Below are 72,089 nucleotides of genomic sequence, written 5' to 3' on the forward strand. Positions count from 1 at the left end.
AATCTGTAAAATAATAAGTGGCATGGCCCAAAAATGTTCTCCGGAGACCTCTGCACTTTGCCCCTCTACGGTCCCTGCCAAATACCAGTACCTATCAACAACACCCACTTAGCCATTACAGGCCTAAAAATCTGACACTATGGACAACATGAGGTGATTCAAAGCTGGAAGAATGGCCTGAAATTATTATTTTTGTAACAGTGTATTGCATTGTTAACACTTTACTTGTGCTTTTTTACAAGTACATTGACAGCACTGCTATGTGGTGCACTGGCACAAATATGTGCCGATGTTCTGAAATAAGTGCTGGTGCCCAGCAGCGGCAAACACCGGCACAAATTAAGCACTGACTTCATGGAGTTGTGTTCTGGCAGACTAAGGCCGCAGGGCTTGAGAAAGTAATACACATATCTTCTTGTGCAGTATGCTTCCCATTGCCTGGCAGCTGTGTATGTGTGGTGGGTAGGTAATATGCTTTTGTTTGTCCTATTAGGAGGTTTGTTGCATAGTAGGTCAGTGTTATCTAAAATGTAGGCCAAGGGCCCCTACATTTCTACATCCACCCCCTCGGTTGGCATGTCTGGGTATGTTGGCAACCTGCGCAGGAGCGGGCACGCATCCCTGCTTGCAGGGAAATAGGGCACACATCCTTGGTCTAGTGTGTCACTGCTTGCAGGGAAATATATGACTCTCAAACTCTATTTACATGACTCATTCCCATGTTCAAGAGGGACTACTGACTCAGCAGGCTGGGTGCCAGCATCAGCAGTTTATTTACATATTGCACTGTGCAGCAAAACATACGAAATCATGGAATACATAAAGCTATTAGTTTTTCGGAATAAGGAATGAGCATAAAGACACACCTCACTCAAAGCGGTAACATATAAGTCCACCTTTCTTTGTGCTCGCCTTTGAGGGTGACTCATGAACATGAGGCCTCAATATAGGATTATACTCAAAACACTGTGCGGTGAGATACAGCACACTGGGGCAGAGGTCCAGGCTACCTTCAGAATAAGGCTGTCCAATGAGCTCCATCCTGAAATGGTGATGCTTCTTGGCCCCCATGAACCAACAATGGTTCCTCAAAGGGTTTAAAGTAGGCCTGAGCACAAAATTCTGTTCCACTCGTGGAAGTTGCGAAATTTGGCCATTTCCGCGTTTCGCGGAGATGTCAAAACTTCCGCGATCCGCTGTGTAGTGGAAGTTTTTTCTTGTTCGTGCTTTAAAAATGCATTCTTGTGCGCGTGGTAGCAACTTACCGGATCCCTGCTTTTGCCGACGAGTTTTCCTATCCATTCGCGTGTGCCACGAGATGTTGGATTATTGGTAGCCGGTCGCGCTATCCCGCGAGAGTTTGCGATCGCGAACATGTCTTTTGACCCGGGACCGGAAATAAGAATCGTGAGCAAGATGGCTGCACCCATTAGCGACCGCATGGGCGAGTTAGAGATATATTTCCCCGCGAGCATGCAAAAGCACATCGCGAACGGGCGGGAAAAGCAATTTCCATGTCTTCGCAAAAGTTCTGTGTGCTAGCGGAGATTTAGAGCAATTTCGCAATAATTTGCGTAGGGCAACTCCGCAAATTCCTCCCACCCCTAGTTTAAAGTTGGGTGAAAGATCCTTGTGGTCCCAGGCCCAAACATCTGGAAAACCTTCATCCCTTGACTATGCACTGAGGCCAGTTACCTTTTGTTCAGGAAACTCTAGAAAACAAACCACTCAAACAAACATTAAACTAGGTCTGAAATCGCCAAGGGAAACTAACAATGAGCATCTCATCTAGGGTCACCCTGATTCAGCTAGTCTCTAACACTCATGATGTGAGGATGTCTCTGTATCATGTATTTTCTTTCTGTTCAAGCATTGCAAAATGGCCTAGGCAATGTGCAGTGCTTTATAAAACCCCAAAATTAATGAATAAATAAGTAGGTCTTTCACAATCATGGGCAGGGGCACTCTTCAAGGTAGTACGACCCAAAAGGGGTTGCCACCTATTCTGGTTCATCCCTCCTAAGGCCTGTAATGGTCTAAATTTAACTGAGTGCCTAGAGGCCCTGGTGGACTAACATGCTTGACTGAGGTTCAATATTGAAAACATTGTCCAGATATTGACAGTGGAGGGGGGTTTCACCTAGTGCCTCATGCATAATATACCCCCAAGGCAGGTATCCCTGCCAGCGGTGACTCACGGCACGTCATCCACTTATAGCCTGGCCAGAGGTCATCAGGTCCAGATTCCTCCAATCACTTCCCTTGTTTGCACCTGGGAGAAATAATCTGTTGATACACATTTGACTGAGAACCGGAACACTTGGGACTGGACTTAGCCTAGAGTGGGGTGCCTAGTCCAAGGGTCAATCTGTTCCCTTGGAGGGAGGCCTCCAGCTGTCAAGATCCAGCCCAAGTGATACCCTTCTCCAGCACCTTCATTGAAGTGCCATGGCCAAGGCTTAGCAGATGTTTCATCTGCGAGCTCCTCCCCTGCTCTCCTACTGAAATGGAACTGAGGTGCAGCTTCTGGAAGCTTCAAGGGTATACATGCTCTCGCATAGCAAAAATTCCCATGCCAGAACACTTACAGTGGTATCCTGCTAGGCACTGTCCTTCACCCTGAACTTGGCCCGAGCACACCTTATTACCTCTTCAGTCTTCCATCTGGAGAGGTGTGGTGCAGCGGCCAGGGCAGCTGACTTCGGAGCACAGGGTTCACGGTTCGATCCCCGGCTCTGGTGGCAGCTTAGCTCAGCACCATGTGACTCTCGGCAATAGCTCACTTAATTCCCATGACAGCCCCCAGCGCCTTGAGACCCGTAAGGGTGAGTAGTTTGCGCTTTACAAATACGGATTTACATTTTATCTACATCCGAAGATCTATTGCTTGTGCTGGTCAACATCGGTCAAACACACAAAAAGGGGGGGGACTAGTAGCAAATGGAACGAAAGGTCCAGTACCCTGGCTCCCAAAGTTAACGTTACAATCACTGGAGGGTAATTGTTCCTAAGAGAAAAGCAGGACTATTAGGTCACTAAAAGGACTGGTGAAAGGGACTCTTTCAAAGGATAGGTTGGATATGATAGTCTTAGATTGGGGAATTCCTCCTTGTTGAAGAAGTGCCCTCACACATCCAAGGGGGTGTCATGCTTCATCATTGGGTGTTGCTCCTCGTGGGGGTGGCGCTGCTGTCCCCCACGGGTCCGTCGAGAGGACTCTTTATCGGAGATCTTTTGGAGTTACGCCGCAGCGGTGAGTGCGGGTGTGTGGGGAGTGACGTGAGTGAGTTAAAAATACCACACTGGTACCCTAAGAAAGCTTTGTTCAGGGGTCCGTGTGGTATGGTTAAAAACTGGGGCCAAGAGTAATACTCTTGATCTAATAGTCAGAAGTTTGAGTATTTTCCTTCTGCTAATCTTAGTGCTAGTGGTGATGAAAGTAAATGATTCTAGGTCGACATGTTTCACGTCTCTTGAGGTCCCTAGTGGATCCTATGGCGTTTCTTCAGGACCATGCAAAGTGTAAGGAGTGAAGTACAGGGGTCTGAGACGGCGACACTCAGTACACCCTGTAATACCTATATTCAGTAGTGGTCAGTGTACTTCCCTCCTTACACTTTTCACGGTCCTGAAGAAACGTCATAGGATCTCTGGCAGCCACGGGGAAGATGAGGCCTCATGTCCCCAAGGAGGCGACGTGGCGTGTCGAGGACAGGGGAAGACGGTTGCATCAGCAGTGAGGCATCGGTTCCGGTGACTATGCGAAGTCGGAGAGTTTGTGGAGTCACCCTTAGAGGTTATCGGCACTGCGATAACAGGATGCAGGCGAGGGCAATGACATAGTCGGTGCGAGTGCTGGCGTCGAGAAATGCCAATAACTACAGGCGTCAGCAGGCGTCGAATGGCGTCAAAGCTGCGGTGCAGGCTGGGCAGTGCGTCGTTCACTGCACGAGCGGAGACCTGGGCCTCGGTGCAGGTCGCGGCGTCACAGCGGCATCGCTGACTGCTTCGGAGACATGTTTTCTTACTGATTGTAGGTTTTTTCCAGCTTTAAACAACAGAAACAACCTCCAGAGACTCCAAACTGGAATTGGCACCTCCTTGCAGGTCAGAACACTCAGCAATAGAGTTTGGGGGAGCTGGGGGTGAAGTCTTTATATCCCTGAGACTTCAGAGCATAAGGCTAGCACACACAGGCCTTGGAGATTCTTCTTCAAGCAGGTTCACAGCAAAGTTCGAGTCTTTTTCCTTTCGTTGGCAGAAGCCACAACTGCAGGCCAACCCCACACAGCACACAGCGCACAGCAACGGGGCAGTACTCATCCTTACAGCTCTCCAGCTCTTCTCCTTGGCTAAGGTTCCTCTTAGGTCCAGAAGTGATCTAAAGTTCTGGGGTTTATGGTCTACTACTTAGACCTCATTTTGTCTTTGTTCTCTTTGTGCAAGGGTCTCTGAGCCCAGTCCAAACCAGTTCTGTCCTCACTGGTGCAGTATGACCACAGAGGGTGGAGACAGCATTGTGCAAGGGAGACAGGCCCTATTCAGGTGCAAGGAAATCTCCTCCCACTAATCTAAATGCAGCCAAGCCCCATTTAGCTCAGCTCGGAGTCATCCAGGAAAGGCGAGGGAGACCTCAACTCCCCCAGTGACTGTCTACAGTGAAGGCACATCCCCAGCCCCTGTCATTCCAAAACCAGACAGTCAATCCACAAACAGGCAGAGGTACACAGAATGGTTAAAGAAGAAAATGCTTACTTTCTAAAACTGGCATTCTCAAACACATAATTTAAAAACCATCTTTACAAAAAAATGAGTTATTTAATTCAGTGTTCATAGAGCCTAAAGTTTATCCCTCTATCTTGTCCCAATGGGAAGTTATACTTTTAAGATGTTACAAAGTATCTCCTATCCTATCCTATGGGGCAGATAGCCTGTCAATAGTGAAAAACGAAATTGGCAGTATTTCACTATCAGAGCATGTCACACACACCAGTACACGTCCCACCTTTCACATACACTGCACTCTGCCCATGGAGGTACCTTGGGCTTATCAAAGGCGTGCCTTACATGTAAGAAAATGGAAGGTTGGGGACTGGCAAGTGCACTTGCTAGGTCAACATTGCAGTTTAAAACTCTGCCCAGACACTGTTGGCAGGTCTGAGATACCTTCTCAGGGCTACTCATGTGGATGGCACAATCATGCTGCAGGCCCACTAGTAGCATTTGATTACATGCCCTGGCAGACTCAGTGCACTTTACTAGGGACTTGCCAGTATATCAAATATTCCAACCAGGGAGAACCAATAGTAATAACAATTTACACCAAGAGCACTTGCATTGATCAACAGTGGCAAAGTGCCAAAGCATCTAAGCCAGCAAAAACAAAACCCAGCACAGAATCAAAAACACAGGAGGTAGAGGCAATAAAAAGTCTGGGGAAACCACGCCAAAGAAGTCAAGTCTAACAATAACCTTGCAGATAGCAGAGCCTCTCCAGCTCAAATATCATGATTGCGAAGAAGCGGGTTCGGTTAACAGGAAGCAGAGTTGGAGTAATGGGGTAAATTCAGTACCCCTGGTCTTCCCCCGAGCTCCCCTTGCTTGACAGTTTCATGCATGCGCAAGGGAGCTGAAGCTGCCAGCGGGAGCGGTGCCACTGATAAAACAAGAACATTTCCCGCCTCCAAACAACAGCTTGAGCTTGTGCGACTTTCCCAGTTCCGCTTCCACTGCAGCAGCATTAGCATTTCCGGAAGCTTTACGTTGATGCGACTGCCATCCGCGGTGCGTCACAGCCTTCATGACGCATCCTGCCTACAGCCTTCCAGAAATCAAGATGGTGGAACGCCCACTGTGGGAAGCAGGAGAGACCTCCGCTGAATCACACAGGCCTAAATAGGATTTATTATCGTATTTCTTGGCTTTCAGTGCTCCTGAGAGGTTTCAAAAGTAGACATTAGACCCTGAGATATTTCCTATATTGTATTTCGTGTTTTGGAATGTTTTCACACCCAGTGACTGTGCCAGCAAATCCATAGAGATAGCGTCAGAATTCTGGTTTGTGCCCAAACACCAAAATACTAGACCAGTCATCAAAAGAATTGGCATGTAAATAATACAGCAGTGCATGAATTTAACATGAGCTGGTGGTAAAATGTAGTTCGTTAGATTACATGACTGCACTGAGCAGCATTTTTTTAATTAAGAATTTCTTCACATACACTTACGAACATTGAAGAAATTATATCCACGGATTCACGTGCCCTGATGATATTAAGCGAGCGGAGACACTATATAATTAGCCAACATTATTGTTAATTATATGCAAGTGAATGTTTTCTATAGTTCATACTCGGTAAAGAGAACTTCTTAGTGCCTCCGAATTTGGCAGATAAAGAGGATTTGACACAGTGAAGCAAAGCGAATTGTTTAAGATCCCCCAGTTAGATCAACAGGGAAAAGAAACATTTAAGCCCAGGTTCCAGGCCGTAAAATCTGCAGTTCATATCCTGGACAATAACTCCCTCTCATTTCATTTCATTCAAAATTAATACCCAGTATTCGCTGAAGCCAACTCGCAAAATGCACTTATAATCTGCAAAATCAACCTGAGACTATGCAAGACATATTTATAGATAGATATTAGACAAACATATAGTTATTTAATATCAGAGGAAATGTGAATGAAAACTGAAACATATAGAGCTACCTAGAAGACTGTAAACACTTGATTGTATACTTGAAAAGTTAGTGTAGGGAAGGCAGGACACTCTCGACTAGACTTAAAGCTTGCCAAAGTCTAAACATCGCCCTGTATCTCAATATAAGTGTCATACCCGACATGTCAGAAAAAAAACTTTGAAAAACATTAAAAGCACCTTAATGGAGACAATTACATCAGCAAAACAAGGGGCTGGGTGGTCCCAAGGAACTTGTGCTCAGGTTGCATGCTGTTCACAGGACACATCTGCAAAGTGCCACTCCGGTCCGCAGGTAGAAGTACATTTCTACTCCCTTCTTCTGCCTCTAGACTAATAGAAACCAAGAAACAGAACATGGGACCAGCGGAGTAAAGTAGAATCCACCAGCAACATACATGTATATTCTGCACGCGTGTCTCTTGTATCTCCCCCTGCTTCACATTGCTAGGCATTGCTTCCCAAGACAGGATCACCCCTTCGGTCTTTCATGCATCGCTCCTAAATGCTTCCTACAAAGGATCACAAATGCAATACTATCCAAACCACACACTCCCCCATTTTCCAGGGTGATACCCATCCAAAAACATGCTACAGCATTCCAATACAGGGTATGAAATGCTGTATAAACCTTATAACACCTGCTGATCCTAACTTTAAACTGCATTTTCAATGAAAGCGTTTTGGACTTGCAATGTGCCCATATACAACATACATGCCATGTCTGCTTCATTTAGTTCACATGAGGAAGAGTTACTTCCTCTGAAATAATGCTTTCTTTCAGAGAGGTGGGGTGGACATTCTGTGATAGTAAGTCTGCTATCTGTTGGAAGTCCAGAGCTCTGCCCTTGGACACATGTCTGAAAGCCAAGCCTGCTATGCCAGCCTGCGTCTGTGAGAATCAGGAAGATGTTTGTGCTGCTTCTGAATTTCTGTACCTTTGTGATTGGGATTCCTAGTTTAGTGGTCAAATATCCATGGTAATTCAACTCTGGTAGATTTCACCAAAGGGAACAATTGTTTTTAACTCTTAAATTCCTAGTTTTATGACATTTATTGGTTTATCTTTCCATCAATATGTGCCCGCATCATTTCTGTTCCTTTTCATGTAATTTGTCTGCATTTTTGTCCAATGAAAAACAAGTTCAAGCTAGAATAATTCCCTCTTTATATAGTGGGTGCTCAGGTTTGTCCTGGGTAGCACTGCCCTACATGACAATACACTGCAGTTATGGTTCTTGGTAGTTTTCAACAATACATTTTTCCAGTTTGTAAAAATGTTTCAGATAGAAGGATAAGAAAAATGGAAGACCACTCTGGAACCCAGGACCGTAGTGAAGGCCTGTCTTTTCCCAAGACAATTTCACAACGAGTGGACCAAACCACCGCCCAGTTCTACAACGGGAATGGACAATAAAGAACTCAGGATACTCCGACCCAACACTGGAACAAACCACACAAACGATGGAGGCCTATCTAAGGGCGTGACAATCGCGGACTCGATTTTACTCCACACCACATATAAGTGTAACCACATTTTCACAGTAAGACTGCATCAACAGCCTGCCCTCATGCACAGTACCAAAACTCTTCCCACACTGGTCCCAATCCCTTCACACATTTTACTACATCCATACATTTGAAATGTATATACATAATCATCCTAAGTTGACTTAAATGTAGTTGCTCTGGTTGCCTTTCATCTAACTCACAGTCCTCCACCGGACCCTTGCGGCCCGTGATACCGACCGTAAACAGGGGATAACCCCGGATCATCTCCAGGACCTGTCAAATCCAATCCACTTAAAAATAAGGAAGCTGACATAGAAGATGGGTGAGGTAGTAATGCTTTACCCAATCTGAATCCCTGGCTCAGAGTAAATAAAGTCCTGAACCAAGGATTAAAACATGTTATATTTCACAGGATCAACCTTATGCAAATCCGTCTCGGATATGTCTCGTCCAGCACAGCCAGCTAGGTGCTCCCCCCTCATAGCTGGAGCAAAGCTACTCCAGGCTGGTTTCCAACCTGAGGGGTTGATACAGAGAAGAAACAAGACAGGTAGGGCACATGCAGGATGTCATGAAGGTAGAGAGAATGGGCAGTGTGAGACTACAATGGAAGGGGAGCCGGTGAAGTGGAGTAAGGGAAGGAGAATGATGGACAATCAGCGAGCGTGGAAGCAGAAAAGTAATAAAGCACTTGAACAGAAACTGAAGTGTGGTAAGTCAACAGGGACCAAGATGAAGGGAGGAAAAGAAGCAGAGATGAGAAAAGACACAAGTAAGGCAAGCATTTAGGTGAATGAAATGTAAGAGAGGAATGAGGTGTGATCTACCAAAGACATGTTGTTGGGGGACTAGTGATGGATCAAAAAAGGTCACCAAAGTTGTGGTCAAAAAGTGGAGTGGAAGAGAGGAATGTGGTAAATTATAAGGGGCTTGGGGAGAGTAGGCACACTGAGAAACCGTAGGAATTAATCAACTTTCAGAGTTATGGCGAAGAGAATAGAAAAGTATCCAGTACCGGACACCAGACAGGCCAATTAAAATAGGGAACGGAGGAGAAAAATGTGAAGATTCAGTAATCATCGACATAGATGTGGTACGAGAGGCGAAAGCAACATATCAAAGGAGAAAGGAAAGTAGTGTAAATGGAGAAAAAAAGAGCACCATATTCGAGCAGAAGGGAAAGACGCACCAGAATAGGCAGGGTCAACGAGATAAAGCACTGGCGATATGACAGAATATCACCTAGAGCTGTATCATTTAGCACAAACATTGTGTCTTAAATATCACATACAAAAATATTGTCCCATTGGGTGTAAGTTTTTTTTTTAAGCAACCCTAATGGAGTGTTATTATTAACAAGCATTGACAATGCTAATAGGTCTGGCTTTAAAGGAATGCTGTATGGTAGTTTGAAGCAATACACATAGCATGGAATGGATATTTGTATGGAAGTAACAAACTGTACAATAATATTGGTGCAGATTATAAGGTAAGGTAAAAGATGCACTGTCAAGCCAGACCTGAAAATCCATGTGGATTATGGACTGCCTTCCTCCCATCTGTGCCGCTGCCAGAGAAAAACAGCATAAATGATCTAGTTACATAAGACTGTCTTTAATAGTGTTATAATGTTGTGCGTGCGCCTGAAAGCTCAAGCTCAGGCAGCTGGATAAATATACAAAATGATCTCCGCTGTGTGGAGGGCAAGCACTTTTTTGTGGAAGCACACAACTTCTGCCCAATCAAAACATGTACTCCTGGCTCCCAACATGTGGGCGGAGCCAAAGCCCCTCTCCTGGTTCTCGAAAAGATATCTGACAACAGCTGCGCTGTCACGCCAGACCATAAAAAAAGATATGTAAGGCACAATATTTACAGCAGACAATATTCCAACTCCAATAGTCTGGCACCTAACAAGGAGGCTGCCTTGAAAGAGCAGACCCGGAGACCCATGAGTGGAAAGAATGCGACAGAGAGTAGAGTGATCGACCGTGTCGAAAATAGTAAAAATATCGAGAAGGGAAGATAGTTTAGAATATGAGCAAAAGGCAGAAAGTTTGTAAAAGAAAGGAGTAGCATTTTGATGAGGCGAGGAGAATGACAGCCAGACTACAATGGAGAAGATGTGGTTTTGAGTCATGATTTGAAGGACGATGAATAAACAGTAGTCTTGTTTTACCCCATGTGCTACTCTCTTGTTGTCCTGTTTTGCCCTGTGCTGCTTCAAACCTATCTTGCTTTGCTTCATCTCCCCCAGTTGCACCCACTCTCCCTGTTTTTTCCTGTTGAACCAATCCCCCCCCACAATCTGGTGAGGTTCTGTTCGCTCCTCCTTTTCTCAATGCTTTCTCCTACTCTACCGGCTTCTCATCTTTTATTCGCTGTGCACTGTACATGGAAATGGATAGAAAGCTCTCTGCCTCTGTAGTTTTCTGTGTCTTTGTTAAAATGTTTCTCCTCTTCACTTACTTTCTATCTTTGATTGACTTGTCTTTTTTTAAATAATGTCTTTCTTTCAATGTTTCTCCTCTTCACTTACTTTCTATCTTTGATTGACTTGTCTTTTTTTAAATAATGTCTTTCTTTCCTTCACTTCCAACAACAAAGACGTCTTGTTCTCCTTGTTTCACTCGCTCACGTTTGATGCTTCGATTGTATTCATTTTTTTCATAATCTTTTACAGTTCCTCGAGTTAATTGGGCTTGTGTTAATTAACTCGAGGGATTCAGCGGTAAAAGCATACTCTTGCCACTCAGTGTGACTCACTTAGCACAAAAGTAGTGAATAAAAATGTTTGAATGAAACTCAACCGCCGCTGTTAATTGCCCTAAGCGCATTCCATTCCATCATTTTTCGGTGTATGGTGCTCGTCAGAAGCCTTGAGGGCTGTATCCACGGGCCAAGGTTTGAATGGAACACGAACACCCCTCCATGGCGGTGCCTGTTCAAGGGACCATGTGCATGTTTGAGGGGACACTCTTTTGAAGCTTGACCAGTCATGTATTACTCGGGAAACAACCTTTACAATGCAATCATTACATCGCACTAACTTTATAACACAGTCATTACAACGCAACATCCTTTACATCGCATGCCATTACAACATAGCCATTACATTGCATGCCACTACAACGCATGTCACTACAACGCATACCGTTACAACGCATAGTTTTTACTCTTACACTATTTAACACTTACCTTGAATGCAATGTAATGGTATGCTTGGTAATGGTATAATGCAATGTAATGGAATGCGTTGCAAATGCTAGTTTAGAAAAATGCATTGTGATGGCATGCGATGTAAAATCATGCGTTGTAATGGATGTTGCGATGTAAAAACTGTGTTGTAAAGGCATGCGTTGTAAATGTTTGCGTTGTAACGTCATACATTCGTATTAATCATCTGGTCCACTACCTAAATATGAGAACACTGATGTCAGAAGCCATATTAACCCGTCACACCCAGCTCTGTGTTGCCATGGAGACTTTACCTGAGATGCTGATGTGCATGTTATCAAAAACAAGAGGGGTGTCATTGCTCGCCAACTGGGGGGCTATTGGCATTTTGTTCAACAACAGTCCAGTTAGGTCAGGTAGAACCTCCCCCTTAGGTAGCTGCATTATTAAATATTGTGTCCACTCCATAGCATTAATATACTTTACAAACAGCATGGGCTGGTGTGACAATTTTATTGAACAGCACCTGTTGATTTCCAGGAATGTCTCTTGCAGCCAGAGACATTAAAAAGGGCTCGTGAATGTTGTTTTGACTGGTCATCCCATATTTCTCTGGACCCCTTGTGAGTATGGTACGGAAGGCTGCCAGACAAGTTAACACCACCCTACAGGTTTCTGCCACGTGCAATTTATTAGGGTGCTGAAAATCTTCGCCTCCCTTACCAGCTAAGGGCTGGGAGAAGGTGGCCTGTGTTCTCAGTTAGTAGGGCCATTCCATTCCATCAATTTCCGGTATGATTCAATGTCATCTTCAGAAAGTAAGGGGGTGCTTGGAAGCCCAACATATGCCAAGGGGTGAGGTTTGGGGGACACGGCTGAAAAAGTGTCTGGGAACAGACCGCTTGCAAAAAAAATCAACCCTAGCAGCCTCTGCAAAGACGACGCCTTTGTTATTAATCCCCCGTCTCTCTTAAGCAGAAACTCTTTCTCTCAAGAAAAACGCAACATATTGAAACAGAGAACAGAATTCAATTATACGTAGCAGTCGAATGGTTCCTCTATTCTCTCGACGCCTCCCTCCCTCCGCCAAACTCCTCACCCAAAAAAACCCATAAACCCCTGAAGAGGATTATGTAAAGTGCGGTGTGGGTCGGGAGATTATGGAAAAGACATTCTCCTCGGCAGAAAAGAACATTAAAGCGAATACAGTCGGTTGAGCGTCCTTGAATGGGAGGGAAGCGCCGCAGCTGCCAGCGGAGGGGCGCGGAGGGCCCATCTGCATCTGAATGAGCGCGTATTAAAAGATGGATCATGCCTTGAGAGTCTTATCTGGGAAGCAGGGCTCGCGTGTCACAGCTAATAGACCTCAGGATCAAGGGGCAGTCATGGGGCCGTCACGCCAGGGCCATCGCCCGCTGCGTCGGCTTCCGACCAGTGGACCGCGGAACCCTACAACCGCCCTTGCACCCGGCCCGCACGCTGCCATCAACGTTGAGATTTGTTCCCCTGGTTGGAATCCCTGGTCAACCTTTGGGCTATGGTCTTGATTTTCTACCCCGGCTGCATCCCTACTCTGGCATCAAACTTTAGCCTTTCTATTGTAGCGCGGCCTACATTCCCAAGTCCAACGCTAACCCCGAATCTTGCTGCTGTAACCCAGCCTGAGCCTCATATTCTGGCATCAACTTCAGTCTTGGTTTTCTCCTCCACCATGAAACCTCTGTTATCTTTGAGGTTTGCTCCCTTTGCTCAAATTCCCATTCAAATGTTGGACAATAATCTTGAGGCCGCGACCAGCGTCCCTCATCCCAACATCAAACTGTGATCTTTCGTTTGTAACCCGGCCTGCATCCCCCATACTAACGTCGACCTTTAGTCCGGTTATTGTAACCCAACAAGCATCTCGTATTCTGGCATCACGCTTTTTAGTCCCAATGCTATAATCCAGACTGAATCTCTTGTTTCAACACCAAGCTTTAGTCCTGGTTTGGTACCCAAGCCTGCTTCTCGCATTCTGACCTCAAGGTTAGACTTGTTTTTCTGTATCCTGGCCTGCATTGCTCAAAATCAAGCTGTAGACCTGGTTTTCCACCCTGGACTGCATTTCCATTCTGAAATACCTGGTTTTGTACTCCAGCCTGAACCTCCCATCCTGACGTAAAGCTTTAGTCCTTCAAACCCCATTCCAACCTCAAGCTTTAGACCTCACTTTGTACCATGGCCTGCATTCCTATTCCAGCATCAAGCTTTGGATCTGCGTTTCTGTTCCATGGCCTCCATCACTCTTTGAGACACCAATCTTTGTGCCTTGTTTTGAACCCCTGCCTGCATCTACCATTCGGACATCGGACTTTGGTCCTGGACTGGACTCTGGCCTGCTCCCATCATTCAGACTCCAGACTTTACTACTGGTTTTGTAACCTGGACTGCATGCACTTTATTTATGCGTTTGTACCAAGGGGTCCATCCCCAGTTTGGCATCGAATCTCAGTTCTGGTTGTGGTCCCTGGCCTGCACCCCTCATTCAGACATTCCGCTTTATTTCTTTGCTGGTTCTGGACGCTGTTCTTCTCTCCCATTCACACAATGGACTTTAGGTTTTGGACCCTGGACGTTTGCTCTCAATTAGTCATGGGACTTAGATACTTCTGTCACATTCTGGTGACATGTCCCCCCACCCCCATTCAGAAACCTGACTATCTCTCATAGTTGTGTTCTCTGTCCTACGTCCTGTAGACGTTCAGATATTCGGTTTCCTTTCAGACATCAGGCGTTACTTCTGAGTTGCTCCAGCTTCTGTGTGGACTTGTTTTTTGCCAGTACACCCATCACACAGCCGCATTACTTCTCCACGTGCACCTAGGTTGTATCCATATTCAGACACCGGGCACTACTTCTGGGTTAGTCCCCAATCCATATTTCACACTCCATATTTATCCATCGCCCGCTCCCAGTTGGATATCGAATATCATTTCTGGCTTGTCCTCTGGCTTAGATTCCTCACTTAGGCATAAAAGGCTTACTCTTGTTTTTGGGACCAGGCCTACACCCAATACTCTGCATCAGATGTATTTCCTCTTTTGTCCCTGGCCAGCATATCCCACTCAGACATGGAACACGTGATTTGTGGTTTCTGATTCCAAGCAGACAAAATCATTCAAACATCATATCTTATTAATTGTTTTATGTCCTGTTCATAATTTCCTACAAAATATCGGGCATTATTTCAGATTTTTACCCTATGTCTACATCTTCCACTGAGGCATCAGATATTGTTTATGATGCCTCCTCCTGCTCTCCCCCTGTTTTTGGGAATAGGCCAGCACCCAAATACAACCTGATTTATTCCTTGTTTTGTACCTGGGCGAAGTCTATAACTTTGACATTGAACAAGATTTGTGGTTTTGTTTGCAAGAAGGAAAACTCATTCACACCTCGTATTTTATTCGTGGTTTCATGTCCTGCTCAACATCACCCATCAGACATTTTTCCTGATTTTGCTCCCTGTTCACACCTTCCACCCTGACATCATGCATTAGTTCTGGTTTCCTTTCCTGATGTATCCATAGGTTATATCTCCTCCAACTCAGACATGTGTTTTATTCCAGATTTGTGCTGTATTTAGGGCTTCATCAACCTGTTTGGTTCAAACTCTTTACCCCTTTTTCTTGTCTGCGTACAGTGAATAGATCTTGGAATGACCTGAAGCATTGACGTTACGATCTGCACCATTGCTTGGTGCAACGTGTGCTTACTGTGTCCGGTATGACATGCTTGCCATCCATGGGTACCGATACTTGTCCCGTTTGCTGACACGTGGCTATCATATTTAAGTAACTTGCTTATTTTGATATAACTTGGGCATACCTTGAGTTCTGTGTTCTCACCAAATTCAGTATGCCATGTACTTACTTTATCTAGTGTGGTATACGTGGGCTGTAACCGGTATACAAGTACTCACCATGTCTGGGGTAATATTTGTTTGCCCTAAGTGGTGTAACGTTAAGAACTCTTCGCGTCTGGAACATGGCTGACAGCATCCACCCAGTTTAATATAATATGCATACTTGTGGCTCTCAGCCATCACTCGGTTAGACATCTACAGTCCCAAGAGAAGGTTTAGATCACCAGCAGCATCGCGCTTAATCTTAGATTGGGATTGAGTCTATTCTGGTCTAAATGCCAGGGTGTAAAATGCTCTACGTCCCTTCTTAGGTCCTTGGGCAATAAATTGCTCTTCAGAAACCAATGGAAAGCCATTCTCCTTCTCCTATCACGCATGTGTTGAAATCTGTAAGGTTATGTTCATTATTCAGTTTTGGTTTGGTTGTCAGGCAAAGAACTAGAACATGCATTTGCTAGGCCAAAGCATGTTTTCAAAATTAGATAATAATAATGGAGATATGTCTATCAACTAATTCTGAAAAATGGAGATCCTGTGACAGGAAGGAGAAAGGACCTCTACATCTCTTGATACAGAGAAGTCAGCTCTGTGTCTTCTGGCGTGAACTACAGGGACTCTATGGCCTGATTCACAAAGGTAACTATTGAGTAAGTTTACACTTTTGAGTAAGTTTACACTTTATTGATGCTTTGAACTGTTTTAGCAAATTAAATTTAATATTATTTCCTATGGGCTTTTATTTGAAGTCACATTCTCCATTATTTTTAATGGGAGGGTGTTTTAGTACCAGTAGGTAGCCATGTGTAGTGCAGGACTTTCTACTTTTTTTTTTTTAGTATCTTAGATTTTGTGAATACCGAAAAGTAGTGCACTCAATCAAAAGTTAAACTTACTCATAAGTGTAAGTTACCTTCGTGAATCAGGCCCTATGTCTCCAGGCAAGAAGAAGCAAAGACGCTTTTGTCATGGTACAGTGAAGGCCCTTTGACATGTAGAAGACCAAAAGAAAGGTCCTGACCTCCTGGTTGTGCTTAGAAGAAGCAGTCAAGTTAGTCAAGCAACATATTGCATGAATCAATTAATACTTGTCTCCTTTTATATAGTACACGTCACCCTAAGGTCAGTTCTAGGATCTCCAACCATACAGCTGAGGGGGAAATACACCTCCTTATTCACAGACGGATTTCACTTCTAAATGATCTTGCCCCTAGAAGCAAAGAGCGTTTTGTGTATGTGAAAACTGCCCAGTTAACAAAAGTTAAGACCGGTAAGATGTGCTCGCTGTGGTTTATGCGGCTCTTGCATGCCCAGGATATGGCCAGACATCAGAAGATTAACTGGTGTTGTGGTGGGACAGTCAGATCACTCCATTTGCATATGTAAACTGGAAGTGGCCAAAGGCAAACAATTCAAATAATGGAAACACTCACAAGAAACACAGCCCACAGAAATCTTTGTAGTCTGAAAAATCTGTAGAGAGTATTTACTCCTATTTCCCCACTTCCTGGACTAGCTCTATTCTAAACAGTTGCCCAACAGCAGTTTAGGGGCCAAACTGCCCCAATGTGACTATCATGTCTTTTGCATGGCTCTATGAGGATGAGAGGCAACATAAAACAGACAAATCAAATGTACATATTTAGACTGACGAAATTGTACTTGTGTGGTATCTTTCTTTTATTTGTCAGATGTATTTGTAGTATGCACAGGAACGAAATCAGCCAACGCGTTTCGCCCAGACAACGGGCTTCTTCAGGGCAAGTAAATTGTAGATAATATGGTAGTTTCCAGGAATATTTCTAAGAAGTGCGTCAATGGTCAGATCTGGTCCGGAGTTGAGAATGTCCCTGGTTTTGGTACATCGCACCAGCCACTCTGGCAGCTTGACGTACACCAGACACGGCTCCTACCCTTTGACTCGGACAACGCGGCTCGCAGGTCCTTTTGCTTTCCTCACTGAGTTTCTCCTGTACACTGGACATTCCTTATTATCGACAATTTGCTTGCCCTGAAGAAGCCCGTTGTCTGGGCGAAACGCGTTGGCTGATTTAGTTCCTTTGCATACTACAAATACATCTGACAAATGAAAGAAAGATGTATTTGTACCGACACAAGAACAATTTCGTCAGTCTAAATATGTACATTTGATTTGTCTGTTTTATGTTGCCTCTCATCCACATAGTGCTGTATCTTTTTCATGATCTACTGGCAGCAGATCATTTGAGGTGGGCAATATAGGTTAATAAGATTGTGACTCAGTGTAGTAGTGCTGTCCTCTAGAACCCAGCTGCTTGCCTTATATAAATACTGTCTTTTGCATGGCTACTGGCGATAACAAGACAAAATATCGAATTCAAAATATAGAATTACCAAAATATCGAAGTCAAAATATAGAATGGACAAAATATCGAATGGACAGAATATAGTGGTGAAAAATATCAAATTGAAGGTAAGTAATTTAATATCAAATAGTAATTTTTACCCCTACGCTATCCAACGCTTTCCCTACTGTTGCACCCTCTGGAGTGGGAATAGTAATTTTTACCCCTACGCTATCCAACACTTTCTCTACTGTTGCACTCTCTGGAGTGGGAATAGTAATTTTTACCCCTACGCTATCCAACGCGTTCTCTACTGTTGCACTCTCTGGAGTGGGAATAGTAATTTTTACCCCTACGCTATCCAACGCTTTCACTACTGTTGCACTCTCTGGAGTGGGAATAGTAATATTTACCCGTACGCTATCCAACGCTTTCCCTACTGTTGCACTCACTGGAGTGGTAATAGTAAATGTTATATTTATTATTTCATTAATTTTAAATTACTTTTAAGACATTTAAAAAAAATCGATATTTTGACTAACTATATTTTTTAAAACTATATTTTTGATTTGATATTTTTGTACTTACCTGTTTGTAGATAGGAATTCGATATTTTTGCATTCTATATTTTTTCTTCAATATTTTGGTAATTCTATATTTGTGTATTCAATATTATGTCAGTGATCCCTACTGGCGTTTGGGCAAAATGTTGTTTTCACAAAAAAAATTGAGAAATTGCTCATAAAGTAAGTTTTGCAGGTTCCCCAAGAACATTTTGCACTCGTAAGCAATATATGCTTCTTGTGTCTAACATTCATTTCTTTTCACATCTCCTGCATGGAAATATGTGTAGTTATCAGAAAGGTGCATATAGTGCACAGATGCAAACTTGCACACCCCTTTTTTGCAATAAAGGGCCTAATTGCAAGAGATCATATTTTTCTAATCCGTTTGTGTAGGGATCAGAATTGTAAGTAACAAGTTCACCGTGCTCAGGAGTTTATTATTATTGTTTTTTATTTAAAGAGTATCTAAAGTGCGTACATGACCCAAGATTATCAGAGCGATGTACAAGGCAACAAGTTACCCTGTTTATAACAACGGTTGTGATAATACAATATTAATACAAAGTAACGCTAATAATCATAAATATATGGTGTACATTGTTACATTGGCAGGAACATAAGTTAACAGACGCTCTGGTGCCTTCGGGTCTAGCTAGCGCTGTAATAAACGTCTACTATACTGGTTATCTATGTTGTGAACATTTGTAAAGTGCTCTGACTCAGATGTTCTGAATAGACTTGTTATCTTTGATGTGAACATTTACTGTTGTAAAGTGCTCGGATACCTTCGGGTCCAGCCAATACTTTATAAAACTCTCAAATAAATAAATAAATAAATAAACAATTCCACATCTGTGTTGAAGTAGGCACGGACCCAAGGCTGGACTGGCTACTGGGTGTTTTGGCAGGGTGAAGCTTTGTTGCTGGGGACGCGCAGGCCTCATTCCAACTTGCAGCACTTCTACATAAACAATGCACAGTCAAATGGATTTCAAGCATGCTTAAACAGTACTTTAAAACCTTTTGTTTTTGCATTGTTTATTTAGAAGCGCTGCAAGTAGGAACATGGCTAGCAAAACGGAACCTCACCGGCAATGAAACAAGCCCCCACCCTGCCAGCGCTAAGAAATGCCTGGTCCCCAGTAGGCCATTCCTGCTCCAGACAGAACATAAAGAGATCTAATTATTGACCAGTGATCCTAGACATGGGTATACCACCAGGCAAATTCTTGTCGTGTTGCCTGCCAGATGGGAGAACGTTCATGAAAGAATCATGCCTAATTGTAACGCTGGGCAGAGTATGCGTAGTGGAGCTCGGCGTAGTAAAAAAAATCTCTGTGGTACTACGCTCCGCTCCGCTCCGCTCCGCTCCACCCCGCTCCGCCCCGGGACTGTCACCCACACAAAGGAATATGAAGAAAAAAAACACCACTTACCTTGTCTTCCGCCTACCCTGCTCCTCGCCACGTTGTCTCCCTTCTTCCTGTGTCCTCCTCCTCGCGTCCGTGTAGGTATTATGTCTGCAATGAACTGCGTGAACTGCACATGCGCAGTTCATGCTTGACGTAATATCTGCAGGGCGGAGAGGAGGAGGACGCCTAAAGATGGGAGACACCGCTGTGAGGAGGAGGGAAGGCAGAAGACAAGATAAGTGGTGTTTTAAAAAAAAAATGGTATATGGGGCTAGCCTTGTACTCTGCTCCACCAAGTAGGCGGAGATTTGCCCAACTTCGTGTTCCCAGCGGAGCGCGGAGTTGGTAAATCTCCGCAACCTCCGCTGGCGGAGCGGAGTACGACACCCGGGGTTACCTAATTGTAGATCCCTGTGGAGAACGAAGACTCCAGGGTCACCAGAAAACTGGGGTGACCTCGTAGGAGATGGAGGTTTAAAGTGGGAGGAATCTGTTTATCAAAATCCCTTTGATCTCCACCGTGATTGTCGCAGCAGATGGGTTTGTACTAATATTAGTTGGAAGGGAGTTCCAGATTCTGGGCGCCGAGCAGTAGAAAGGGTGCGCATAGGTCCATCTTTACTTAAATCACATTGGGAGTAGTTGGCGGGATGCAGCACTGTGCGGGAAGTGCCAGCCTCCAAATATGGTGGGAATTTGCACTAGGTATTTAGGGGCACCAAAGTATAAGGCTTTATGAGGCAGACAGGATTTCTTGAGCATGCTTCTGGCTTCGATGGGAAGCCACTGTAGAGGTAAGAGAGAGGGAATAATGTGTTTGAAGCGTTTAGTTGCCAGCCTTTCTGCTGCATTGAGGGCTGCCTTGAGATTATCAAGGTGAGCTTTCGATGTTCCAATTAGAGTAGCTATTCCATAATCTAGTCTGGATATCACCATGGGTTGCAATGTATTCTTGAAATCTGCCAGAGAGATGAATGGTTTGATCTTCTTAAGGATATTGAGGTTTTTTTTGTGTCTTTTTGCAGAATTTTATATAGCGCAAACTTGACCTGAATCCGAATCGGGTATCAGAGCACTTTACATAGCACCAGGTACGTTACATGAGGACACACATTCATTTTTGTTAGGCACGGGGAGATGAAGTGATTTACCCATAATCACAGGATGTTTTAGCATCCTTACCGAGACTCGAACCCAGTTCCCCAGGTCCGAGGTCGAGCTCCCTAGCCATTAGGCCAACTCCTCTCTAGAACAGAGAACTGTGTGTGCCTGCACTGATGTGGGCTTAAACGTTCCATGTTTTATTTCCAGGATTATCCCTAGGGATTTAGATTATTTTGATTTGATGATGACAGGTTTGCAATTAAGGGCTTCCAAGTGGTCAAACAACTTCTGTACAGAAACGGCACTGTGAAAGGGGAGAGATGAAGAGGAAATCAGTCTTCATGGAGTTCATGAGCTGGTTCTGGGCTAGCCAGGCTTGGATCTTTGCCAGATCACTGTTGAGAATGAGAATGTCATTCAGGGAGGATTTGTTTTAGGTACAGCTGGGTGTCATCTACCTACATGTAGTACACAAGATTTAAGCAATGGAGACTCCCGGTCAGCGGTTCCATGTAGAGGTTAAAGAGTGTAGGAGAAAGGATGGAGCCTTGATGCACTCCTAGTCTTACATAATATGGGTTAAATAGGAATCCTCTAGCTTGATTAGTTGTGAGAAGTTATTTCGATAGGTGGAAAACCAGTTTCCTGAAAATGCCATTCTGTGCTCAAGCACCGTCGGCAGAGTGTTATGGTTGATAGTGTCAAAAGCTCAGAATAGATCATGGAGAATGAGAAAGCAGGAGTTGTTTTGGTTCAGGATTTTGAGAGCATCGTCCATGATGTGCAAGGTGGTAGTTTCTGTGCTGCAGCCTCATCTGAAACCGGACTAGAAACTGTTGAGCAGGTAAAAAAAATTCAAAGTGTTGATAAAGTTGCAGAAGGCACATTTTCCCAGTACTTTTCTTAAGGAAGGGAAGTTAGTCACTGGATGAAAGTTGTTCTGAATAGATCTGTTGAGTAAACAGCTGTTTATTTCAGGTGATATGTCGCTTGCCGAATATTTAGGCAGCCGAGGACTGTGCCTGAGCTGAGAATTGCATTGACGATCTTAGTCCAGAGAAAGGGAAAAAGGTGACTGAAAAGTTTTGTGAGCATAGAGGGAACAGGGTGTGTGAAGTGGGTTTCAGTGATGTTATGACCTTCAGAATATCGGCTTCACTGAACGTTTTGAATTCGCTCCATTCAGCATTGTTTACATTTCTCACAGGCTTCATAGGAAATGTCAATGATGGTGTTGGTGGTAGTGGTATCAAGGCAGGTTTAGTGTTTGATGATTTCAAGGAGTTTGCCCAGAGGGTTTGTGGCATGGCAAAGGTTGAAACCTGAAGAACGAGGCTTTTACATTTCGTATTGGTTTCTTGTAGGTGTTTCTCAGAGGAGGAGTAGATGTAGGGAAGAGGGTCCAACTACTCTCTGCCAGTCTACATTTCCTTCTATCTTCATTCAGGTTTTGTGTGCACTTGAGGTGTCGCACTTTGTTTGTCTGTTTTTTCCGATGTAGTGGATCCACTTCATGATGTCAGTTATGGCCCGGTTGCAGTGCCAGGTTCACTCCTGCACGCTCTGCATCTTAATCAAGGGTGTGAGGTTCCTAGGGTATAGCAAGGACAGCTCATTCCTATTCATCTCTTATCCAGCACTTGGTTATGATAAGTTCGTCTCTGGTCATTTGTCCCAGCAGGGTGCGGTAGAACAGGATTGGGTGGTTGTCTGACCAGTCAATAGATTGGATTGATTCTGGGCACAGGTATACTTCTTTGAACATAATGAGGTCCAGAGTAGCCCCTTTCATGTGGGTCGGGTACTCGCAGGCTTGCAGACGCTTATGATTAGCAAGGAAGTCTTTTAGAATGTCAGCTTGTGGGTCAGTGTCATCATTCCACAGGAGGTTGAAGTCCCCTAGAAAAATAAATGGTGTTAGGGTGTAACAGGGACTTCACTGTGATAATCTCCATCAGCTGTTCAAGAAAGAGCTGTTGTTCTCTTAGCAGGTGGTAGAAGAGTTAAAGTTTAGTCACTGATCTCCTGGCTAAGAAGGGCTTGAGTGTTATGTTATGTGAATTTGTAGAGAGCGGCTTATCACCCGTGATAGTATCCAGGTGCAGAGTAGGGTAAGCCTGAGGGGGGAGTTGGAAATTATGCCTGGTTCATCTGGAAGTACCATGTCTTAAGCTTCCTTCGGAAGTCCACGAGGGAGGGGGGATTCTGAGGTGTTTCGTGAGGTAATTCCAAGTTTTGGCTGCGAGAAATGAGAATGAGCATCCCCCACTTCTGATCTTTTTGATGCCTGGGATGCAGATCGAAGGTGTCTGGTGGGCTGGTAGAAGTTGAGGCAGTAGTTGAAGTAAGCTGTAACGGTGTTTTGGAGAGCTTTTTAAGCATCAGTGAGTAGCTTGAACTTGCATCTTTCCTGGACTGGGAGCTAGTGGAGATTGTTGAGGTATGGAGAAATGTGGTTATTTCGCAAGATGTTTTTAACAAAAAGGAGGGAGATAAGATAAGTGATCAATTGATCAACAGACACAATTTACCACTCAGGAGGGTGGAAGGTCCAGTAACAGCTTGTGTCCGTATCTAGTACTGGGCAAGCAAAAGGGGGGCTGCTGAACTGTTCCTGTGGAGAGATTGGAAAATATTAACTGGCGTGACCAAAGGTGTTCGTGTGACACCCTGGGGCATCCATTATGTCGGATGAATTTGCCTCACACACCCAGAAGGGTGTCATGCTTCATCATCGGCGTATGCTCCTCGTCGGGGAGGCGGTGCAATCCCCGACGGGCTCACCTCAAAGAGGGGCGCTTAGGCGGAGATCTTTTTATCCGACAGCCTTTTGCCAGTGTCCGTGTGGGGAGACCTACCCATGTCCTACTCGAGCTCGGCGGACATGGGTAGGTCTCCCCACACGGACACTGGCGATTTGAGCTACACTTAATGGGCTCATCTCTGTTGTTCGACCCCGCCGATCCCTCATGTGGCAATTAGTCCTTAACCATTAGGCATAGGAGAATCCACAGAGGTAACATACACCACATACATGACACTAGCATGTTATTGATGTTCCTTCCCCTTTCTCACTTTTATAAAGGTCCTGATGAATCGCGTGTAACTAGACACTGTGCGAGAAACATGTCGACCACCTTCACTTCTAGTCTCCTCTAGGATCACTTGCATTGACCTGTTGACACCTAGCGAGCTAGCCCCACCTTTTAATTGCAGCCAGGGGACCCCCAGAATAAAGTGAATTCCGGTACCCCTTGCTACATTTTAATCTCCCCATCACATCACTATACCATCCTGCCCACACACCCCCACCTCATCAAAAGGCTGTCGGATAAAAAGATCTCCGCCAAAGCGCCCCTCTTTGAGGTGAGCCCGTCGGGGATTGCACCGCCTCCCCGACGAGGAGCATACGCCGATGATGAAGCATGACACCCTTCTGGGTGTGTGAGGCAAATTCATCCGACATAATGGATGCCCCAGGGTGTCACACGAACACCTTTGGTCACGCCAGTTAATATTTTCCAATCTCTCCACAGGAACAGTTCAGCAGCCCCCCTTTTGCTTGCCTATTTCGCAAGATGTTCAGGAGGAGTCTGGAGGCGATGTTCTGGGGGGTTTGGAGTGGGCATAGGACATGGGTTGGGATTCTGATGTAGGGGCGTTTCTGTAATCAAGTCTACTTGTGATAAGAGCCTGGGTGACCACTCGTCTGGTGTTTAGTGGGACCCACTTGAAAATCTTTTCTAGCATTTGCTGGATGTGGAAGCATAATGAGGAGATGGCATTAATATATCTGCTCATGGAGAGATCGGTGTCTAGAATGATCCTGAGGTTCTTGGTACGGACTGTAGGGGTGGGTGGGGGGCCAGATTTAGTGAGCCACCAAGAGGGGTCCAAGGAGAGTGGTTGTTGCCGAAGATTAGGACTTCGGTTTTGTTTGTGCTGAGCTGGAGGCAGTTGTTTCTCATCCAAATAGCGATTTTTCTCATGCTGTTGACGAAGTTTCCTTTGGGGGTGCTTGAGTCGGTAAGGGAGAGGATTGGCTGTGTGTTGGAGTCTGCTGTTAATTTCTTCAACTGGACATTACCTTCTGCATTTTCGCCAGCAAGATGGGAAGGTGGCAGTGATTATTCAGGTGTTGATGATAGCGGTAACCGCGGGGTGATGATGGTGATCATGGTTCTTCCAAGGTTGTATATGAAGTGGGAGCATGAATCCGAAGGCTCCTGAGTGGATGGTATTTATCAGGGCAGTGGTTTCTTTGTTAGAGAAATGCTTTCAGTCGCTTAGCTGCTGTTTGGCGATGAAGGAGGTGTCCAGCTGGTATGGGGATTTCATATTGTATGCTGTGGGGTGAATGTGTTGAAGATCTTGGCAATCTTCTGTTAGAAGAAGTATGAGAGGTCGTGGCAGAGTGCTTTGGATGGGATGATGTCGTTGTTCGCAGCTGCAGGATTGAAGGGCTTTTTGACGATGGTGAAGAGTTCTTTGCCATTGTTGGAGCTGGCCTCGAGTCTGAGAGTTTGGGCCTATTATCTTTGCGTCTCGTAGTTGTTGATGGTAGAGGTTGAGGGCGGCTTTTTATGTGGATGTTGTTGTGGTGTTTTTATTGTGTCTCCATTTTCTTTCAAGTTGTTTGCAGTGGTGCTTTGACTACCCGAGGTTGTTCGTGTACCAGCTGGGTCATTTGTTGTTTCTGTAGGTGTTGTTTCTGATGAGATTGGTGCAGTCAGTGAGCCATTTATTGAAGATCTTGGTGTCAAGGTTCCCGATTTGGTTGGGTGGGCATTCTTGTAGGGACTTGGTCAACTTTTCTTTGGATATTTTGGCCCAGCGTCTTGATGGTGTGTTGGGTTTTCGTGGTGGGGGTGGGGATTGGTGGCTGGGTGTTTTGAAATGTATTATGTAGTGGTCGGACATTGTGAGTGGGGTCTTGAGGGTGGTGGTGATCCCGTTGTTGGAGAAGAAAATAGTGTCAAGGGTGTGGCCTGCTGTGTGGGTGGATAATTGGATGAGCTGGGTGAGTCCGAGGTTGCTGAGGCTGTTGAGGAGGGCCATGGAGTTATAGTTTGTGGTGTCTTCTAGGTGGAAATTGAGGTCCCTGAGGAGGATGTAGTTGGTTGATTTGATGCAATGTGGTTGCAGAATTCTGCTCGGGGGACGATAGGCGAGGGTACCCTTAAGGGTGGCATTGTAGTCTTTTCGTATTTTGAAGTGGAGGTGTTCCATGAGGTTGGTGTCCGAGTCAGTGGAGGTGGAAGAGGTACTGGGATACTGGGTCCTGAGGCAGGTATGCCATTGGTTGGATGTGGCTACTTAGGGTGGTGGAGACCTATAACACAGACTTACCGGGAGGAAACAATCCGGTACCACAACACTCTCCCCCCTCATCACCTAAAGGAAGGAGTACACAGATATAGAAAGAGAAGACACCTTAGACAGAAGAGAAAAGAAGAAAAGAAAAAAGGGACTAACAGATTGACAAGTGATAAAAAAGGCAGACTATAAAACGCTGACAGAAGGGCTTTTATACAAATAGCGATAAGTGAAACGCTTCAATGCATCTCAGCCACTATTAAAATACTTGGGCTGCATCCCAGTCCATCATTATTTTTCACACCATGCTATCGCGGTTTACATCCATCCCTATGCAAATTTGCATTGGTCCTACTCTAATAGAAACATTCCTGCCCGAACTTCCAGGCGAGGCCTTCCTGAACAGGCATACAAGTATTCCAAGACCAGTGTCACCCTGACTGGGGCTCTTCAGTCGGGTGTAGCTTGGTTCCAGTGTCAAGTGAAAACAAGAGGGGAGTTCAGGAATCAGAAGGGGTGAATGTGAGTGCCTGGGGGACTTCTGGGAGATGCACACTGGGACAAGTGATTGGGCGTAGATGTGTTGAGGGGTGCTCTATACAGTAGGTTACGGAATGAGTCCCAGAGAGGGTTGAGAGTGGGGCAGATCTTTGTGAGGAATAGGGGAGAAGGAGTAGGGCGATGAGCCTGGGCATCCAATCAGGCTGGGAGACGCTGATGTGGAAAGCTTTCTGTAGCTCTGCAGGTTGTGAGGGGCAGTGCTTAATTTGAGCCTGTGGTTTCTGGTTCTCAGCACCAGCACTAAATCATCAACACCGGCACGTCCCATGAGCACCAGTTAAGAACACATTAATTTGTGATAGGCACGGGAGATTACGTGATTCGCCCAGAATCACAGGATGTTGAGCCAATGCCGAGACTCGAACCTGGTTTCCCAGCTATGAAGTCAGCAGCTCTGGTCATTACACCACATCCTCTACCCACTTTCATGATTAGTAGTTGGTTCTGTTTTAGGCAGTGCTAACAGGAGAAATGGGCTGGTGCAAGCTGCCTCCTGATGAGAGCCCCGGCACTTATTGTTTTTACAAATGAACCTCTGGTGACGGGTCTATGGTAAGGCAGGGGCTAAGAAGGATCTAGCAGACAGGTGGGATGGCTCACAGACCTATTAGCAGTCATCAAGGTTCATAAGGTGGAGCACAGAATATTGAAAATCTCCAGATCCGGGTCAGATTCTTGAATTTCAATGTTTCTGTTCTTGTAGATAAAAATCGACACCACAGCTCTGAAGTAGGATGAGGGTGTGATGGATAGTTTGAACCCATGAGACATTTTGATACAGTTAGATACACAAAGGTTTGTGTTCAGGGATTTTCTGCAGCGAGCAGTATGGCGAGTGAAGAAGATATGATGCGATGGAATGGCTCTTTTTTTCGTATAGAATTAGCGTTCGGGAACGCAGGTTCAGAGGGTTCACCTCTCTCCCCTCAAATCCGTCCTCCATTCAGCAGCTCGCTTTATTTCAGGGTCCAAACGAAGTGATCACATCACTCCTATCCTGTCTTCTCTTCGATGGCTTCCCATCGAGGCAAGATTTATTTACAAAACTGCCAGCATCCCCCACAAAGCCTTGCACACTTCCCCCCTCTTTACCCGGCGAATAAACTGAAAATGTCTGGAGGCTCGAGACCTTCTCGGAATGCGGAAAAGTTTCAGCTTGAGCCCCCCTCCTTCAAAAGGGAAAGATCGATGGCTCAATCGTTCTCAGGTAATGCGGTGAGAATCTGGGACTCGCTCCGTGCCACCACCTCTATCCGGATCTTCAAAGCTGACCTCAAATCTCTTCTCTTCAAAGACACTTTCAGAACTAATTCCTTAATTCTCAGACCTCTCTAGGAAGTCCGTTCATCATTGTAAATTTGTAATATTTTCTTGTACATTCCTCACCCTTGTTTGCTGTGTTTGATATTGTGTTATTGCCTTCTATGGTTCTACCCTACCTCTCCTGTTTATTTTTGTAACATTCTGTTCTGTAACATTTCTCTCATGTAACGTAACTGGTTCTATTGTACAGCGCTCTGACACCTTCGGGTAAAGTCTGCGCTATATAAAAATGCATTAAATAAAAATAAATTAAAAAGAGAGGTCATTTAAGAGCCTGTGCTTAAAGGGTTGGGTGGGTATTTGCATGGTCACTGCTGAGAGCAGGGATTAGTGTTGTGCTATGGCTCCCCTCTAGTGTATGCGAATAATCATGTTTTTTTATCACTGGGACCAGTATTTCGATGTTTCCAGCTGCTACAAAAAGGAGAAAAATTGTTCAGATCCGGTATTTCCCTTTATCACTACATCTTTTCAACAGTTAATATATATTCAAAGTTTCATGTTGCGCACACACACCTGCCCTAAGGGCAGGTGTGTGTGCGCAACATATGTGCACAGATCAATTTCAGGGGTGCAACAGGGTGTCCTTTGGACACCCCTGCACCCTTGAAATCGCAATCTCAAGTTTGCGAATCGCTAATTGCGATTCGCAAATTGAGATTGTCTTCCCATTCATTCCTATGGGCCTCTAGGCCCATAGGAATGAATGGGGAGGTATTCCTTAATTGCGACTCGCAATTTACGAGTCGCAATTAAGGAATTCTAAGAAATCCCTATTTTCTTAGTGATTTCTTGATGCATTCCATTTTGCTATTCCTTAATAGCGAATCGGTATTTCGCGCTATTAAGGAATCGCAAAATGGGTTGTTGATGCATCTGGGGGTTAGTTGAGTTTGAGTCAGCCTCTAGTTGTCATGGAGAAATCAGGGATTGTGGTGAAGTTCAACCGACCTCCAATTGTCCAAGGTTCGGTGCTGATGATTGGGGCAAAGCAGGGATTTTTACCGATTCCCAGGAGCTCAATTCGGAGCTCTCAGGTCGTCTGCCATCTTTTTAACTAGCGCTACGAGCTACTGGTGCACTAAACTCCAGAGCCTTGCAATTTTACCCAAGTACATTCTGACAGATCAAACCTGCTGAAATTTACCAATAAAAAAGCTTGGCAAATACTGGAATTTTGGGTGTAAAAAATGTAACTTGTATGCCCCCTTTTGAGACCAAACCTTGTATCAGGTGGCATGTACTGCTCACAATAACATTCCAAACCTGGGTTATCTAATTTAATGGGACGTGAAAAATACTGCACACCGCTACGGAGCACTCTTAATTGCATATTAAAACATGTTCTTTGTGCATCTGGCCCAAAGCATTTTAAGCCCAGTGGTGCCCGAATTGCAGTCATACAATGTTGACTCTTAGCTAAATACTGCAGGCTTGGTCCATTAGCCAGAGACCTATTAGTTCCACCCACAGTCTCTCATAGAGGTAGATATAATGAAGGAACCCAAAACAGAAAAAATCTATTATATGGTAGTGTGAGTTTCCGGATGCAGCCATAGAACCTGGACAAATAATCTAACAGAGGTGGAAAGTGCTCAATAAACAGCAGAGGAAACAGCTACTAGGATAAGGTTTCTAGAGGGCTCCATGTCCCAAGAATCCAGGGATCCAGCCATGGGATTTCAGTTTACAACTTTATGCCTGTGGGAATTCACTTTCTAAGGTTTTTAAAAAACAATCTTTTTATTAACATAGCTCAAAGTATCATAAAATAATAGACAATGTCCAAGAAGCAGATTAGGAGATAGCGTAGTGGTGAACAAAGTTGGACACATTAGTACACAAGTGGGATATCCAGATACATAATTACTGCTCGGATTCCATCCCCGACCCTCTATATTTCCGCCATGGCCCCCAGATCTTCTTCCAATTCTTAATGCAGCCCCTGCTCTTGTAGATGGTTTCCTCAGCTCTCTGGCACCAATCTAGGTCCCTCCTCCACTGTCTCCATTGCAGGGGCGTCTGGGATCCCCAACCCCTGGCGATGTTTCTTTTCAATACCCCCGCCGCCAGCGCTATCCAGAGCTCAACATGCCTCAACCAGTCTGCGTCTCCCCTAATCATCAATAACAGCCCCTTTGGCTCCATCGGAACCTTGTCACCCACAACCGCGGACATAATGTCCGGGACCTTGGTCCAGAAAGGACCTATCTCGGGGCACACCCATAATATATGGTAGAAGGTGCCTTTCCCCTGGCAACCCCTCTCGCAAAGGGCCGTTGGACTTCTGCCCCAAGCGTATAGATGTGTGCAAGGGTAGTATATGCGATGCAAGATTTTCAATTGGACCAATCTAAACCTGGGACGGATTGCTACTTCCCGCGGGCTCTGTATGGTGTCTTGCCAATCATCATAATTTAGGGTACCAATATCACGGGTCCACGCCGCCCGAAGCGTCACCAAGGGGTCTGGCATATTGTTTATGAGCTTTCGGTAAATGGCGGATGTGGACTTCTACAATATGGGGTCCAGCAGTAATCTATCTTCCAAAGGGGAGTATTCCGGGATAGAGGAATCTCTACTGATGTGTGAATGTAGGGTGTGTATGAGACGTATGTAATGGTATTGTTGTGAGTCATGAAGGTCATATTCCTTCTTAAGGTAAGCAAAGGGGCGGGGGCAGATCCCTTCCAAACGTCACCCAAGTATTCAATGCCAATCAGCTTCCACCCCCTGAAGCCAGTCAAACGCGTCACTTCTCTCAGTTGATCTCCGAGCCATAATGGGATTCTACTAGTCAGTTTATCTGTCCACCCCAGGAACCTCCTCCAACATTGAACTACCACTCTTGTGTGTGCAGGCCACTCCCTTGGCGGCCTCCGGGCATAAAGCTGGTGCTCGCTGTTACCCCCTGGCATGACCATCCTGTCTACTCTATAGGCCGGTTCGGTGCTATCTGTATATACCCAGTCATTAACTACCTGGAGCTGCGAGGCCCAGTAACATAATCTGCCATCAGGGAGCGCCAGACCCCCATCATATACCCCTCTAGTGAGCTTGTGAAACGCTATCCTAGGATACCCACCATTCCACAGCAGCGTCCGCACTGCCTGTGAGATGCGTGCAAATACACCCGGAGGGACAGGATACGGTGTATTTTGTAGGATGTATAGGAGTCTCGGCAGAGCGAACATCTTAAATAATGCCGCTCAGCCCATGAGGGAAAGAGGCAGTGATCGCCAGTCACTCACGTCTGCTCCGAGGCGAGCCAACTGAGGCTCAAGGTTCCTAGCGAAAAAGTCCTCTTTATCTCTCGTGACAAACACTCCCAAGTATTTCAACCTGTCGGTGGCTACGGTGGCTAGACATCTAGCAGGGATCTGCGGGGGGACCCGACAAAGGAAAGATCACAGACTTTCCCCAGTTGATGATATAGCCAGTATAGCTGCCGAATAACTCGAAAAGATGTAACACCTGCGCAATCGAGTGATAAGGTCTCACCATGTACAGCACAATATCATCGGCATTTAGGGAAATACGCTCTACCCATTCATCCATCAGCGCCAGGCCCCAGAAAGACCCGTCTCTCCTGATCCAAGGAGCCAGTGGCTCCAAGGCCAGGGCAAAAAGGAGGGGAGACAGGGGCCAGCCCTGCCTGGTACCTCTCCTGAGGGGGAACACCCTGGACATAGCACCATTCACCCTGACCCGAGCCACAGGTTGTTCATAAAGAAGGCGCACCCAACTACAGAAGATCGTGCCAAAACCAAGTTTCCGGAGCACCATAAATAGATAAGGCCATTCAATACTATCAAATACCATTGATGCGTCTAATGCCATCAACGCCGTCTGTGCGTCCCCAACATCCTCCGTCATGTACAGTACGCCATACAGGTGTTGCAGGTTATGGCGGGTGCTCCTACGGGCATATATCCAGACTGGTTAACGTGTACCAAATCAGGAAGAACAGCTATCAACCTATCTGCTAGGGCCTTGGCCAGGACCTTGGCCTCTACATTGATAAGTGAGATGGGCAGATACAAGGAACATTGGTCCGCCGGCTATCAGCTTTATGAATGGCCACAATCATAGCCTTGCGTTGATCCGGGGAGCCTACCCACTTCACGCGCCTCAGAATACATCTGGAGAAGGGGGTTAATAATGACGTTCACCTGGTTCTTGTAAATCTCTACTGGAAGCCCGTTAGGTCCAGCCGCTTTTCCGGACTGGAGTGAGTTAAGGGCATTCCCAATTTCCTCCCCTATGAAATCAGCATCCAGGCAGTCACTCTGGTCCTGGGACAACTTGGGCAGCGCAAAATCCAGCAGGAATTCAGTGTAGTTGCTTTTAGTCCTGGTGCAGACCGGGGAATATACCCTTTCGAAATGACACGCGAACGCCTCAGCTATTTCCAAGCTGCTGGATACAAGGGACCCCGACACGTCCATCACCTCAGCCACCCAGGAACGCTCCCTGTCCTGCCGCTCAAGCCAAGAAAGCAACTTTAGGGACTTATCCCCAACATCATACAGCTGGCGGTGCGTGGCAAGGGCCTATGCCCGTGCCTCCCCCTCAGCCAATGCACGAAGTTCCCTCTGCTTGAGTGTCAATCTGTGACATAGGTCGACCAAAGGGCTATACTGGCGTCACGCTCCAACTGTTCTATTTCATATTCAAGTTGACTGATTTGTAGGGATTCCTCTTGCTTCTGGGCACCTATCAGTGCCTGGGCCTGCCCTCTCAGCACCGTTTTATAACTTTCTAAGGTTTTGTTGATGTGAATGAAGTTTACAACTAACAAAATGCATGTTTCTTTACAGGGCACAAGTCCTAAAAAAATAAGTCGGGGGACGTTGTCACCGGAAGTGACGTCACGACAGGAAGTGATGTCACGAAAGGTGGCTTGCACTATCGGGCTCATTGCCTCCTCTCGCTCACCCCTTAGATGCGATTGCATCTGAGAAGCCAGCCCATGAGCAGCGTGCTGTGAGCTCTGATATCGTCCCAGAGAGGCCAAAGAGTGAAGTCCAGCTGTTTGGCAGGGGGGACGGTGTCCACCCGGTAAAATAAGTGGGGGGACACCGTCCACCCGTGTGGTACCCCGACTCGAACCCTGTTTCTTTATGAGAAGGAGTAATCTGGAAACCTAGTCCAGGGACGGCAACTGGTGGCTAGGTTGACCACTTCATTTCTGGTCATTCTCTCTTTTCGCCTACAAATCACTGATTTCACGTGTTATTCTAATTAGTTCTATTGAAGCAAAACAAGACTACAACACCCCGAATGCATTAGGCTATCACACAAAAGCCCAGGACTGGAAACAGTGTCTGTAATGACCTAGGGAGAGGTGGTCACCCTGCAGGTAGTGGGCGTGCTCTCTGAGACCAGAACCAGTAGGGTTAATGCGATGAAGCGAAGGGGTGCATGTTCTCGTGTACCGCCTGGAAACCTTAGAAACGATGCCGATGGACTGGTCGATTACCAGCTGGAACTGCACGAGTTGCCGCCTGCCAGATCCAATCCCAATCTGTTTGTTCCAGCTCTCTGGCACACGCGCCACATCGAGCGGGAAAGCGGCCAATGAATAGCGAGGCCCTTCCGTCTGACAGCGGCCAGCGTGACGCACTGGCACTATCTGTGCCGGAAACACATCTTTGGAAAGCAGCGAGGCCTGGCTTTGTCGCTGACAAGGAGCTTTTAGGCCTGGGGCTTTCCACACAGGTGGGCGGGAGTATTGTGAAATTGCGAGATTTCCCCAGAGGCCCGCGCAGCTAAAAGACTAGCGGGGCTGCGGCAAAATCAATCCCATATTAATGGATCAGATCAAACCATCTATTCACTGAGTGGAATAGTTGTACTTAACACTCTGTCCGACAAGCGCTTTAAGGATATTTCAAGGAAATTATTTATCACGAAGACAAAAAGGAAAACCAAGCGGAAAAAAAAAAAAACGTCATCAATTTTCTAACCCTACCCTTGTAATTATGCAATGAGTAGTTTTTGCATACATAATGTCAGGAAGTGCAGGTAAACAAGAGGATGGTTGTACACCCTATGGCCTAAAATGTTTAACATATACATTATTTAAGGCTAAGCAAACAGTTATTAGGACCAGATGTACAAAGCATTTTTACGGTCGCAAACACTCCAATTCGGAATTTACAACGGTTACAATTCTTTTTCATATGTATTATTTCCATTTCAGGACTGTTAATCCTATGAACTAATTTCATTTGAGGAGTCGGAAAAGTCACATATTCTGTGATTAAAGGCAAATTATGCCGCATCTTTGCTATTTCTGTAGAACACATTGAAAGAAAAGATATCCATGAGCTATTAACATTAGAAAGGTCTCTCACGCAAGCAAACTACAAACATTCAACAACTGTTCAATGTTGTTATTCACCAAGAATTCATGGTTTTGTCTTGCAAGGAAACATATGAAAAGCATTTAATTAACCAGTGCTTAATTTAAGCCGGTGGTTTCCGGTGCTGAGCACCAGCAGTTAAACATCAACACTAGTGCTTTTCATGAGCATCAGTTAAGGACACATTGGTTAAAGTGGAGATTAACAGCCTGATTCATCAAGGGGCCGTTTTGCGAGCCCCTAATAGCGAATCATAGCGATTCGCTATTGAGGACTCGCAAAACGGTATTCATGTAGGAATTGCTAAATAAATAGCGATTCCTACATGTTCTCTATTTGCGAGTAGCAATTTGCTACTCGCAAAAAAAGGAATACCTCCCCATTCATTCCTATGGGCCAAAAGGCCCATAGGAATGAATGGGGAGTATCCCTTATTTGCGAGTAGCAATTTGCTACTCGCAAATCAGATAGCGATTTTAAGGGTGCCAGGGGTGTCCGAAGGACACCCTGTAGCACCCCTAAAATGCACATTTGAACAGGTGTTGCGCACACACATGTCCAAAGGACATGTGTGTGTGTAACATGCAAAAGAAAAAAATGCACTAAAGTGCTTTTTACACTATTTACGCAATTTACCACCAAGTCAGACCTGGTGGTAAATTGAGACCAAATATTGCGATTTCGCTATTTCTATTTGGTTGATGAATTGCATTTAAGGAATCTCTATTAGAGATTCCTCAAATCCAATTCCTCGCAAATATGCGATTTCGGTAATAGAGATTTTTGCATTTGGGATGATGAATCCCAAATGCAAAAATCGCACTCGCAAAGGGCCAGATTCTCAGAATCTGGACCTTTGCGAGCGTAAATCAGCTTGATGAATCCGGCTGTAAGTGATTTGCCCAGAATCACAGGAAGTTGATTGAGCCTGTGCCGAGGTTCGAACCTGATTCTCCAGCTCCGAAGTCGGCATCTTTGGCCATTACACCAAATCCTCTCCCAGCTTTCATGGTTGGTAGTTTGTTTTGTTTTCGGCAACGCTAACAGGAGAATGGGCTGGTTAAAGCTGCCTCCTGACTTATTTTTGTTTTTACAAATTAACCACTGTCAAAAACAATGCTTTTTCTATCTCCCTGATTAAAACAAACTGTATGAAACAAATACAATGCTATTCAGAAAACAAGAACACACACTTCCTGGAACAAAAAGTGTGTTTCACCTATTCATCTCATCCCAGTTTATTTCCAAAATGCGATTAGTTATTTAGTTCATCACTGCTATGTTCCAAAAGTTATCTTCAGTTTCAGGTTAACCTTGTGCAGTGCTAGAGGGCAGAGCGTTTTTCAAATTATTTAATGAGAGCCACGCTTGTTTAGAAAAAGATTCCTCAGCCATGTTCTCACATTTCTAGAAAACTGTCTGCACTGAATCATATTCAGCACATCGGCATTGCAGCTATGTTTAGATATCCCTTATAAAAATATGATCATAAACATGATTGCAACATGTTAGTTGCAGTCTGGACTACTAAAAGGAACCCAGAGTGTGACCCATTATCATAATTAAGGAGAGGGGTTTTCAAGGTTATTTGGAACCCCCACACTTTGACACCTACTTGATGCTAGGCCACGAGTGCCAAAGGGATGCTACTGTGGGCCATTTACAGAATGACACTGCCATGCTGGTCTTTCACTAAAACACAGCACAATTGCCAGCATGCTATTTGTCTCTGTTACCAAGGGGGACTAATAAATACTCCTCTTGGCCAGATCCTGGATCCCCCTGAGATCAATTAAGACCCTCCAGAGGGGGGGCACCCCCCAAGTAGAAGACCTCTGATTTAGGACATAGTAGTACATTTCCTGTTTCCCACTTATGTGTCTTGCTAGGAGGTAATGTAGGATTTAGGACATCAGAAACCTCCAATTAATGCAACATTTTGGGTATTCCCCTAACAACTGAGGCCTCGCTTGACATACCTCTTGCTTTAAGCAGACTATGTGCCATAAAGCATTTGAGTAAATAGTGAAACAGAGCATTTTCATGATACAGACTGAATCAGTCTAACTATCTTGTTTGAATTACACTCACGTAGCTTAGGTTTTGACTTTCCGCTGCAGCCAGTAGTCCTTCCTCCAGCACATGATATGGAGATTTTTACATTTGAGAAAACTTCACATCTTCAAATGCCTGATTACAGCAATCAACAGCATCAAGCGCAGCGCTGTTCCCATTGCAGAGACTTTAATGGTTTGATCCTTTTGAGCTAGAAACTATTTTCTTGTTAAAATTTACATATTAAACAACACATGCTGCATTATGTGGCAGGTGTGCCAAAGTTACAGGTACCTGAAAAAATCTGAGGCCACGAAATTACATTTTTACAAAGGCTCTGAATTAAATTTTGCAAAAAACGTATGTACGGGGCTTAGCCGTAGTGTTTGTCCTATGGTAAGTATTGAACTTGGGGTCATGACTAAGGCGATGCACAAACTTTGCATCAGGCTTAGCTGAAGGGCCAGAGTTGAGATCAAGCTTTTGTTCAGGGAATAGGGTTAGCATTAGATTCAAGCATTGGTCTAGGTTTGCGAATAGGATTAGAATTAGGCTGACGTTCAGAGCTTGCGTTAGGCCTAGGTTTAGTGTTTGGCTTAAGACGAAGTACAGAGTTAGTCTTCAGATTCAGTTTACATTCTGTATTTTGTGTACACATTAGCCTGAAGTTTAGCACTGGTTCAGTAAAAGTGCACTAAACAGTGGCTGTCATTGCTTCCCTTTCAATTTTCTTATTTCAGTTTGTTTAGGAAATCTCTGTGAGAATGTGTCCGGACCATGACATACGGTGTAATTGAAAGGTGCGTGTTCACGTCAAATGACTTCTACGAGATATTTAATTGATGTGATAAAGTGGATTATTAATTGTAGTGGTTGTGAGCCATCACCAAGTACTAATGTCAATATTCTGAATCATGTCCAGTTAGATTTGCTTTCATTTAAACTTTAGCTCAGCCCTGAATATCTTTGGCACAGTCAGACTTTAGTCAAAGAAAAACAAATGTTAAGCAAGTATCAGTACCAAAATACCTCATAAGTAAGAAACACAACACAAAATCCCATTCAAATGTATAAAAATAGTATATATTTTTATCTTTATTACACAACAAAACGACAAAAATCTGATGAAGGGAACTGGAGTTATGATTTTCTAAAGGTTTTCATGAATCACTGCTTTTCACTTGAAATGTTTCATAAATCACTGCTTTTCTCTTGGTGTGGTAGTCTTTAAATCTCAAATGCAATTGTCTGGGATAAAGTTAAAGTTTCAGGGTGACCGCAATGGAGCGCTGGTTAGGTGCAGGGGCTGGAATGGTCCCGGTCAAACTTTTACCTTTCCACTTAAGAACTTTTCTGATACTTTTTCTCATCGACTGGCTCATTAGTGGGGTCCTCTGCGGCCTGGATCAGGTGTTGGGAGTCAACATCAGCAAACAGGCGAAGTCCTGCAGTTTAGTATGAGCCCTGGTCCTTGATTGGAGTTCATGGTTATCTTCAAACCTGCAAAACTTTTCAGTGGGTCCAATCTAATTAGGCAGCCCAAGGAGGCTTTGAAGCCTACGATGACCTGAATAGTGGTAGCATCTGGTTCTTGCTCAACAACATTATCTTTGAGCTCTAAGCTTACAAGCTGCAGTTCTTTTTAGACGAAAGAGTAAACTCTGTCACCAGCCAAGAGTCCAGAACCTGGCGGGCACCACTTGAGGGCTAGGACTCAATCCCCCGGCTGCACCAGCGGGACCACAGCAAGTCCAGTTGTAACTGGTCAGCTGAGCATTCTGCAGATGCAGGGCTTATCTTGCTTTTGGTTTCCTGGAGCTTAGCAGGAGGCTAGCAAACTAGTCCTCGGAGTCAGTGGCGTAACATAAAATGATGGGACCCCTGCAAAATGTGATGAGGGGCCCATCGTCTGTCTGATCACACAGATATTCATTGTTCTTGTACTCATTGGGGTCCTCCGGAAGAGTCAGGGACTCCCTATGATGCAGGGGGCCTGCTTTAGAACGAGAATGACATTCCCAGATGTTTACCTATTTCTTAGTCCATGCCTTTGCACATGTTCTGCAAGGCAAGCAAAAGCATGGCTTAGGGAGGTGAGGATTCTCCTCCAAAACAAGGAACCCTTGGGGCCCGTCGCATTTTGGGGGCTGCGGGTGCCTCCGTTACCCCCTTGCTTTGAGTCCACTCACTGGTCTTTTACACTAGTGGGAGCAAACCAGTGTTTGGAGTCTCCATCCGCGACTTTAACAGCAGGAGCAGTCCTCTCTATCTGGAGTCGTGTTTTGGGTCAGTAGTGTAGTCCTTTCTAGGTGCAGCCTTTCCTCCTGTGGTCCACAGGTTCAGCAGGTGCAGTCCTTCTTCACTTCTTTCCAAGTCAAAGAAAGTGTTTTGAAGCCTGGCAAACGGGAATGCCATTCTCTGACTCCCATTTGCCAGTGACCGGCTGCTTGCCCTTTGAAGAAGGGTTATCTGCGTCCAATGCCCTGTGGCCATCTTGTCAGGAGGAGGTCACACCTCTACTGACCAATAGGCCCTTTGTTCCCTGTTCCTGGGAGCAATACACACCTCCTGGAAGGAGGGCGACTGGCTATCTCAGGTGACAAATGTTGCATTTAATCAGAAACGGCTACTAGAAGCAGTGGGCAAGATAGTTGTCACTTTCTAAAGTCACCTTTACTTTAAGAGTTATCTTAAATCAGAATTTAGCAATATGTTGGGTTTAATATAACAATTATTTCGATACCTTGAAGTACTATACTTGGTTGTCCCAAATGGAAGTTAGCGCTTAGTGGTTGCACTAGTGTAAATCCGTGTTAGCAAATAGGCCTACCAGCCTTGCTACAGTGAAAACAACAATGGTGAATTTCACTGTCTCGACATGTAAATAATAAAAGAAACAGATCCTTCATTTAATATCTAACACCCTGCCGTATGGACTTCTAAGGCCTACCTTAGTGGTGACTTATAAAAATGAAAAAGAAGGTTTGGACTTGCAAAAGGGTTATTTTGCCACGTCAAGTTGGCCGTTTTAAAAGCTGCCAGAATAGGCTGCAGAGGCATGCCTAGAGAGATGTTTTCACTTTGTCACTGAAGTGGCGACAAAATCCGTACTGCAGTCCACTGATGGCATTGAACTTACAAGCCATGGGTACACCCTGTACCATATACAAGGGACTTATAGGTAAGTTAAATATACCCATCAGGTAGTAGCCAATTGCACATACATTTAAAACGTCAAAGCACTTGCCCTGAGGCCTACTTAGCAGGGCTCAGTGCTCTTCAGAGTCAAACAACAGGCAGCATCAGTCCAGAAATTTGGGGTGTGACAATGCATAAAAGAGGCATTTCTTTACGCCCACTACATCCCATGGGTTTTACCACATGACAAATATATTGCATCTACTACATCGGCCTAACCACTACATCCCCAAGTAAGTCAATGTGGAGGCAACAACAATAATTATATATTGACCATGAAGATGTAGTTATAGGTGATGTAGCAGATGAAATAATTGTGTAGGTCGATATGTTTTGACCTCATTGTAATGTCGCAAAGCCCTTCTGTGAGCCGCACCCGGAAGTGATATAGTTTTATACACACTGCAATCTAAGGAAGTTTCTCATTTTCAAACCTTCTTGCTCTGTGCTGACTGCCCTTTCATTCTGTTGTTTGCCAGACATTATTTTTGCCCACTGACTTGATATCTGAAATCACACCTAGGTGCTCTATTCGCTTTCCTTTTGCTCCTCAGCGGTGCACAAGCGTCTAGTGAACGCAGCCCACCCTTAGTGCCTGCACCAGTACCTGTTGCAGAGGGTGAGCACAGGCTGCACAAGTCTATACAGATACTGAAGGAAGGTGACACCATAAAACCAAGTAAGGCATAGGGTTGTTTACTTGAGTCCTCTGACCCACTCGAGTAAACATTTTTTAATGCCTGATAACTGGGGCCCTTCTCTTTCCCATTAGTGTATAATGCGTGCTTGGCTTTACCAGTGGCATGTATGGAAACCCTCTTTAGTATGACTAGTGTCCTTACTGTAACACAATGGTACTCATTTTATGAGTAGGATGAAAGACTGAGTCGACCCACCTGGATTCAAATGTGTGACTGACTATGGGGTGAAGAACAGATTCCTCTGCTGAGCCTTCAGACTTGACGAGTGACAAATAACAAATATGCCCTAATACATTATCTTGGGGTGAATACGGGGTCGTTCCTTTATTTTCAGCCTGGAATTTGCGATGACTGACAGAAAATAAGAGCAAATGAGAAAGGGATTTAGCAAATCTCTTCCAATGTTCATGTTCATATGCGACTGATTTGTGCCACTGAAAATTTGCAGTGCACTTGCTTCTGCGGCTATTAGGAAATGTGTAAAAACCAAAGATGAATTTCTAAACGAAAATAAATAAAAAAAACCTTCATGCAGAAATGCAGGGCATGTGCAGTCCCAAAGAGATGCATAAAGTTAGAGGTAATTCAGACTCTCTTGCACCCAATCAAGGCTGCTCTTAACCCCAACGCCAGACATGTAGCACTGACCCATGCAGGCATGTGGGCCACAGCTGAGTGGCTCCTAAGGGGTGTTTCCTTCTCGCCTTTTCACTATAAGTTCAGAGCTGAAGTACTGAAAAGCCCACAGATGGGTACTTGCTGCACCTTGTGTGTTGTTATGTCTTTTTCTCTATCTTATAACACACAATATGGCACTAGGATGTCAGGAAGACAGGGAGATGGCACATGTCCATAATGGCTGCAACATGCCTTTGTGCCCCTAAATCCAATGCATGTTTCTTTGCCCTGTTTAATTTAGAACATTCTACCCTCAGTGGCAGATATTGTATTAGCATTATAGCCCTTCTGCTTTTGGCTAGACTGATCATTAAATCATAGTTGAGGAGAGAACCGTTTAACAAGCGGCATATAGTACGGCAAACAACAGTAATCTATTCAAACATCCCACCCTCTTAGGTTAGACAATTTGAAATTAGGCAGGGAGAAGCAGAAAGGCAAACACTGGAGTGCTGGAGCAGAAGACTTACAGCAGCAATTACTGATCCTGAGACACTTCATTGTCTTCAGTGGAACATCTAGAATTCAGAACCTCTGACCCCAGGCGATATACTCCTGGGGTGGCACTTGTAGGAGGGAGGGGGGGCATGTGTCTCTGTGGCAATGAGAATGCAGAACCTCTGACCCCCGGTGACAAACCACTTGTAGGAGGAGGGATGTTGTGCCTCTGTGATAACTCTATAGTGGCCATACAGGTATAGAGAAAAAAAAACTATTCTTGCTTTGCCTGCCTCTCTGAGACCTGCAAAAAGAACAATTGATGGACAGAATGCAGAACAATGTCATACATTCACCCCCGTACAGAGACCTGGCCTAATCCATCTTTTTTTGCTCTCTTCGCCATTCCAGTTTAAACCCAGCCATATGCAAATCAGTCTTGACTCTGCCAGGCCAGGTCCTCCCTGGGCTGTAAACAAGCATCCTAGGACCGGTTTCTGGGTTTCACCCCTCATCAGCCAGGATAGCTTGACTCCAGTGGCATGGAGAGCATAGGACCCACATCTGGGCATACCCGTCCCACTCGGGGTGAAAAATGCAAAAATAACAATTGATGGACAGAATGCAGAACAATGTCATACATTCACCCCAGTACAGAGGTCTGGGCCTAAATCCATCATTTCATTTTTTTGCTCCCCATGCCATTCCAGTTTGAACCCAGCCGTATGCAAATCAGTCTTGACCCTGCGCCCAATGGGAACAGTCCTGTCCAAACTGCCAGGTCAGGTCCTCCCTGCACTGGAAACAAGCATCCTAGGACCGGTTTCGGGGTTTCACCCCTCATTAGCCAGGATAGCTTGACTCCAGTGGCATGGAGAGCACGGGACCCGCGTCTGGGCATACCCGTCCCACTGGAAACAAGCATCCTAGGGCCGGTTTCGGGGTTTCACCCCTCATCAGCCAGGATAGGTTGACTCCAGTGGCATGGAGAGCATGAGACCCATGTCTGGGGCATACCCATCCCACTCGGGTGACAAATGCAAAAAGAACAAGTGATGGACAGAACGCAGAACAATGTCATACATTCACCTCAGTACAGAGATCTGGGCCTAAATCCATAGTTTTTTTTCTCTCTAACACCAGCAACAACAGGCATTCATTCTAGAGTATATGTGTATTCGATGATGTCAGCTTGGGTATTAAGATCTACTGTGACATCATTCACCGGATGGCCACTTTAAAGTATTTCACTTGTTTCTCCAACTCTACTGCCGTTGTGACATCACTTCTGACAAAACGTGCCCATCAGATTAGACAGGCCGTCCAATGAATAATGCAACATTATATTTAATAAAAACTCAAGCAGTGCTTACCAAACAAAGGAACATTCTAGAATGCCTATGGTTGGGGTTGTTAGCGACGCAGTCCTGTGTTAAAGAGAACTAAATTTCACTCTGCACTGAATGGCCACCAGTGGGAAAATGACATTTCCGACAAAGGCTGCTGTACCCAATTGATTCCTTTTAAAACACTTGTCCTCTAGCGCAGGTGGCATCTAACAGCAAGGCATCAGGGTCATTGTTATGTCTCTCGTCCTGACTCAGCAGCGCCACAATACGATTACGTTTTAGAGGGCAAGTTGCATGACGGAAACAATTGTTTTCCCTTATATCTGGGCACTGTGTCAATCTCACCCCCAGCTGTCCACTTCCCAGAATTCACTCTTTCTCACAATCAGCCATTGATACCTCTTCGCTGCTCATCCTCTGCCCTAAGGATCACCTGGAAGAGCAACGTCTTGAAATCGTTCAGATACAGGAGCCGATTACCAGTTTTGGTGGTGTGGGAGCGGGACCGGACTGGCCGTAGTGGGCACTGGGTATTTTCCCAGTGGGCCAGAAGGGTGGGGGCCGGTTTTGTACCTATGGGGGCTGGTTTTATTACAAGAGACCGGTTTTGCAGCAATGCTGCAATATCGCCCTTCTGTAACAAAAGCGGCAGCGGAGCAGCATGAGGGGTGCTCCCCACTTGCATCCCCCAACCTGGGGCGGCCAAGCTGCTTGCCAGATCTGGTTTCTGTCCCAGTCCGGCTGTGTGTGGGAGTGGGCGGCATGCCACCGCCCGCTCTCGCACCGCCAAACCTCACAGCCTCCTGCCTGCCAGATTACAAGTAAAACAGTCTGACAGGCAGGTGGGCTGCGTGGCGGTCACGCAGCAGTGCAGTTTAAAGGCTCATGTGTGAGCCTTAAACTGCACCGCGGTGGACTGCAAGTGCACGTTCCTGCACAGCAAGGACTGTGCAGTCTATTCCATGCAGAAATGGGGTACATGCACACAGGGAGGCACAACATGTGCCCTGTGCATGCAGCCTGGGCCGCAAGGGCCATAAGGGGCCCTTTAGCGTCCCCTTTCCTCACCGTCAGCAGTTTCATGGAGTAAGAACCTCCATAAGACCGCTGGCGGTGAAGTCATAATATATTTGGCGGTGCCGCAGGCCACCACCATGCATATTGCTGCCATGCAGACCGCCGCACAACTGCCAGAGATCTCTGATTCCTGGTGGTTGAGGCGGTGCTATGGCGGTCCAACCACCCATGTTGTAATCTAGCAGATAAACTGCCGGGTCGGCGATGGCCGAACCGCCGCGCCACTGTGAGTCTGGCGGTGCTTGGACCACCAGACTCATAACCAGGCCCATAGTGTGCAGCCTGCAACAAACCAACATAGTGATAGATAGTGAAATTCTTCTTGTCATTATCTTTGGGCCTCCCACAGTGTCACATGTACATCCCAGGACCCCAGCCAGCCCTCTCCTCTTCATTTGTGTTTATTCCCTCACTGCTCCCTCCTCTCCTCCTCCTGCCCGCCACACTCAGAGGAGGCTCAGGTCTGGCGCGCTCAGGTCACCGGAAGCGAACCTCAGGACAGAACCTGCGCGCCTGCATGTCAGCAGGAAATGGTGATGACGACATCCTGAGAGCCCGGGTGGACCTGTGCGTCCCCGGTCAGATGCATCTAGAAATAACTCTGCACGTGTCAACATCGGAGCCGGACTCAAGGACACACGAGATAGATTTCAGAGCGAAGGGAAAACTTTTAATCAGAGCAGAAGTGGATAAATGGCCTTTTCATGCAGCAGGAATGGCAGCGGTGATAAGTGCGGGCCGCGCGCTTTAATTAGAAGGGCGAGATGTTAAAACAGAGTGGGGACCCCCGCCATGATGGACTGGTTAAGTGTTCTTATGGCACGGCCAGCCCGGGAGAGTGCCTTCCGGGGGGCGTGGGGCGGGATTGCCTTACTCTGACCCCCGTGCTGTGAATACTAATGCCTCACCTTTCCCCTGCCAGGAAGTCTCTGTTTAGTTAATTACCGCGGGCGAGGAAGCGTTCCATTAGGTTTCACATCCGATACTCTGAGCGCCACAGTGGCCATGAAGGTGGGTAGGGAATAGCAAAACCACTGCATGCATTCTCCACAATTCCGCAGCATCTAACAACCTATGGCCTAAAACTATGGGGGGAGGATGTGGCCTAGCGGCTAGACCTCGAACCTGAGGAACTGGGTTCGAGTTTCGGAAGGGTCGCTGAACATTCTGTGATTCTGGGCAAATCACTTAATCTGCCCATGCCAAACAAAAAAATTGAATGTGTCATGTAAAGTGCTCTGTTACCATAGCACTTTATAAAACGCCCAAAAAAAACTATCCTAAAAGGATCACATTGCATGGGTTACATTCAGCCTACAAAGGTTACACTGAGCCTGCAATAGATTTTAAAAACCTGGGGGGCGTAGCCTGGACAGTTCACGGAGGCTCCTTCCTACTGGCGGCGGTGCTGGGTCTTCCTTGACCGGTGGGGTGGGCACAACTGTGGGGCAGTGTACACGCGCGGAGAGAGCGCCAGAGGCTCTTATTTATGACATCTGACCACCCCCTGGCCCTACCTGCATGCGCTACTGCTTGTGAGCTGTGGTCCCCCCCTTAATTGTGATACGCACAGTGTATCATACATTGCAGACCCATCTCCTGTACTGTGCCTGAGGGGTAAGGGGAGAGTCGCTATTGGCTTGGCTGGGAACCTGCGCCTGTCCGCCTTGCGGTTGGAAACATTGTTTATTTTGGGGGGCCGGCGGTGGTCACCAGGGTCACTGAATAGATACACAACTGTCCAGTATCTATTGCTAATCTGCGTCAGGACGGCCGGGCCCAGCTAAGCGACTGACTGATCAGATGGACTATCCTGGTGGAAGCCGAGAGTTGGTTCTATTACCGGTGCTGGGCCTTCCCTTCTAGTGGGGCGCCTGCCGCTCGGAGGCCCTGAACTAGGGAGGGGGACATATTCTGAGCATCCCATCGCGCCCACCTGGCGGCGGACACCCTCCCTGGTGTGCATGGCGGTTGCCCACGTGCCAGGAGGACGCTGTTGCTCCGTTGCTCCTTCGAGCTGCGCTTACCTGTCATAGGTGCTGGGACTTTCTTTGAACCTTTGAGGGCCTTCTTTGAGAGCGGTAGCGCATTGACCTGCACTACATTGCCCATATCTGGGGGACCTAAGACAAGAGCCGGTACTGTCGGCACACTGGTAAAGTGGTAGATGGCGAAACCGGCAGACCAAGACCAGATTGCTTCCAAACTGGATACTATGCTGGCAGCCATGGAGCGCTTGGAAGAATCCCTACAACTCACTCTCACGTCACTGGAGACGAAGATCGATAGCGTAGCCATTGACCTCACGCACCTGCGAGCTGATCATAAGAAATTATCTGAGCGCACGGCTGCCCTTGAAACCGCCGTAGCGAATGTCACGCCCAAAGTAACGCAGACGGACAAACATGTCCAGGACCTCCTCAATCGTGTTGAGTTCCTAGAAGACCGTGCGGAGGATGCGGAAGGGAGGGCGCGGAGGAATAATGTCCGTATCGTAGGACTGCCGGAAAGATGGGAAGGTAGAGAACCAGAAGTGCGAGTGGAAAAATGGCTTATGGACCTCCTTCATGAGGGGTCCCTTTCTCCAAACTTTGTGGTGAAACGAGCTCATAGGGTACCAGCGAGGCCCCCCCCTGAGGGCTCCAACCCGAGACCCATGCTTATCCGAATACTGAATTATCGGGATCGTGACGCTGTACTACGAGAGACAAGGAAGCTGTCCGAAGTCAGGGTTGAGAACACAAAGATAATGTTCTTCCCTGATTATACCATACAGGTACATCGCCAAAGACACTCCTTCCTGGCAGTGAAGCAGCGTCTCCGCAGCCTAGCGCTGAAGTATTCTTTGCTTTTCCCGGCGCGGCTGCGTGTGGTGGCCCAAGACAAAACTCATTTCTTCGATACCCCGGAGGCGGTGGAAGCCTGGCTGGACTCGGGCACTGATACGGAACCAGGCACCATGCCCTCCACGTCAACTGTGCGACGCAATCAAGGTCCCCGACGTCGCCGCAAGCGGAGGCTCTCGCCGTCGGGACGAACACGGTCGGAAACTGATATGGGCCCTCCAACTGAACTCATGCACAGCGAACAACAGGAGGCTCTACGGATGGTGGCAGAAATCAGTGGCTCGTTGGAAGAGGACCCGCTTCTGGTGACTAGCCCCCGTGACCTCCCGAGTGATGATGAACGCATATATGGCCTGCCGGACTCGCAAGTATCGGCGGACCTACCTGACGTCACGCCACAAACTGCAGACTTTATTCACTGACGACCACCTGAATTGCTTGGCCCTTCTTGTTAGGCATCGAGACCCTTTGTGCCCTATGATGGGCTCTTCCTTGTCTCCGTTATGCCCCACTGGAACTCTGCTGGGACTGCCTTGCCCCCGTGGGGGTGCCGGGGTCTGCCTGATGAGTGCTCCAGAGACATAGTAAGCACCAACTGGAACTAGTCCGAGGGGCCAGAGTGGCCTGTGGGGGAAGGCACCCTCCACCTGCTCACGTGCTGGGTTTCTAACTTCAGAGTCGAGTGCTCAGCGACCTCCCCCTGAACTTACGTTTTTTCAGCTCTCTAGACCGTTTGGACAATAACATGTTCTGCTGTCGACCTTTTGGTATTGCATTATTGTTCCTATTGTTTTCAGGATTATTCGTTTTTATGTTTTTTGTTTCCCTTTTATTATTGTGTAATGGGTGTGTGTGGCGATCTATTGCTCATTTCAGTGCCTGTTTGGGTGGTCGTGTGCGGCTGTGGGCCGATGGAGGCGGGTGGGTAATGGTTGCGCTGAGATTGGGTGACTATTATGACTATGGTTAAATTCTGCACATGGAACGTGCGGGGAATACATACGCCATCCCGCCGTTACCAAATCTATTCTTATCTTAAGAGACAACACATCCAAATAGCACTGTAGCAGGAGACGCATCTGACCACTGCGGAGACGCTGACACTCCGCCGCAATTGGAGGGGACACATTTATGCCACTGGATATTCAGCTTATGCGCGGGGAGCACTGATTTGGGTACGACCTGGGGTTCCCTTTGCGCTCTCCAATTGCATGGTAGACAATGACGGCAGATATGTAGTAATACAGGGTTCCCTAGACGGACAGCCCATCGTCCTGGCCTCCCTTTATGCCCCTAATACTGAGCAATCTCGCTTTTTCGAGCGATTATCGGTAGTGCTTGCGCCATGGCACGGAATACCATTTCTGTTAGGGGGGGACTATAACTGAGTTCTAGCTGTTGCCTTGGATTGTTTGTTTCCCCCCTTAGCCAGTGCACCGGTGAGTGGGGCTATGAGCGCGCTCACGGACTGGGCCGAACAGTGGGATCTTCATGATGCCTGGAGAAAGCGTAACCCTTACACAAAGACGTACTCATATTACTCTGGAGCCCACACACTCCACAATAGATTGGACAGGTACATGCTGACGAGCGGTCTGCTCCCCCAAGTGGTGGATTCCTGCTATTTAGGCCGCACCCACTCTGATCATAATCCCCACACTTTAGACTTCGCCTGGGAGCGTCCACATCCACCGGTGCCTGTCTGGCGCCTCCAACCGGATCTCCTCCTGGACGCCCCGTTTAGAGGAGCACTTGAAACCCGTCTCCTGCAATATTTCGAGGAGAACTCTGACACCGCCTCCTCTCCACAGCTGGAGTGGGACGCTTTCAAGGTGGTCGTTAGGGGCCACTATCTTGGTACACAAGCAGGGATGCGTAGGCAAATTGAGGCAGAGCTTGCTCGAGTTGAATCTGCACTAATGGATGGGGAGCGTGAGGCGACTGAGGGGGATGACACGGGTTTGTTGGCAAACAGGGAGCGCCACACGATATTACTAGACAGGCTGAAGCATCTGAACTACGCTGCACACTCAGCGTGCTCACATACTTCTGGGGACAAACCAGGCAAGCTGCTATCATGGTTGATCAAGCGTGACACTCATACCACCCCGGTGATGTCCATAACTACGGCTCCGAACACCACAGTATACACACAACAAGCCATACACAATGCCTTCACGAAACACTATGAGGACCTCTATCGTTCTCGAATACAGGTTACTGTCGAGCAGATTTCGGCATATTTATTTACCCTGCCTTTGCCAGAAGTTACCGATGCACAACGGGACGACCTTGGCGCGCCCCTTACATCGGAAGAGCTTAAAACGGCCATATTTTCTCTTTCAAATGGTAAAACCCCGGGTCCCGACGGGTTACCCGCAGAGTTTTATAAGGCCTTTTCCATTCTATTGATTCCGGAACTACTGCGCATGTTTGCGTCGGCTGTTCGTGACTCTGCTCTTCCACCCACACTAAATGAGGCGAATCTTATATCACTTTTGAAGCCGGGCAGGGACAAGGCCAATTTGGGATCGTACCGTCCACTGGCACTCCTCAACCCAGACTATAAGCTCCTGGCGTCCATGCTGGCACAGAGGCTGGCACCATTGGTGCCCACTCTTGTCCACATTGATCAAAATGGTTTTGTACCTACGCGCAGCACGTCCTATAATATCAGACGTCTATTTCGAGTGCGGAGTCTGGCCATGCTCAGGTGGCCCAATTCAGGGTGCTTAGTGCTTGATCTGGAAAAGGCATTCGACTCTGTGGAGTGGCCTTACCTTATGTCGGTGTTGGTTAAACATGATTTGGGTGAGGGATTTCTACAACTGGTGGAGCTCCTATATCAGAGACCCATGGTGCGCGTCCGAACGGGCAGACTCATCTCTGACCCGATTAGGATACGTAGAGGTACTAGACAGGGGTGTCCCCTCTCCCCTCTTATATTTGCCCTTATGATGGAGCCACTAGCGGCTCAACTGCGTGCTTCAGGCGAAAACTGGGGTATACGGCTAACGGACGGGATACATTCGGTGTCCCTATACGCGGACGATCTGCTGCTCTATATCAATGACTTGACCTGCTTCCCACCGGCACTAACTAACATTTTTCGTGAATTTGGCGACATGTCGGGGCTTCAGGTCAATTGGGCGAAATCAGGAGTCTATCCCTTTAATGCTGCCACACAAGAGTGTGATATTGTTGTTTTGGGAGAACGGCTTGTGTGGTATCCTACCACGTTCCGATATTTAGGGTTATTTATATATCGTGACCCTGCTGATGTGTTGGAAGGGAATCTAGTACGGGCGATCTCTTTGCTCACTGCACAAGTGGCGTTCTGGAACTCTCTCCCACTAAATGTCCCGGCTCGTATCACTCTGACGAAAATGGTGGTGCTGCCCAAATTATTGTATTTTTACGCCAATATGCCGGTTTATGTCCCCGCTCGTATATTTCGTGAACTGGAGACTCTAATCAGGCGGTTAATCTGGAACACGGGGCGACCTAGAGTCGCACTACACACCCTGTATGCATCGGTGGAGACCGGTGGGCTGGCTGTACCGAACCATGAATTATATTACTTAGCTGCACAATTGCAGTGGGTAGCATACTGGCTGAGTGGGAAAAATCTGAATGATACTGCCACAGACGCGACGGTTTTGTCTGCTGCTCAGGTGCATGAGCTTTTTCATCCACTGTCCAAGTCCTGTTGCCCTGTACAGATACACCTGGCGGTGGCGCGGAAGTGCTATATACGCAGCCTAAAGTTTACAAGCTGCACCAAGCCATATGCCCCTAATCTGCCATTGTTGGGGACGCCCTTGCGGTGGAATTACCGCCTCATCTACTGATACAATATCTATACGTGATGGGGAATGGGTCCCATTTGGTACACTGGCTAGCGCAGGCCTTACACACGCATACACAATTTTCCTCACAGCGCTTGCGTGATAAGTGGACTAGAGACAGGGGGCGGGACTGGACCGACAAAGAGTGGGATAGGGCACTAGCCAGAACGCTCGACATTCCGCTCAACTCCCGATTTAAAATTATCCAATATTATATTATACATCGGGCATACCTATCCCCAGACAAGATAAACCGCTATTTTGGGCTGACGACAACGTCCTGTCCTAGATGCGGATTAATAGATGTGGACTTTTTACACATGCTTTGGGCCTGCCCTTCCCTGCATAGCTATTGGACAGAGGTTTCGACTACACTGGCGACAGGGGCGGGAGGTGGATTGCCACACACATGGGAGGCTTGTCTTTTAGGCCTTTATAGGCGGACAAAGTTGACGAAAGTCCCGGCCAGGTTCTGGGACCTTGGACTCATATCTGCAAAAAGGCTCATTACCAAGTGTTGGAAAAATGGAGAACCTCCACAGGCTATAAACTGGCGCCATTCATTTAACAATTGGGCGAGAGCAGAGAGCGTAGCTTTGCACAGGGAGGAGACTGCAGGTCTTCGTAAATACCCTATAGCCCAGGCCTGGGATGATGTCTTGGCCGCTTTTCACCGGGTGTGTTTGCAGAGAGACATTACTTCGACACGCTTACCCTTTATTCCCCAATCCTGGGATGGCACTGACACAGGAGACCTACTATGACGGCCCCCCCACGCCTGCGCCCTTTAAAAGTAGCAGTTCCCACTTCTGTACGGTCGCATGGTTATATCCACGCGATCCTGAATGTTATTACACTGACAGCGTTTTCCCCTCCCCCCCTCTTACCCCACGCCCCCTCGCGCTGCGGCGGCCCGCAGTTGCATTGGCCTGTCCACACTACGGTCGGCGCAACGCACACCCTACACACACACACATTTGATTTTTGATCTGTTTTGATCTGAATCTTGTTCGGTTCCTGTTTTATTGAGTATTGATTTGGGTTTATCTCAGAATGGGATATTGAATGTTGCGTCAGTTATGGCTCCCCCTGGCCTTCATTCAGAATACACTAGCACGAATTATACTGTGCTGATACACTGGGGTTCCCAGAGGTGAGTGTGCATTATTTGGTTGATGAACGGATGGCACGATATTATGAGCGGGGGCATTATGATGTGATAGCCGCTCCCTGACACACGGGAACGCTCTCAATGTCCAGATCGCATATGCTCTAGCGCATCTTCTGCCCGAAATAGTACCTGTTGACAGAAAAATGCCTGCACAGCCTTGCTGGAGGTGTGTCTGCTGACTAGTACAAGCCTTGCCTAGCGCCTGCACTGTATGGTTTCGGTGAAAGACGCCTAACTTAGTTTATTTACCTTATGTACCGTATGTGGTACTGGTGTCTATTGTGCTGGTCTGTTGTTGTTTATAGATATCCTTGCGTAAATTACTGGATGCGTTTGTCATATTTCATTATCCCTTTGCTCTGGCATGAGAAATGTGTATAACAAATGGTACATGTACTAGCCTGATTGCTGTTGTATCTTATCCCGTTTGTCGCATTCATGTAACCTAATATCAGAAATGCAATAATAAAAATATTCAAACAAAAAATAGATTTAAAAAACCTGCGGCGAGCCTACACATAGCCTACAAGAACCACACCAAGCCTATAAATACAAACCTTTTTTCCTCTATCCTTCTGCTATAATTCCAAATAACTGACTAACCTATCCACCACTTAAAATGTACTTGCATGTTTCACTATACTAATTCAACACTAATCCTCTATGGGTCCCGGAGTAGCGTGCTACTCGCCGAAAAAGCTCTTCGACGCCTCGTCAGGGGTAGTAAGCGCTATATAAATGCAATTACAATACAATACAATACAAGACCCACAACAGCCTTACCAAGCTCCCACTTGGCTTACATGGGGTCCCCAACCTTTTCTGTAATAAGAGATACTTATGTTCGATGAAAATCATCCTGAGCTACTGATATTATTACTGTTGTAATAGTTACCACATCAAATAAGATTACATAAGTGATCAACAAACGCAAGATTACCAGCAGTGATCACCCTCAGTGCATCAGTCGCAGCTGACAGCAGTAATGTAATACATGCTTTGTCAGTATGGAACATACTGTATGAAAACACTTGGTGTGTATGAAAACACTTGGTGTGTTTTTGGTTGGTGTGCGGGCTTAGAGTTGCCTGGAGGCACAGCAAGTTGCTGGATTGGGAAGTGCCGCTCAAGCCATCGTCTTTCTGATATATTTAGAGGAGTTTCTACCTAAAGCCACTTACCCTCAGTTAGGATTGGTTGGCATTAGGCTAACTGCACAGGGAGCTGATTGTCTTGGCTGAAGTTGAGACACTTTCCTTGGAGCTTTGCTAGTAGGGGCACAGTCCCTTACAATTGCTGGGAGCTCAGGTATTTTTTTCCTTGAGAGGGCGGATTAGCACCCACTTAATGGGAGCTAAAGTTTCTTGTTAATTCAGCGAGGATGCCAAGTGGATCTAGGAAGGGTGCCAAGCGCGCACGTCCTGCTTGTAATATGGAAGAAATGATGCGCATGCTGGATGCGATGGACGAGTTCCTGGCACTTTTGTACCCATGGCACCCACAAAAGGGGAAACCTGTCGAGTGGGATGTGCCGGCAGAATGTCCTAGAAGGCCAAGGGTTGAACTACGGGCAGCATTCCCCCAGTGAAGAAGCGTGGTAGGGGACAAGGGGCTAGTAACGAAGAGAGTTGAGCCCCATGGGTCATCCCTTAGGTTGTTCCAGTGGGCAATGTAAGTGGGAGTGAAGGTCAGGGCAGCTCTCCTGTAGTGGTAGTGCCGCCGGCAAATAGCAGCATTGTAGAGAATGGTAATAGCTGCATGGTGATTGGGGTCACTCCAGCCCGGAGTACTGAGCAGCCGGAGTTGGAAGCAAATGTTTTGCCTTAGCTTTCAAAAGCAGTGGTGTGGTCTTCACCATTAATGGGGGGTGCATTGTCAGGTGTAGCAGAGAGCAACTATGTCGAAAGGGCCAGGAGTTTTTGTTGAAGGGATTCTGCTTGGGAACAGAACTATGCTTGGGACCATAAAACATCGGCATGTAGGGACCATATTACCTCAGTATGTATGAGCCCAAGGCCGACTAGCTATAGTGTCTCACTTGCCCGCCTAACCTTTCCAGAGAAGCAAGTGAATTGGCACCCCAGATTGCAACACTCTCGATCCTCTCAGGGACAGGACACCCCCTTTCACTCTCTCACTAGTTCTAGTCCACAATAAGATACACAAGAGATACAACGTTTAAAGTATTTATTTAAACTATTGTGCTCTAAGATGCAATACTTGAGCCACAATTAGAAAACAAATGGATAGCAAATATATCGCTAGCATGGTTAACAACCTACATACCATAAACAGCCCTGCCATGTTATGACAGATTAGCCTAACCCCCCCTTCTATTAAAGCTAATGATTATATATCAAATATCTCTGGGATGAGTGATGGACCCCGTACCTTAGCATACATAGATGGACATTCTATAGCGCAGCTGATGTGGTAATCTTGCCCAAGGACCTCCGCTCAGTGTGTGAGTTTTTTAGACATCTCGTCCTTAGTTATATGACAAGACGTATGTGCGCTCGCAAACAGCAGCTGCATTCTCATGTTATCTCTAGGTGCTAGTGTCCAGAGAGAATAACAATGGGCATTGTTGTCCGACCTTGTCTATGGTAGTCAGACTAAATCCCAGGAAAAAAACAGAACACAAAAACATATGCAGGTTCTGTGTGAAAATACAATGTGGCACAAAAGCAAACGTGTTTAGAAGAAAATGCGGCATACAACGTGTACAAAAAGGCTAACACAGGGAAAACGACAATGGGCCATGCAGGAAACACACAACAGCTTGTGGGCCATTTGGAGGGTGTAGGGAGACAAGGTACACAAGATGCAAGTAAGAGTGGTAGTTGCTTCAGCTGTGAGGATGGCACTGGGGTCAGTGGTAGCTAGTACCTCGCAAGCGGGTGGTGGGGCGCCAGCAATACCGGCAGCAGCCAGGTACCTCCATTTGAGGGGGAATGTGCGTCCGGAGCCCGATCCTTTGGTCAGGCATGTGCCTACAGATGTGAAGGAGAAGATTTGGAAAGGCAACTATGCAGATATGTGTGAGTTAACTGCAGATGTGCCTGAGCTGGAAGAGAGCAAAAGGTGTAATGAGTGCTCGCATTCCAGGGTTTGTGGGCGTTGGCCTTACAAGAAAAAGGTGGAGGGGTCAATGATGAACTGAGTCGGAGGTTTCTTGATTTTCCAGGCAATCATGGCAGTGAGATTCCTAACCCTGGGGGCACAATTGGCTTGCTACCAGAATATGACAGGCTTTGCGCATGGAGATACTGTGACAAAGAACTTAGGCGCATTAAGACCTCCAGACCCACTTTAAGGTGGGATCAGTCCAACGTCTACGTATGGCTGCGCTTCATGAAGCCACAGAAGGTTGAGGCCGCTCCAAGTCCGCCCTTTTGAGCGGGCTTGGGGGCAACTGGTAATTCGGGGGCGCGACAAGGAAAAGATTATGCTGGAACTTCAATCAAAGGTCTTGTTCCAGCGCCCCAGGGATGTGCAAATTCAAGCACTGTTGTTCTTTCTGTGGCCTATCCTCACACTCGAGTCCAAGTGCTTTAAAAAGGCAAAGGATGGAGGCCCTAAAAAGAAAGAATGACCACCCATTATTGGTTAAGGCCCTCTACCCTGGTTAACTTGCATGCAATGGTGTAATGGTTGAATCTTTACAGCAACACAGAGGCAACTCAGTCCTTGTACGAGGGGTTTAATCGCATCGCTGCGGTGGCTATTCCGCCGCAGCGCTAAGGGGGCGGGGCGGCCGCGCAGCGGCCGCATGCTGGTGACGGAACCGCTCCATCGCCAGCCGCGGTTGGGCAGTGCTGATGACGGAGCGGTTCCGTCATGGCCCCGCCCGCTCAATAGAACGCCCAGCGCAGGCGCGGAATCCGTGCCGCGCAGGCGCGGCGGCCGAGCCATGAAGGAACCGCTCCGTCATCAGCACAGCGCCACCGCAGCTGATGACGGAGCGGTTCCGTCATCAGCATAGGAAGGGTTAAGAACAGGTGCAGGATCCCGGCTGAGGGTTGTGTGGGCGTGACACACAGCAAAAACCAGCAGTCACTAAGGGATAATCCAGGCATTACCAGAAATAAGATTCTGAAAGAGAAGTATCTGGGTTAAGAGGCAGGTCCTTTTGATTCCATCCTTTTTTAGAACGTTGTGTTCTCCCCTTAGGGGTAGTCTGAATAAAGCCCCAGGAGCGTACCGTTTGATCCACAACTTGTCTGCGCCTAAGGGCCAATCTCTCAATGAGGCTATATGTGGGACAATGTGCTCAGTCAAGTATGCCTCTCTTGCTCAAGCAATTGCAATGCTTCAGGAGCTGAAACATGGGACATTGCTGGCAAAGGCGGATATAGAATTCGCCTTTAGGCTGCTACCAGTGGATCCTAAGGACTTTCATTTACTGGTTTTCCAATTTGAGGGTGCCTTCTACTTTGACAAATGTATGCCCATGGACTGTTCAGTCTCCTGTGCTTACTTCGAGAGGTTTAGCATTTTCTTGGAGTGTTTGTTTAGGAAGACCGGGACACGTTTGAACACTACATTGTTTGGAAGATTTCCTGTGCCTAAGTTCACCTGGAACAGTAGAGTGTGGGAAGGCTTTAGAATCTTTCCAGGAACTGAAGGGACTGTGCAGGGTACCTCTGACACCAGCAAATACCTGTGGGCCAGCTACAACAAATGAATTCCTAGGCATAGAATTGGATTCCAAGGCAGGAGTGTCTAGTTTCCCCAAAAGAAAGTCAGGGCATTCATAGGGGCGTTGGTGGACTGTCCGGTTGCTAAGACGGTGACGCTACATCAGTTACAGGTGTTACTTGGGCAGTTGCATTTTGCACTCCATATCATACCGATTGGGCCGCCCATTTTCCAGGTGAATCGCACAGACCATGTCTGGTTTAAAGTTGAGGCACCACCATCCCAGGTTGTGAAGTAAGCTCCACCAGGATATGAGAATGTGGGAAACATTTTTTAAAGATTTTAATGAGACAGCATGCCAAGACCAAGAAGGAGTTAGGTCTGTTTACAGATTCAGCAGGCAGTGCAGACTTTGGAGCCATTTTGGGTTCATCTTGGCATGCACAGCGATGGCCAGATGACTCGGTGGAATCTGGTTTGGTGGCAAACATTGGCTTCCTAGAGCTCTTTCCCATTTTGTTGGCCCTCACAATATTGTCAGAGCAGTTCTGCAATCAATCGGTGGTATTCTGGTCTGACAACATGACTGTGGTGGAATGCATTAATCTGCAAGCGGCCAAATGCAAGATGATCTTGAGATTATTGCGGTAGATCGTACTGCTGTGTTGGAGGCTGAAGGCCAATTTTAAATCAAAACATGTTCCTGGCTTATTGAACAATGCAGCAGATGCTTTATCTTGCTTTAAGATGGAGGTTTTAAGGTACCACCACCCAGAAGAAGCAGAATTCCCTTCAACATTCCTGGATCAACTATGGAGGCTTGGTGCCCCAGTCTACCAGACCTTGTGGTGGTCAGCTCGGCGCCCAGAATGAGGCATGCCTATGAGGGGGCATATTGTACGTATCACAGATTTCAGGAAGGCAAGGGGGAGGGAGAATGGTCTTATCTCAAGTCAGCATACATATTCCTGGAGGCCCTGAGAGAGGAGGGGCGACAGCGTCCTATGCCAAGTAACATACTGTGGCAGTTTCCTTTTTTGCAAAGATGCTAGGGTACACGGATGGAACAAAAGCTTTCCTGGTTCAAAGGGTGCTCAAGGGCTGGCAGTGATTGGAGGGGGAAGACAAGATTCCAGGCGCCCCAGAGACACTTTGGAACTGGCATCCATCATGACCAGCCTGCACATGGTGTGGAGGTCACCAGATGAGGTTTGTCGTTTTAGGCAGCTTTTCCCTTGGCATTCTATGGCGTAATAAGGATGAGGAGCTGCTGGCAAAGAATAAACAGGACAAGAGTGGTGGTTTCAACTAGCAAATATTCAATGACCAAATGACGCCCTGGCAGTCATCATTACCTGTTCGAAGACCGATCAAATGGGTTGGGGGGACCACATACTGCTTCACCGGGCCCCAGGGAATGACTTCTGTACCCTGGGGAATTTGGAAGCCTTTATGGCTCACCAGGTACAAGGGATGGAAGGCCCCCTTTTGGTACACGAGGATGGGACGCCACTCACATGGTTTCAATTTGCCAAGGTGCTCAGAAGGTCCCTGGTGGCAGCAGGTTTGGACCCTGCAGACTAAACTTCCCATTCATTTAGGATTGGCACAGCCACCACTGCGGCAAGCATGGGTCTGGCGGGACAGGGAGTTCAAAGGGCAGGCAGGTGGAAGTCTGATTGCTACAAGTGCTATATGAGATTACATATGTTGTAAGTGGTCTGTTCTTAGATTGTTTTCCATGCCTTACTGTGGTCTCTTATCAATGCAGGTGGAGGACATGATAAGGTGATGCGGCTGCTGGATACTTCATTGCCTCTTGTTGACGTGGGAGGAAGGCATGTCACAGATGTGCTGCTGTTGGGCCACTCCTATATGAGGCACACAAAGGTCTTCTATTCTGCAGGAGACTACGCGTGGCGTGAAAGGAACACCGGGTATCCGCTGACTTTCCACGGACAAGGCGGGCTATGGTTGGCCCACTGGAAGACTGCATTGGATAGACTGCAGCCCCGGAGGCTTCCACTTCCAGGGATTGTAATCGTGCATCTAGGGGGCAATGATTTGATAGAGCTAGGTCGAAAGGACTTAGTTTGAACTGTCTCCAAAATTTGTTTGCTTTCAAAGAAGTTGGTGTATACGTTGGTCAGAACAGCTCGTTTGTCCGCTATACCTCATGAGGGCATCAAGGGTGAGCGTTTTTTCTTACAAGATGGGGGGCACTTGTCGAAAGACGGTAATGCAATGAATCTTGAGAATTTGCTGGCCTGTCTGGGCCAATGTGCACTGTGTGAGGGAGGGGCCAGGTAGTAGGTGAACTATGCTGACCTGTGGCAGAGAGGTCATGATTGGTGGAGACACTTCAGGTCCCTTTACAGCATTCATTTCTACAAAATTAACATTGATATCACTGAACCCTCCCAGGAGTGCAGGCAGCAAGTCGAAGGAGGTTGCAGGGGCGTGGGGGGGTTCGAGGCGGTCAATGACATGCAGTTCTTACCTATCAATCACCCATGCAGCTTCAGTGGCGCGAGCTAGCGGGGGGAAGGAACTTGGGTGTAGAAGGTGCCCACGGTAGGTATCCTAAGGGCAGCTGGCCCCCTGCACAAGAGCTCCTGAGGTGGGAGAACTCCCAGTACAGGAGAAGGAAGGTGGGACCCTCCCATAAGGAGAGACCCATCCTCTGGACTGGGGGTGTAAGGGAAAGGGTCACAGAGCCAGTCATGATCTCACCCGGAATGGTTATGTTTTTTATTGGTTGCACAGGAACAGACTAGTTATGGTTTAGGTGATTCCCATGTACTAGAGTCTCTGTTAAGGCTAGGCCTCACTTGTAAACAAGATGTAAAAAATGTGGTGCCTGGGCAAATTCATTTTGATGGCAAAAATGTTTTGTGTATTGAAAATAAATACGGCCGGGGGTCTTACGACCCCTAACCCAAAGAAATAGTGTCAGGCATTGTTTTTTTTTTTTATATTTCTTTTTATTGAAACAAACATCAGCATAAAAACATTACAGTGGGTCAAGTACAGTAGCTGAGCAAAAGACCTGGGACAACAGAATATACAAGTGTAAGAAAATCGTCGGAACTTCACAGGGAAGGGGAATCATCGGAGACAGCCTCAAACGGTGGCGTGCAAATTTCTCCCCTGTAGCTGTTCCAGGGTCCCCAGATCTTTGACCATTTGCGAGGGCGCCCCCTCGCAACATACGCAGTCTTTTCCCTAAACATACTCCAATCTAGATTATTCTCCCATCTTTCAAGCGAGGGGGCCCGTTCCGATCTCCATAACTGCGCGATATCACGTTTGGCAATCATATAGCCCAAGGAGACCCATTGTGTCTGCGAGCTATTTAAGTCAGTGGGTTCCCATACATTGAGCAAGCATCTCCTCGCCTCTGGGGAAAGAGGAACCCCAAGCACCTCTTTGATTGTATCGTGAATACTGCGCCAATATGTGCATACGGAGTCGCACTCCCAAATGATGTGCATGAAAGTACCGATAGAGCCACAGTTCCGTTTACAAAGCCCCGAGTCTGAGAGACCCATGTGTATCAGCCTAGGACCCGTCAGGTAAATTCTATGTAGAATTTTTAACTGTATGAGGCGGAGGCGAGCTGGAATAGCGACCTCCCTAGGCGACGACACTGCTACCTGCCAGTCTTCATCGTCCAACTCAAGCCCGTCCCCCACCCACTTGTCCCTCAGTGCCGCAAGAGAGTCGGTCCTATGATTGATCAATTTCTTATAAATGAGAGAGATCGTCTTATCAGGCAAGTGCCCATCGAGTATCCTATATTCCAGGGGAGAAGGCCCTGAGAGTTCAGCACCACCGGGTAGTGCTGACAGGAGAGCGTGCCGAATCTGCGCGTATCGAAAATATTCAGCGGGTGCAAGCTTATATTCTTTCTGCATGTCTTCAAATGATTTAATCTCCCCTTCCCCCAGATATCCTTGACAGAGGAGATTCCAATGAGATCCCACCTGTCGAAGCCTTTTGTCTTCCAGAGCCTACCAAGGCTCGCAGAGTCCCACAGCGGGGTAGCCATAGTCACTCTATCTCTCCAGCCCATGGAGTTTGTTGCCCCATGCCACACATGTACCGAATGTTTAGTAGGCCCTGTCAACTGCATTTTATTAGGCAGAGAATACAAGGCTCTATTGTAATTATTACCGGGAAGCTACCACCTGTCCATAGCGTATCCGGGCTAGTCAATCCGGCCATACGTACAGTGGTTAATTGCAGCCAAATGTGCCACCCAGTAGTAGCGTTTAATATCCGGCAGGGCGATGCCACCATCATACCATGAAAGAGTAAGCTTGTGCAATGCAATGCGTGGCCGCCCCTCCCAGAGCAGACTTCGCTGTAGCCCTTCAATCTCACGGAAATAGGTTGAGGGCTCAACATCTAAGGAATTCTGTAAGGCATATAGAAAGCGTGGGAGAGCCATCATTTTAAACAATGTTGCCCTGCCTAATAATGACAGAGGAAGCTTCTTCCAATTAGATACGTCTCTCCCGAGCCGCTCAAGAGGAGAAAAAGGTTACGGGAATACCGAACTGACGGATCCAAAGATACAAAAATTCCCAGATATTTGAAGCCGTCTTCACTAAGTTGTATAGGACAGTTCCTAGGGGGTACCGGAGAGTCCCCGCTCAGCACAAATAAAACCGATTTGCTTCAATTAATAGAGAGACCAGCGTTGCGTCCAAATGAGGCAAGGACATCACAAACTACCATGAGAGACTTGCGCGGGGAGATCAGATACAACAAAATATCATCCGCGTTTAAGGAGATACCATCCTCCCATTCAGGGAAGCACCTCAGCCCCCTAATGGAGGGTTCCCAGCGTATCCAGGCCGCCAGAGGCTCTATTGCCAGCGCAAAAAGGAGAGGGGACAACGGACAACCCTGCCGGGTACCACGCCCCAACAGAAAGGTGGCTGAAACTTTATTGTTTACTACTATTTGCGCCAAGGGTTCAGAATACAACAGGCGCACCCAGTCAATAAATCCAGGACCAAACCCAAACTTGGCCAACACCGCCCACAAATATGGCCATTCGACAGTGTCAAAAGCCACTGCGGCGTCTAGGGACGGAACTACAGCCGGCTCTCGTATCGTCCGTGCCCTGACCAAAACCCCTTGGAGCCTACCTTGCTGTTCCCTACCAATGGCTTTCGCCCTATATGATACTAGCGCCTTATAATCATGTTGTTTAAGGCTTAAATGATGGAGCCCATCCTGCGTCACTTCTTGCTCCAGTTCTACTTCCAGTCTCTCTATCTCAGTCCCCACTTCCACCACCTCCCTCTGCTTCTCTCTCTTTAATCCCGCTATCAATGACACCGCCTGCCCCCTTACCACAATCTTAAATGCCTCCCACAAGGATATCAATGAAGCAACAGACCCCTCATTTAGGACAAAGTATTCTTCTAGCTGGACCAGAAGTTCCTTACGAACCTTGGGGCACCGCGAATACCAAGGACTGATAGGGGCCACTCGCCCTGCCGAGCCACGATGCACAGTAACATGGACCCATAATGGAGAGTGGTCCGAAATCCCTCTGGCCAAATGGCTGACCTCCACCACATACATGGATTGAGCTGCAGGGACTAGACAGTAGTCCAGTCGCGACAGACTAATATGCGCCCCCGAATGTAATGTGTATTGCTTCTGGTTTGGGTGCCGCATCCTCCAACAATCCACAAGACCCATTGCTTCCATAAAGTCAGGTAACCAGCACACCGCCCGCCCCAGAACTCGAGGGGGATATCTGTCCATATCTCCTGAGACGACGGCGTTAAAGTCACCTCCCATCAGCAAAAGACCCTCCGGGAGAGACCGGAGGACCGATCCCAGGTCTGCCAAAGTCGAGGCCTGAAGCCCAGGTGGAGCATATATGGAAAGAAGAGTGACTTGGCGACCCTCCCATCGGCCCGATACCCCAACATATCTACCTCTTTCGTCCTCCCACACAGAGGTAACAGACAGTGGGAACGAGTTCCGGATCAACACACCCACTCCTCTCGACCCCGAGGTGAACCCCGAATGTGCGATCAATTTATAACCCCTTCTGTGCATTGCCTTACATGAATTGTCAACCAAATGGGTTTCCTGGAGTAGTACCACATCAGGTGCCCGTCTCTTTAGAAACTGAAGGACTACACTACTTTTGATCGTGCCCCCCAGCCCGTTAACATTCCAACTCAATACTCTTATTTCACTACCCCCCCATCGCCTAGCCAGCCCCGTTTACCTTCCCCCACTCGCTGCCCTTTTGACCAATACTTGATGCTGATGGAAACCATAAGTCTAACAACACTAAACATAAATATACCCCCCCAACTGCCCCCTCCCTGCTGCCCAGCCCACGGGGCTCAAAACTGCCCGCTGAAAACTGCAGAGAGCCTGTCGCCCCTAACACTTCAAAGAAAGAAATAAACACTAGAGGAGGATCCCGTCCCACCACCCCCGCCCCGAACCCCACCCAACAACAATAGCCCCGAGCCCCGAATCCAATCATTCCGCAAAAGTCAGGATAGTCTCAGGTGCCACTCAGTCCTGGCTCAAGTTCCTGAGAAGGGCGTACAAGAGGTGCAAGAATATTCTCACTCCTGTTCCAGCCCCGTCTCCTCCTCCGCCCGACTCCACTTCATCACCAGGGAGAGTGTCCAGCCAGTCAGATACCACCTCAGGATTATCGAAAAACCACACCTTCCCACGTGCCTCCACTCTCAAGCGAGCAGGAAACATCATGGCATATTTCAAGCCTCTATCACGTAGTTTCTTTTTAACTGCCAGAAAATTCCGACGTTGCCTCTGTACTGTCTGCGTGAAGTCCGGGAAGAAGGTGATGGCAGCGTTTTCATTCCGGACAGGACCCCCAACTCTGGCTGTCTGCAGAATAAGGTCTCTGTCACGAAAGTTCAGCATCCTTGCGATCAGTGGGCGGGGCGGTGCCCCCGGCCTCGGCCTCCCCCCGGGCACCCTGTGCGCGCGCTCCATGGTGAAAAGCTTACTGAGGCCCTTGGGCTGAAGCTGGTTGAGGATGAGTCCCTCCACAAAAAGGTCAGGTGTGGGCCCCTCTGATCTCTCCGGAACACCAATAATTTGTACGTTATTTCTGCGGGCCCTGCTTTCATACTCATCCAATTTGCGCTCCGCTTGCTCATGGGAGGTTCAGAGCACTCGTACTTCCTGCTGGAGCTGGGTGACATCATCAACCAGACTAGGGGCCAGATGTAGGTAATTCATATTTACCGACTCTTAAATACCGAATTTTACCAATTCGGTATTTAAGAGTCGGTAAATATGAAGGGGGGAGATGTAGGTATTTCCAGATGTGGAAATACCGATTCGTTAAAAGTAGGTATTTACCGATTCTGTAATTACAGAATCGGTATTTCCCATTGATTCCTATGGGCTTTGAAGCCCATAGGAATCAATGGGAAATACCGAATCTGTAATTACAGAATCGGTAAATACCGATTTTAGCAAGGGTGCAGGGGGTGTCACTTTGACACCCTCTGGCACCCCAAAAATTGACATGTGCGCCATGTGGCACACAGACATGCCCTAAGGGCATGTCTGTCTGTCACATGACATAGGTGTGCATGCACACATGTGCATGCACACCTGAATTCGGTATTTTACCACACAATAGGATTGTGTGGTAAAATACCGAATTTGTAGGGCCTTTGGGACTCTGAAGAGTCCCACCTACATCTGAGATTTCCCGAATCGGTAAAAATACCGATTCGGTATTTTACAGAATCGGTAAATTTACCGATTCTGTAAAATAATGCCCCTACATACCAATTCTTGAATACCGCTCGGTAACGGCCGAAAATACCGATTTTCGGCCATTACCGACCGACCTACATCTGGCCCTAGATGTTTTAATGTCCAAGGCTTTAACCTTCTCATTGACCTTAGTCAGATCCGCCCGTATAAGATTAACTTCTATAGAGACCGTGTCTAGCTTGGCATCCATAGTCTACATTTGTTAAACCAAGGAGGACTTAACTCCGTCTATGGCACCCATAATGTCTTGCAGCGTGACTTCCCCCTCTTTGTCAGGTCTCGCCCCAGAGGCCACCATAGGGGACCCCGCTCCAGAAAGCGAGATTTTAGGCTGGGTATAACGGTCCAGCTTATTAGATTGTGTTGGTTTAGGGGCTCTCTGTGATCTCGAGGGGTTCTTCTCCCCATCCTGCCTGGCCGCCATTTGATCTGTCGTTTACTTTCAGTCCAGGGGCTCCTCTGCCGGCTCTCTCTGGATCTTCCGGGCGTCCCGCTGTACCAGGCCTAGCCGGGCCACACCGCCACTAGTGCACTACAGGTCTGCGCAATTGACTCTGGGTCCCTCTTTATGTCGCCACTGGAAAGGGCAAGCTGAACAGCAGGGTCCACCAGAGGGCTTATCCGGCACCACCCAGATTCGCCTATTCCACGCAGGGCCGGACTGGGAACCACAACCGGCCCGGGCAAAGTGCTCGTATTTTGCAGCAAAATCGGCCCTGTACCAAAATCGGTCCCCAGGGGCCCAAAACCGGCCCCCACCCGTGCGGCGCACCAGGGGATTGCCCGGTGCCCGCTATGGCCAGTCCGGCCTTGATTCCACCACAGAGCAAAGGGAGTCATTCATGGCGGGGTGCAGTCCTCGCAGCACACTACATCCTCTGCCTCTATCGCGCTGCTATGCACCCTTCCCCACTGTCTTTCTCAGTAGATGCCACTTCTGAGACCTCCTGACCGGCGGTCACTCAGCACAGGGGAGGGGCGGGGGTAAGGGAAAGCATCCGGCCGCCTCACCCGCCAGTTAGTCCACAGCCTCAGCCAGCCTTCTCGCCGTTCCAGAGGGAACCTGATCAGACACTTCCAGTTTCGGGTCCCAGGTGTTATTCAACTCCGGGGCGGCCGGCCTTACAACTCCGGTCCCCGGTCTCTGCTGGTGGTAGGCCCCGAGTCTCGAGCGGGCACAACTACCGAACGGCGCCTCACCGAAGCTTCGGCCTGCAGCCCCACTCGCACCGCTCCACCTCCGCCGCACTTTCCGTGGCTCGGGAGGCAGGATGGCAATCAGGATTTCGGGGCCGGAGGACGGATTCGGCAGAGCCGAGAGTCTACGCGGCCATCTTGTGCAGGCCCGTAGCTCCTCCTCCAGTGTCAGGCATTGTTATTGACAAGGATGTTTGTATGAAATGTTAAGTACCCATAGGACATTTGGGACTTCCTGGCTATATGAAGCACAGACAGCAGCAGGGCAAGCTTCCATCACAGACAGAAAAGGTAAAACACAGTCAGCTGTAGGGCAAGCTTCTTTTGACATTAGAACAGGTAAATCACAGCCAGAAGCAGCACAGCCTTCCTTTACAGACAGAAAAGGTAAAGCACAGCCAAGAGCAGCACAGGCTTCCTTTACATACAGAAAAGGTAAAGCACAGTCAGCTGTAGGGCAAGCTTCTTTTGACGTTTCAACAGGTAAAGCACAGCCAGAAGCAGCACAGCCTTCCTTTACAGACAGAAAAGGTAAGGCACAGCCAAGAGCAGCACAGGCTTCCTTTACATACAGAAAAGGTAAAGCACAGTCAGCTGTAGGGCAAGCTTCTTTTGACGTTAGAACAGGTAAAGCACAGCCAGAAGCAGCACAGCCTTCCTTTACAGACAGAAAAGGTAAGGCACAGCCAAGAGCAGCACAGGCTTCCTTTACATACAGAAAAGGTAAAGCACAGTCAGCTGTAGGGCAAGCTTCTTTTGACGTTAGAACAGGTAAAGCACAGCCAGGAGCAGCACAGGCTTCTGTTACAGACAGGACGGGTGAACAACAGTCAGGTGCAGGGCAAGCTTCCGTTACAGACAGAACGGGTGAATCACAGCCAGGAGCATTGCAAGCTTCCGTTACAGACAGAAAAGGTAAAGCACAGCCAGGAGCAGTGCAAGCTTTCTTTACAGACAGAAAAGGTAAAGCACAGCCAGGAGCAGTGCAAGCTTTCTTTACAGACAGAAAAGGTAAAGCACAGCCAGGAGCAGGCCAAGCTTCCGTTACAGACAGAACGGGTGAATCACAGCCAGCTGCAGGGCAAGCTTTCTTTACAGACAGAAAAGGTAAAGCACAGTCAGGAGCAGTGCAAGCTTCCTTTATAGACAGAACGGGTAAAGCACAGCCAGCTGCAGTGCAAGCTTCCTTTATAGACAGAACGGGTAAAGCACAGCCAGGAGCAGTGCAAGCTTCTTTTACAGACAGAAAAGGTAAAGCACAGCCAGGAGCAGTGCAAGCTTCCTTTACAGACAGAAAAGGTAAAGCACAGCCAGGAGCAGGCAGTGCAAGCTTCCTTTACAGACAGAAAAGGTAAAGCACAGCCAGGAGCAGTGCAAGCTTCCTTTATAGACAGAACAGGTAAAGCACAGCCAGGAGCAGTGCAAGCTTTCTTTACAGGCAGAAAAGGTAAAGCACAGCCAGGAGCAGTGCAAGCTTTCTTTACAGACAGAAAAGGTAAAGCACAGCCATGAGCAGTGCCAGCTTCCTTTATAGACAGAACGGGTAAAGCACAGCCAGCTGCAGTGCAAGCTTCCTTTATAGACAGAACGGGTAAAGCACAGCCAGGAGCAGTGCAAGCTTCCTTTACAGACAGAAAAGGTAAAGCACAGCCATGAGCAGTGCAAGCTTTCTTTACAGGCAGAAAAGGTAAAGCACAGCCAGGAGCAGTGCAAGCTTTCTTTACAGACAGAAAAGGTAAAGCACAGCCATGAGCAGTGCAAGCTTCCTTTATAGACAGAACGGGTAAAGCACAGCCAGCTGCAGTGCAAGCTTTCTTTATAGACAGAACGGGTAAAGCACAGCCAGGAGCAGTGCAAGCTTTCTTTACAGACAGAAAAGGTAAAGCACAGCCATGAGCAGTGCAAGCTTTCTTTACAGACAGGAAAGGTAAAGCACAGCCAGGAGCAGTGCAAGCTTCCTTTATAGACAGAACGGGTAAAGCACAGCCAGGAGCAGTGCAAGCTTTCTTTACAGGCAGAAAAGGTAAAGCACAGCCAGGAGCAGTGCAAGCTTTCTTTACAGACAGAAAAGGTAAAGCACAGCCATGAGCAGTGCAAGCTTCCTTTATAGACAGAACGGGTAAAGCACAGCCAGCTGCAGTGCAAGCTTCCTTTATAGACAGAACGGGTAAAGCACAGCCAGGAGCAGTGCAAGCTTTCTTTACAGACAGAAAAGGTAAAGCACAGCCAGGAGCAGTGCAAGCTTCCTTTACAGACAGAAAAGGTAAAGCACAGCCATGAGCAGTGCAAGCTTTCTTTACAGGCAGAAAAGGTAAAGCACAGCCAGGAGCAGTGCAAGCTTTCTTTACAGACAGAAAAGGTAAAGCACAGCCATGAGCAGTGCAAGCTTCCTTTATAGACAGAACGGATAAAGCACAGCCAGCTGCAGTGCAAGCTTCCTTTATAGACAGAACGAGTAAAGCACAGCCAGGAGCAGTGCAAGCTTTCTTTACAGACAGAAAAGGTAAAGCACAGCCATGAGCAGTGCAAGCTTTCTTTACAGACAGAAAAGGTAAAGCACAGCCAGGAGCAGTGCAAGCTTCCTTTATAGACAGAACGGGTAAAGCACAGCCAGGAGCAGTGAAAGCTTCCTTTATAGACAGAACGGGTAAAGCACAGCCAGGAGCAGTGCAAGCTTCTTTTACAGACAGAAAAGGTAAAGCACAGCCAGGAGCAGTGCAAGCTTCCTTTACAGACAGAAAAGGTAAACCACAGCCAGGAGCAGGCAGTGCAAGCTTCCTTTACAGACAGAAAAGTTAAAGCACAGCCAGGAGCAGTGCAAGCTTCCTTTATAGACAGAACAGGTAAAGCACAGCCAGGAGCAGTGCAAGCTTTCTTTACAGGCAGAAAAGGTAAAGCACAGCCAGGAGCAGTGCAAGCTTTCTTTACAGACAGAAAAGGTAAAGCACAGCCATGAGCAGTGCAAGCTTCCTTTATAGACAGAACGGGTAAAGCACAGCCAGCTGCAGTGCAAGCTTCCTTTATAGACAGAACGGGTAAAGCACAGCCAGGAGCAGTGCAAGCTTCCTTTACAGACAGAAAAGGTAAAGCACAGCCATGAGCAGTGCAAGCTTTCTTTACAGGCAGAAAAGGTAAAGCACAGCCAGGAGCAGTGCAAGCTTTCTTTACAGACAGAAAAGGTAAAGCACAGCCATGAGCAGTGCAAGCTTCCTTTATAGACAGAACGGGTAAAGCACAGCCAGCTGCAGTGCAAGCTTCCTTTATAGACAGAACGGGTAAAGCACAGCCAGGAGCAGTGCAAGCTTTCTTTACAGACAGAAAAGGTAAAGCACAGCCATGAGCAGTGCAAGCTTTCTTTACAGACAGAAAAGGTAAAGCACAGCCAGGAGCAGTGCAAGCTTCCTTTATAGACAGAACGGGTAAAGCACAGCCAGGAGCAGTGCAAGCTCTCTTTACAGGCAGAAAAGGTAAAGCACAGCCAGGAGCAGTGCAAGCTTTCTTTACAGACAGAAAAGGTAAAGCACAGCCAGGAGCAGTGCAAGCTTCCTTTATAGACAGAACGGGTAAAGCACAGCCAGGAGCAGTGAAAGCTTCCTTTATAGACAGAACGGGTAAAGCACAGCCAGGAGCAGTGCAAGCTTCTTTTACAGACAGAAAAGGTAAAGCACAGCCAGGAGCAGTGCAAGCTTCCTTTACAGACAGAAAAGGTAAACCACAGCCAGGAGCAGGCAGTGCAAGCTTCCTTTACAGACAGAAAAGTTAAAGCACAGCCAGGAGCAGTGCAAGCTTCCTTTATAGACAGAACAGGTAAAGCACAGCCAGGAGCAGTGCAAGCTTTCTTTACAGGCAGAAAAGGTAAAGCACAGCCAGGAGCAGTGCAAGCTTTCTTTACAGACAGAAAAGGTAAAGCACAGCCATGAGCAGTGCAAGCTTCCTTTATAGACAGAACGGGTAAAGCACAGCCAGCTGCAGTGCAAGCTTCCTTTATAGACAGAACGGGTAAAGCACAGCCAGGAGCAGTGCAAGCTTCCTTTACAGACAGAAAAGGTAAAGCACAGCCATGAGCAGTGCAAGCTTTCTTTACAGGCAGAAAAGGTAAAGCACAGCCAGGAGCAGTGCAAGCTTTCTTTACAGACAGAAAAGGTAAAGCACAGCCATGAGCAGTGCAAGCTTCCTTTATAGACAGAACGGCTAAAGCACAGCCAGCTGCAGTGCAAGCTTCCTTTATAGACAGAACGGGTAAAGCACAGCCAGGAGCAGTGCAAGCTTTCTTTACAGACAGAAAAGGTAAAGCACAGCCATGAGCAGTGCAAGCTTTCTTTACAGACAGAAAAGGTAAAGCACAGCCAGGAGCAGTGCAAGCTTCCTTTATAGACAGAACGGGTAAAGCACAGCCAGGAGCAGTGCAAGCTTTCTTTACAGGCAGAAAAGGTAAAGCACAGCCAGGAGCAGTGCAAGCTTTCTTTACAGACAGAAAAGGTAAAGCACAGCCATGAGCAGTGCAAGCTTCCTTTATAGACAGAACGGGTAAAGCACAGCCAGCTGCAGTGCAAGCTTCCTTTATAGACAGAACGGGTAAAGCACAGCCAGGAGAAGTGCAAGCTTTCTTTACAGACAGAAAAGGTCAAGCACAGCCAGGAGCAGTGCAAGCTTCCTTTACAGACAGAAAAGGTAAAGCACAGCCATGAGCAGTGCAAGCTTTCTTTACAGGCAGAAAAGGTAAAGCACAGCCAGGAGCAGTGCAAGCTTTCTTTACAGACAGAAAAGGTAAAGCACAGCCATGAGCAGTGCAAGCTTCCTTTATAGACAGAACGGGTAAAGCACAGCCAGCTGCAGTGCAAGCTTCCTTTATAGACAGAACGGGTAAAGCACAGCCAGGAGCAGTGCAAGCTTTCTTTACAGACAGAAAAGGTAAAGCACAGCCATGAGCAGTGCAAGCTTTCTTTACAGACAGAAAAGGTAAAGCACAGCCAGGAGCAGTGCAAGCTTCCTTTATAGACAGAACGGATAAAGCACAGCCAGGAGCAGTGCAAGCTTTCTTTACAGACAGAAAAGGTAAAGCACAGCCAGGAGCAGTGCAAGCTTCCTTTATAGACAGAACCGGTAAAGCACAGCCAGGAGCAGTGCAAGCTTTCTTTACAGGCAGAAAATGTAAAGCACAGCCAGGAGCAGTGCAAGCTTCCTTTATAGACAGAACGGGTAAAGCACAGCCAGGAGTAGTGCACGCTTCCTTTATAGACAGAACGGGTAAAGCACAGCCAGGAGCAGTGCAAGCTTTCTTTATAGACAGAACGGGTAAAGCACAGCCAGGAGCAGTGCAAGCTTTCTTTACAGACAGAAAAGGTAAAGCACAGCCAGGAGCAGTGCAAGCTTCCTTTACAGACAGAAAAGGTAAAGCACAGCCATGAGCAGTGCAAGCTTTCTTTACAGGCAGAAAAGGTAAAGCACAGCCAGGAGCAGTGCAAGATTTCTTTATAGACAGAACGGGTAAAGCACAGCCAGCTGCAGTGCAAGCTTCCTTTATAGACAGAACGGGTAAAGCACAGCCAGGAGCAGTGCAAGCTTTCTTTACAGACAGAAAAGGTAAAGCACAGCCATGAGCAGTGCAAGCTTCCTTTATAGACAGAACGGGTAAAGCACAGCCAGGAGCAGTGCAAGCTTTCTTTACAGGCAGAAAAGGTAAAGCACAGCCAGGAGCAGCGCAAGCTTTCTTTACAGACAGAAAAGGTGAAGCACAGCCATGAGCAGTGCAAGCTTCCTTTATAGACAGAACGGGTAAAGCACAGCCAGCTGCAGTGCATGCTTCCTTTATAGACAGAACGGGTAAAGCACAGCCAGGAGCAGTGCAAGCTTTCTTTACAGACAGAAAAGGTAAAGCACAGCCAGGAGCAGTGCAAGCTTCCTTTACAGACAGAAAAGGTAAAGCACAGCCATGAGCAGTGCAAGCTTTCTTTACAGGCAGAAAAGGTAAAGCACAGCCAGGAGCAGTGCAAGCTTCCTTTATAGACCGAACGGGTAAAGCACAGCCAGGAGTAGTGCAAGCTTCCTTTATAGACAGAACGGGTAAAGCACAGCCAGGAGCAGTGCAAGCTTTCTTTACAGACAGAAAAGGTAAAGCACAGCCAGGAGCAGTGCAAGCTTCCTTTATAGACAGAACAGGTAAAGCACAGCCAGGAGCAGTGCAAGCTTTCTTTACAGACAGAAAAGGTAAAGCACAGCCATGAGCAGTGCAAGCTTTCTTTACAGACAGAAAAGGTAAAGCACAGCCAGGAGCAGTGCAAGCTTCCTTTATAGACAGAACAGGTAAAGCACAGCCAGGAGCAGTGCAAGCTTTCTTTACAGGCAGAAAAGGTAAAGCACAGCCAGGAGCAGTGCAAGCTTTCTTTACAGACAGAAAAGGTAAAGCACAGCCATGAGCAGTGCACGCTTCCTTTATAGACAGAACGGGTAAAGCACAGCCAGCTGCAATGCAAGCTTCCTTTATAGACAGAACGGGTAAAGCACAGCCAGGAGCAGTGCAAGCTTTCTTTGCAGACAGAAAAGGTAAAGCACAGCCATGAGCAGTGCAAGCTTCCTTTATAGACAGAACGGGTAAAGCACAGCCAGCTGCAGTGCAAGCTTCCTTTATAGACAGAACGGGTAAAGCACAGCCAGGAGCAGTGCAAGCTTTCTTTACAGACAGAAAAGGTAAAGCACAGCCAGGAGCAGTGCAAGCTTCCTTTACAGACAGAAAAGGTAAAGCACAGCCATGAGCAGTGCAATCTTTCTTTACACGCAGAAAAGGTAAAGCACAGCCAGGAGCAGTGCAAGCTTTCTTTA

This window comes from Lissotriton helveticus, chromosome 12 (assembly GCF_964261635.1).
Source record: "Lissotriton helveticus chromosome 12, aLisHel1.1, whole genome shotgun sequence".
In the NCBI taxonomy this organism is placed as follows: Eukaryota; Metazoa; Chordata; class Amphibia; order Caudata; family Salamandridae; genus Lissotriton; species Lissotriton helveticus.